Source organism: Callospermophilus lateralis, chromosome 7, assembly GCF_048772815.1.
Source record: "Callospermophilus lateralis isolate mCalLat2 chromosome 7, mCalLat2.hap1, whole genome shotgun sequence".
Taxonomy (NCBI): Eukaryota; Metazoa; Chordata; class Mammalia; order Rodentia; family Sciuridae; genus Callospermophilus; species Callospermophilus lateralis.
Window position 1 is genome coordinate 127966288 of NC_135311.1, and position 72089 is coordinate 128038376.

Below are 72089 nucleotides of genomic sequence, written 5' to 3' on the forward strand. Positions count from 1 at the left end.
CTGTCTCAGTCTCCCAAGTAGCTGTGAGTACAAGTTCATGCCTCTGGGCTGGCTAAGTGAAGGCCTTCTGGAGAGGCTGAATTGACGTATATCATCTTGTGTGGAGTTTGGAATAGGTTGACTGTTTCTTTCAGTATCAGGAAAAGGACAAGCAAGGCAAAGATTAATTGAAGGATCCTGTGAGAAGTTTAAAACAACTCTTTGCTACTTCAGGTTGTAGTTTCAATATGAATATTCTGGTCCCTAAATGTTGAAGTTTCAATATGAATATTCTGGTCCCTATAACTGTTCTAAGAAACAGATGCATATTCATTAACTTTACCAGTTCTCAAACCACAAATAGGGTCTGACAGGGAAGGGTTATGGGAGATTCTGACTGTACTGTTACCTGTATTTCTTTATTTCTCTCCTTTTTGTACTTGGGATTTGGGGATTAAAACTGAACTACTTCCCCAGTCCTTTTTAAAAATTTTGATATGGGGTCTCACTAAGTGGCCTAGGCTTGTGATCCTCTATGCTACTTAATTTCAAGAGCAGGGATATAGCTGGAGTTCTCCTTACCAGTCTATTTTATTATTTGTATTTGTTCTACCTTATCTGCTAGAATAAACTCTTTAAGGACAGAGATCATGTTAGATTCACTTTATTATCCCTACTCTTAACACAATAATTTGTATGTAGAAGGCATGCAATGAATATTTATGGAGTATTGAATTCTGAATGTCTATGGTTTTATTTTATTTTTGGTGACTATACTTTCCAAATTAAAAAAAAAAATCAAGCTATATGGTCTGAAAGGGTGGAATATACTAAAGAGAACTATATGGAAGAATATTTGAAATCTTATCCCAGACAACAGTGGGTGATAGAATTGTCTTAATTACAATACCTAGCACAGGTGTTCTTGCATGCTAAGCACAGCTCTAAAACTAAGCTACACCCCACCTCAGCATTTCTATAATTTTCACATCGCATGATACAAAAATTGAGTCCACCCAGAGAATTGGTCCTGGGTGCAGAGTGGATGACTTAGCCTGTTATGTATTGCTATGACAGAATACCTGAGACTGGGTAATTTATAAAGAACGGATATTAATTTCTTATAGATCTGGAAGCTGAGAAATCCAAAATTAAGGCATGGGACCTGAAAAGGGCCTTCTTGCTGTGTCATCCCATGGTGGAAGGGCAGAGTCAGTGCCAGAGAAGCAAGCGATCAAACTCAACCTCAAACTCAACCTCAAGCCTTTTTTTTTTTTTTTAATATTTATTTTCAAAATTTTTTTTAGGTGGACACACACAATATCTTAATTTTATTTTTATGTGGTGCTGAGGATGGAACCCCTCACACGCCAGGCAAGCGCGCTACTACTTGAGCCACATCCCTAACCCTTCAAACCTTTTTTAAATCAGCATTAATCCAGAAGACCTAATCACCTTCTATAGCCCCCACCTTCCAACACTGAATAAATGTTCGACTTGGCTCCAGTGCAACTGGAGTACACGTTCAAACCATAGCAGTAAGAGTATTAATTAAATTTTGTTTTCTGGGATCTGAGAAACTTAATATCCTCAAGTGCATCTGGAAATTCTACTGACCACTTGACCTCCTCAACTCTTTAATACGGGTGGAGAGCTGCAAATTAGGATTAGGAGAGAAGGGCAAGGGCCCGTACTAGGGAAGTGAGTTGGGAGGGTTTCTATGGATGAATTAGATTTGGACTAAGGCGAGGACAAGGAATAAATCAGGGGTGAAAGGTGAGAAATCGGTTTAGGTATAACAGTAATTAATCCCCTTTGGAAGATTTCCTTGTCTGGATGCTCTTTTGGTTTCACTGATAAGCCTACTGTCCCAAGTACCCTATCCACTTTATGGATGTTAACTGGCTCCAAACCCCGTGTTATAATTTCTGACACACGTTTCTCGAGTCATGCCAGCGATTTCCCTCAAATCTGAGCTGCCACCAAAGATGTGCGCAAAGAACCCAGGGAGGGAAAGAGGCAGTTTTCGGATGGTTCCACGGGATGCTTTTCTATGCAAAACTCTACAGCAAACACACACATACCGTGTATATGACACGTAACTCGTGTTCTAACTAAAGCCAAAAGGATGACCTCGAAAGAGGGCCGTGGCGATGGGCGTGTCTGGGGCGCTAGGGGGGATTCGGGGGCTAAGCTGCACCGGCACCTGGGCGGGAGCGCCACGGCGAAGCTGGCCGCTACTGACTATAGGGGGCGGGGCTCCGGAGGCGGCCACGCGGCGCGAGGCCTGAATTCTCCGCCTCTAGATTTTCGGCCTCGTATCGGCAGCCGACTGAGAGGGAGGAGCCTCGGCCACCCAGAGCCTGGTGCCCTACAGCCTCACCACTATTAGGGGCTCTCACCACAGACCCCTTTGTGTGCCTGCCCCCGCCCCGGAGGCGCCCCAGCCAGTGGCGCTGAGTATCCTCATTGGCTCAGCTGACGGATGCACCGATTGGTTTTGGAGTCGTCCGGCGTGGGCCGCTTTTCCTCGATACTATTGGTCATCTGAGCTGTCTGTCAGACTGCCTCGCAAGGTGATTGCCCAGCGGCTCCGAGTCCCTGGAAGCAGTTCCGGGAAACCCCGCGTGCTGCCGGGATCGCATCTCTGTCCATGAGGGGGGGAGGGGGTGGCGCGCGCGCCATTTCTAGTCGTTTTCAAAGCGCCTCGCGCTGATTCTCACGGGCTCGGCCGCCGGCCCCTGCTCTGCCCTGGTGAGTCTCGCGCCGGCCCGTGGGGGGAGGGGCCGGGAGCTCCGGTCCAACCCGACTCGGCCTGGCCCAGGCTGGTGCCTGGTCCCCAGTTTCATTTGCGCTCGGAGGCCCAGGGGGTGGGGGTGGGGATGGGCTGGGGGCGGCTTCGGCCTCGACGGGCCGCGCAGCCGTGGGCCTAGCCCCTCCGCGGCGCCTCCGCGCCCTCGCTCAGCCTCCCCCGCCCCTCCAGTCCCCGTCCCTCGGCCCGGCCTGCTCGCTGCCTTCCGCGCGGCCTGCCGGCCCGGCCGCACTTTTCCCGCCTCCGCCCGCGGCTGCTTGCGGCCCGGCCCCATCGCTTCGCTCAGCCGGAGCTGCTGGTCTCGGCCGGCCTGGCCGCCAGTGGGATGTGTCGATAGTCGGGTCGGGCCTGCGGGGGTGGGGTGGGCAGAGGGCGGGGTGCAGATCGCAGGGTTACCCGAGCCGGGAGAAAACTTTTGTGTGAGCAGAAGGCGAAAGGCCGATTTATGTGGGAAGCCTCCCCCTCCCCCGTTCTGCATGCTGCGAGCCGAGATTTGAAGGAAAAAATGACTACTAGAGGCCGCGAAACTTAGGCTTCAAGCGGTGCCTGAAATGGATAATTCTGAGAATGTCATAGGCGCACCAAATTGGAAAAGCGATTCTTTTTCTTATACGGTAGTAACCGTATTGCCAAAATTTAAAAATTAAAGTCTTGAAGGTTCTTGAAAGGTTCGGTCCTTCCACACTACCTGTTTGAGATTTTTCCTGTCCGCAGAGGTTGAATTTATGTCTCATGAGTCAGTCGTAGGGTAAGGGCTTGACACTGCTGAGCCTTGAGATAACCGTTAGTTTTCATTTCGTTGGTTCTTTTAAAACCCGTCTCTTAACGTGAAGGATTTTCTGAACAGAGATGTTCAGAAAAAGTCAGGGAGGAGATAGTACTGACATCCCAAATGTCCCAGCAGCCCTTTTAAAATCTTATTTAAATGTCTCCTTTTTGAAAAAATGTTTAGGTCAAATGACTACAGTCACCTTAGTATATTTGCTGCATCCAGAAATATGGTTTGGCTGTGTGGCATTGTGTTGAATTGACATGAGTTTTAATGGTCTCATATGACATAAAAGTCTTTTAATGAGCATTTTGTATTCGGCTTGAAGAGAGATTTTTTTTTTCCCCCTTGATCTAAAGGTTTTATTTTCTGGAATCTAATTATTTTATTTTATTTTTTAATAAAATGTTTACACAGTTTTTCGGGAAATTTTTAACAATTTCAACGTCAACTTGTCCTGCCTTTGCAATCTATTGGTAGTTACAAACATTTCTGTCTTGTAGTTAATACACGACTTGTCTTTTTGCTTTACACATTAAAAAAAAAAAAAAAAAAAACACTTTAACAGATGTTCATTGAACTTTTCTGTTAAAAATTTGCCTCTTATCTGTAACTAATAGTATTCCCAGGTCTCAATGCTGTGATACTGAGAACTTTTTGAGTTCTGATGATCTTAAGGGTAGTATTTTGGGGTGGGTGGGCCTGGAAAAACAATGAAGTTCACAAAGAGATTTTGGATTTTAGGATACATCTTTATAGAATTAAATTGTATTAATTAGTAAATATATTCTTCTCACATAATAGTTTCTTGATCAAAGTATGCCAGGCTTAAATTTTCCATTTTTGCTAATTCATCAGAATTTGAGGCTTACCTTGAGAAACATCCACCTAAAGTTTAACCACAATCTGGGTCTATACAGATATTACAGGGCTATCAAGTCTTAATGTTTTGTGATCCTCAGAAGTCATGATATTATTTATCTCATTTTCAGAGTAACATTTATACATTTTCCTTTCTTCTTCCTACTTTCTATTACCTCGTTCTCTTCTTGGTCTTCCTCCCTTTTTCATTAACTGCAGTTAAATATCAGTGGATTTTAAAATGAAAACCTGTTTTAAGCCGGGTGACTGCACCTGGTGCATTTGCAGTGTTTGATAAGCAATCTGAAAGTGTGGTTATCTTACGTTGTCTTAGTGCTTTTTAGTAGACTTGTATTTTCTTTGTAGCTGATTGGGTATCTTGAGTTTCTTCAAGAAACATAGGCATTTTCTTGAGATCCACCTTCATGTCTTTTATTTCAGTATGTGTTGCAGTGTCTTTATTCTGCTGCCTATTATCTTCATCACATTATAATTTTGCCATAGACAAATGCACTTTAATTCCCTGGCTTTCGAGGCACTATAGAGACTGGCCTTGCATGGTTTTATTATTGACTTTCTCTTCAGGGAATTGGTCCATTTCAGCATTACACACAGGCTGAACATACAAAATGATTTTTGGTAGGTTAATCTGAGAAATCTTAGGTAGTGTTTGTTGAAATTATTTGGAAGAAGTTAGTTGTCCATCAGTATGTTTTTGCATCTTTAGTGATATGAAAAATTCAATATATTCATGACTTTTTTTTTTTAAAGAAGCAATCTCAACTGTAGCTCACTTATTTTTATGTGGACTTAAAACAATTGTTTAGCTTTTAAACTTGGTCATTTTTTCTTTTAAATCTGTGAATGGGATTAGCAAATTAATCTTAGAACAAAAATTAATGTGAAAGTTGTGCTTTTTGTTTGTGTAAGTGAGGTGGAGAAAACCCAAGCCATCAATCAGCATGTTGACCTAGAGACAACAGGGACTTATTTCACCCAATATTGTATTTGAAGCAGAGCTAGGAAAATTTGAAGTCTTTAAATCTTGATTAAGTGGTCTGTGGGCATTCATTCTGTGTTTAATCTAAACTTTAAAAACTGTATAAGAATTGAGCGCCAAGGGGCTTTTAGGATTTTGTGGTGATTTGTTGATCTGCTCACCAGGACACAACAGCTGCTTTTGTTAATCATCGATTCTACCTTCAGTAAATTTAAGTCTTTATTTAATTTATCGTACATGAAGTTCCTTAAAGATCTAATGCTTTCATGTACATATTCTATAGTTTTACAGGATTATTATTGCAAATTTAGGTCAGATACATCACAAAAGGCATAAAATATTATTTTGGATAGAGGTTATTAGCAGCATGTGTACAAATTAGTTTAGATAAATCATGCATTGTCCTACAAACTAGTTATTTCTGGCTTAATGTAATATAGCTCCTGAATTTTTTCCAGCAGCATAATAAAATGGCTAATCAGGTGAATGGTAATGCGGTACAGTTAAAAGAAGAGGAAGAACCAATGGATACTTCCAGTGTAACTCACACAGAACACTACAAGACACTGATAGAGGCAGGCCTCCCACAGAAGGTGGCAGAAAGACTTGATGAAATATTTCAGACAGGTATAATATGCATTTCTTGTTTCTGACTGGTTATGAAAGTGAGGGCAAACCACTTTGAATTTTATAAGTTTTTTAAGGTTAAATAATGCTTATTGTTTTTGATCTGTGTAGAGCTGAATATTTGTTACTTTCCCTTCATTGAGGACATATTGGGTTTGACTTTGATATTCTTATTTTATTATTTTGAAGCCGCCTTAGTGTTGAATATGCAGTCTTAGTTGTTTCAGAACAGTACATCAATTTGTCTTAGATTTACCACCAATTAAAATGTATGTTTCAGCATACTAAATTTTGCATTTTTTTTCTTAACTTTAATCAGTCATCATTTTGCTTTTACTTTTCTACTTTTAGCTTCTTAAAAGTGATTGTTAAATTAGCTTAGATCTGATTAGGTGGCATAATAAGAGGAATAGTTAGAATGTTTTGTCTGAAATGATAATAAATGTCAGACTCCTTGAGAGTGTGTGGTTTGTCTAGTTTCAAATGAATAGAAACCCACATCTCTCTGTAATTTGGAAGTGTTTGGTTTGTAACAGCTGTTTTTTTTTTTTTTTTCTTTTTTTTTTTTAATCCAGAAGTCCCATGGTTAAGTGCTTAAGCAAATTTGAACATCTTAATATGGTTGGTTGTAAGTGGTTGAAGTTTCAAAGAGGGAGAGAAATATTTACCCTTAGGGAGCGTTGTTCGTAAATAAATGTGTCCTCCTCCTTTGGGGCCATAGATGGAAACTTTCTTCCTCTGTGTTTTGTGTGCCTGTCCAGATTTGGGGAGAGGTAAAGAGAAAGAGAGAAAAAAAAACCGAATTGTCTCACTCAGAAAAGTGTCTTAAGTACAGTAGACAAATAGCTGTTTTCTTTTTTTTCCTTCTTAAAAATAATTTAAATCTGGGCAGCTTAGGATAATTTTAGACACTAAAATGACTTATAAAAATGACTCCTGGGTGATGGTTCCATTTGAAAATCAGTCCTCAGGAACTTTCTGTGACATTCTGCCTTAGAGAATTGGCAGTGATCTGCTTAGAGATGCTCTCCTGTAGAGTGTTTTGTTATTGCTAAGAGGCTGATGTTTTGGGTGTAGGATTGGATTGACAGAATGGATTGATGAGTGTCCTGAGTTGTGGCTTTGGGTGGTGGTATGAAATATTCAAGTGAAAAAAACCTCCCATTTATTTATGCTCATTTTGAGCTTTTAAAACAATCATGGCAACACTCTTTTTTTAACCTTTATTTATTTTTATATGGTGCTGAGGATCAAACCCAGTGCCTCACACATGCGAGGCAAGCCCTCTACCACTGAGCTACAACCCCAGCCCCAACATTTTAAGTAACTTTGCAAGTGGCATTACATTTATTTAAAATAAATTTATTGTATGGAATAAAGTTCTTTCTGGCTTTACCAAAATGGAGTCAACTTTTGATGTTAGTTCATATGGACTTGGGGGTTTTAATCTGTCAAATATTTCCATTTATGTTGGATCAATTCTGAAATAGCTTCCTTATATAGAGAGAATAATAAGTATCACAAACTTAACAGAATTAAGAAAGTTTATTTTAAACTTAGTAGATGTTCTGTGTGCAGTTAAATATAGTACATATGTAGAATGCAGTACATATATTTCCTGTATAGTTTACTTATAAGTCCATAAAGTTCTTATTGCCATTTGAAAAAGATTATCATGATTGACAATGTTTTGAATGCCACAGCAACTTTTTAAATCTCAGCTTGTATCAGAACAAAGAATGCCTTAAAATACGACTTTCAGAATTGATTAATCAAGCTGCACTTGCATAGAAGAGTTTAAAATTATGCCTTTCCACATTCTGACTGCAGCAAAGTAGACACTCAGATAAACAAATGCATTTCATTTTCTCTTTAGTTTTAGAGAGGAAAAGCCTGTGACATTTTTTGGAGAGTGGGAAAAAGTAAAATTGGTTTTCATGTTTTCCTCCATCTCTTATGTAGTAAATGACTGTAACAACACATAATTTGAAGATTTATCCTTGAGAAATACAGTGTATTCTTATATTCTAACATAAACCAGAATTTGTTATGTGAATGCTTAGTCTGTAGAACAGTATGTGCATCAGATTTAACTTTCAGGCTGTCAAGTCTTACAGTGTTTGGGGAGTTGGAAATGGATTTTAGGATTTTTTTTTTCTTTTTTTGTGGATTGAAATTCATGTTTATAAGTGTTGACATTTTATCTTTTATTACCATATTTGTACTTGACCTTTCTACATAGTATTTGTGTAGCTGCATACATGCATAGATGTAAATGAAAAATATAGTTAGTGATAATATATGCAATTCTTAATAGACTTCCATAGAACAGTTTAGCTTACCCCTTTTATTGCAATAATATTACCCCTTTTTAATTTAATTTTTAGGATTGGTAGCTTATGTCGATCTTGATGAAAGAGCTATTGATGCTCTCAGGGAATTTAATGAAGAAGGAGCTTTGTCTGTTCTACAACAGTTCAAGGAAAGTGACTTATCACATGTTCAGGTAAGGTCATTACTCAGAAATACTTTTGAACAGTTAATGACCTGAAATTTTACTATTACCATACTTTTCTTCCTGTGGAAAAGTGGTCATTTGTTACTACCGCTTTCTTTAAAAAAAAAAAAAAAAGTGTAAGGGGGGGAAAAAAAACGACCAGCTGTGGCAAAGGGTTTCAGAAGCATAATTATAAAACAAAAGAGCATGTTATTTTAAAAACTTAAAATTGAAGCCACAGTTAGATGATTGTTGCTATTAGGTTTTTACATGTTTGAATTGCTCAGATTTTTAACATTTTTGGATTATCTGGTACAGTTTTATTATCTTGGAGGGAAATAACATAGGTGGGAGGAATAATTTCAGCCATCTGGCAAAGGTAGTCCAGATTCAGTTGAATATCAACAAAGGGAAGACTCTTTTCCAGTGTAGAAGGTAAGCTCCATGAGGTCTACACTGTCTTAATGCTGGCTGATCCAGTTATGGGCACATAGTAACCACTCAGCAAATATTTGTTAAATGAATGAATATTTTGTTAAAATTTCAGTCTTCTGAAATTTAAATTTAATTGTATATTTGACACTTCAGAGATTCCTGGTGATTCTTTTTATTGAATTATTTGCCTGTTTTAGAACAAAAGTGCATTTTTATGTGGAGTTATGAAGACCTACAGGCAAAGAGAGAAGCAGGGCAGCAAGGTGCAAGAGTCCACAAAGGGACCTGATGAGGCCAAGATCAAGGTAAATCTTGATTTGGTTAGTTGTAATGTTTGATGAAAAGCTTTAATTCAGATTCTCCCTCATTCCATGTTCTTCTGGCTACGAGTGACATGTTTATTAATGCTTTTGATAATAGCTTCTTGGATTGGTCCAGTAATGTTTTTTGGTTCACTTTTTCCCCAAGCACTTTGTTGCTTTTCTTTTAGTAAAGAGATGTTGTTACCACTACTTTCCTCCTCTTGAATTTTCACTTAACCTCAGTATCTTTGTAAAACAGGACTAGTAATTGTGCCTAACTCAGTTCTGAGAATTAAATGAATTAACATGTAAAGCACTTAGAATGGTGCCTATAATATAGGAAGGACTATAATTGAGTGATTAGCATTATTACTTAAACTGCTCTGAAAGGTAAATATAGGACTTTTAGTGAAAGATAAACCGAACAAGTCCTTAGTTAAATGGATATTGATGTCTTGCTGCAGGGATAGACTCCCCCAACCCAGACTTTTTTTTCTCTCCCTCTTTATTCACTGGGGAAGGAACCCAGGCCCTCTTATCTGCTAAGCAAGCACTGAATTTTTTTGAGACAGTGTTTTAATAAGCTTTCCAGGCTGGCTTAGAGTTTATGATACTCCTGTGTAGGATATAGATGTATACCACCAGGCTGAGCTTCAGATTTTAAAATTTGAAATAGTTATTTAAAGTTGAAAATGTTAAAGTTGTTTGTACAAGTGGTTTGTTTTACAGTGGTTTATTTTAGATAGGAAAAGTAACTTGTAGTTCCTGCCATGTAACTAATTTATATAGAGTTCCTTTGTATTCCCCCCACGTCTCTAAAGTGGCATAACCCCATTCTTTTTTTTTTTAATATTTTTTTTTAAAGAAAGTGAGAGAGAATGAGAGAGAGGGAGAGAGAGAGAATTTTAATATTTATTTTTTAATATTTGGCGGACACAACACCTTTGTATGTGGTGCTGAGGATCGAACCCGGGCCGCACGCATGCCAGGCGAGCACGCTACCGCTTGAGCCACATCCCCAGCCCCATAACCCCATTCTTTACAAAAATTGTAATTATATAGGTGAAGTAATAAGTTACTTTAAAAAAAGGTAACTTAGCCAGGTTGTGGTCCAGTGGTAGAGCACTTGCCTAGTATGTGTGAAGCACTGTGGTCCTTAGCACCACATAAAAATAAAACAAAGGTATTGTGTCTGTCTTTAAAAAAAAAAAAAAAAAAAAATGGGGCTGGGGTTGTGGCTCAGCGGTGGAGTACTTTACTCACACAAGTGAGGCACTGGGTTCAACCCTCAGCACCACATAAAAATAAAATAAACATGGTGCCAGGGTTGTGGCTCAATGATAGAGCAATTGCCTAGTATGCATGAGGCACTGGGTTTGATCCTTGGCACCACATAAAAAATAAACGAAGTTAAAAAAAAATAAACAAAAGAAAGGTATTGTGTCCATCTACAACTAAAAAAAGAAAAAAAAAGTAACTTATTAGTGTTCATAAATAGGCCTGTATGATTTCCTTTAGAGCTGGCTGGCTGTTCTTGGTAAGGTATATATTACATATTTACATGTTATTTGTATAGTATGCATATTAGGCTTGTATTTTTTAAAAAAACTTATTTTTTATTTTTAGTTATAGATGGACACAATAACTTTATTTTGTTTTTATTTATATGGTGCTGAGGATTCAATCCAGTGCCCCATATATGCGAGGCAAGCATTATACTACTGAGCTACAACCACAGCCCCTAGGCTTGTATTTTATATTACATGTATTTCTGTGTTTAAAAGTAGAGAGAGAGCTTTGAGTCAAAGGTAGGAGAATGGAAGGTCTAAATCATGCAATCCTGTAGAATGGCAGAGTTCAGTGAATTTAATATCTAAAATTTGTTGTTTCTCTGAAATCATATACTTTTAAAACATAAAAGTATAGAACTCTTCTAGGTAGATTGCATTTTTTTCTTTTGCCATTTTGTCTTTGTTCTATAGTCATTTCATATGAATGTTGATTCAGTGATGTTACAAGCTTCTTGAGGGCAAGGACATTCTCTTCTATGATTCCTCTTGATAACCTAATATAATGTTGTGAGAAAGGTTGGTAATCAGGAAACAAAGTTTTATTTGTTTTTTGAAACCTGAGTGTATTTATTTGGTAATTACCAAATTTCAACTCTGTACTGTGTGGGAAGTTATCTTATGGAATTTATAATACAGCAGAAGTATGAAACAAACAAAAGCATCAAGCAAAATGTTAAACTGGAACTTTGAGTACAGTAGAGTGCAAAGTAGCAATAGAGGAATGTGCATGATAATAAATGAGAGAAGCTGCATGAGAGAGAGAGGATTTTATAGGGGAAGTGGTACTAGGGATGGAACCAGGGGTACTTCAGTACTGAGCTTCGTCCCCAGCCCTTTTTTATTTATTTATTTTTAAATCTATGTATCTATTTATTTATGGTACAGGGATTGAACTCAGGGGCACTCAATCACTGAGCCATATCCTCAGCACTATTTTTTTAATTTTATTTTATTTAGAGACAGGGTCTCATTGAGTTGCCTACTGCCTCGTTGCTGAGACTGGCTTTGAACTCGAAATCCTTCTGTCTCAGCAGTCTCCCAAGCTGCTAGGATTACAGGTGTAAGCCACTGCACTTGGCCCCTTTTTATTTTTTATTTTAAAACAGTCTCACTAAGTTGCTGAGATTTTTGCTAAGTTATTGAGGCTGACCTGGAACTTACAATCCTCTTGGGAGTGTTGCACGGATTACAGGCATGTGCAATCATGCCTGGCAGAACTTCTGATTTTTAAATGATAAGAGAGCATTTTGAGTCACAAGAGTTACTAGTGGAAATAAGAATGGTGTATAAGGAAAATGGTTTAATTGAAGTACAGAAGGTGAAAGATGAAGATTGTATTCATTCATATTGTAGTATATCAATATGAATAGGTAGCATGGGGTCAGTTTATGTCAATTTAATAATCCTTGCCCCCTTTTTTCTGTTCCCATTTATAATAGAAAAGTGATGTGTGTTTAAAGATTGAATTTGCCTATGACCCTTTATTAAATATATGGAAGGGAACAGTTAAATAAAGTGGGGGCAATGTGGAAGAGACTGATTTTTTTTTTTTTAACCTAGCTATAAAATACATAGTGTGATGCCACAAATCTGTAATTCTGACATTCTTTTTTTCTTTCTTTTTTTTTTTTTGTAGATGGACACAGTACCTTTATTTTATTTTTTATTTTTATGTGATGCTGAGGATTGAATCCAGCATCTCAAATGTGGTAAGCAGGTGCTTTACCACTGAGCTACAACCCCAGACCTAATCCCATTATTCTTGAGGCTGACACAGGAAGATTGCAAATTCAAAGTCAGCCTGGGCAATTTAGCGATACCCTGTCTCAAAATAAAATTTAAGAAAAGAATCCAAGTGTGGTGATACATGCCTAGGGAAATAGCTACTGGGGAAACAGGGAGGGGATCATAAGTTTACTGCCAGCTCGGACAATTTAGTGAGACCCTGTCAAAATTTAAAAAGAAGGGAGGATGTAGTTCCGTGGTAGAGTGCTTGCCTACTGTACATAAGTCCCTGGCTTCGATCCCCAGTATTGCAAAACAAACATATCCTAAGATGTTAGGGTACCTATTTAAAAAAATTATTTTTTGTTGAGGTGTCTTTTGAAAGTGATTAATAGATTGATACATGTATGAATAGGTATGTATTCAAGTATAAACATATGTAATTACTTCTAGGCCTTGCTTGAGAGAACTGGTTATACTCTGGATGTAACCACAGGACAGAGGAAGTATGGTGGTCCTCCACCAGACAATGTATACTCTGGTGTGCAACCTGGCATTGGAACAGAGGTAAGTGTTCTTTAGCTGTATGCCACAGTCTTTCCATTTTGTTTAGTTGTTCCATCTGCTGTAAGATAGGAGAAAAGACTTGATTCCTTTGGGGATATTCATATATCTATATATATATATATATATATCTATATTTCATTTTTAGCAAGGATAATCTTTATATAGATACCCACACATCTTGTAAAGAAATGTATCCTTGGAAGTGGTTGCTTAAACCATGTTACTAGCAATAACCATAATAAGGAAGAAGTAGTTGTTTTCTTCTGTTTTTTCTTTTGAATTTTTGGTGCTGGGCCTTGGACCCAGGGCCTCTTACATGCTAAGCATGCTCTCTACCACTGAGCTTTACCTCTGGCCCTGTTTTTGTTTTTTAATGTCAATAATTTTGAACTATGTTTGTCTTGCCTCTTTGCCTTCCCCCATTGTGTGGAATGTACTTAGTGTTTACTGAGAAACATTATTGATGGGAATAGATTGCAAAAGGGAAGGATATGGAACCAAAGAAAAAAGATTGAGCATGTTACTCCATACTTAAACAAAGAAATAGTTCCTGTTCCATCTGTGCTTTCATAAAAATTTCTCCATATGCCTTTATATTCTAATCTGTTAAGTGGAGAAAACTGCCCAAAGTAACCTCTGTGATAGTATGGACCTTTTCTGATTCAGTGTCTCTATTTATTTTGGAGTACTGTGGATTGAACCCGGGTCTTGTGCATACTAGGCAAGTGTTCTACCACTGAGTCACATCTTCAGCTCTTTCATTGTCTTATATTTTAGTGCCTAGCAGAATGCCAGGAACATAGTTTTATTTATGTAATATTTGATGAAAGATTTATGATGGTCATTTCCTTAGAATACTGAAATCATGGACTTCTAAGTAACTTAAAATTTAAGTTTTTAACTTAAAATTCAGGATTTTCTTTAAAACAAAGTGTTTCTTAGGTGATAGTAGTTAAATATTGAAGATGTGGGGTTGGAGTTGTAGTTCAGCGGTAGAGCACTTGCCTAGCATGTGTGAGGCCCTGGGTTCAATCCTCAGCACCACATAAAAATAAACAAACAAAATAAAGGTATTGTGTTCAACTACAACTAAAAAATAAATGTTAAAAAAAATATTTACGATGTTATTTAGGTAGTGGTATCATTTTATTAAGATATTTATTAAATAATTAACTGGTCTTATTAGCAAAAACGTATAATTATCTAACATAAAAATAATATATTGTTTTTTATACATATAGTAATATACATAATAATAATAATATATATATTAGAGTTCCAAGAAATTTTAAGTGTACTCTTTTTTTGGGAGTGGGTACCAGGGGTACTTAACCACTAAACCACAGTCAGAGTTCCCCCCACCCCTGCCTTTTTTTTTTTTTTTGGTGAGGCAGGACCTCCCTAAGTTCCTTAGGGCCTTGTTAAATTGCTGAGGCTGGCTTTAAACTTGTGATCCTACTGCCTCAGCCTCTCACACTGCTGGGATTATAGGTATGTGTGTGCCACTGCACCTGGCTTTAAGTTTAATCTTTATTTATTTTTTTAAAGTTGTAGACACTCACAATACCTACCTTCCTTCCTTCCTTCCTTCCTTCCTTCCTTCCTTCCTTCCTTCCTTCTTCTTTGTTTGTTTGTTTCTTTATACGTGATGCTGAGGATCAGTGCCTCATAAGTACAATGCAAGTGCTTAGCCACTGAGCTACAATCCTAACTCCCTAAATTTAATGTTGATTCCCATTTGAGTAACTTTAAAGGAAGCAGTAATGCCTTAGTAAGACTTAAATGATATGCTCTCAAAAGTTAAACCTTACTTTTCAAGTAACAAAAATAATGAAGGTAATTGTTTCTAGTTATGAAGACAAAGCAAAGATGGCATCATTTGGGAGTAGGGTTATGGCTCAGTGGACGAGCGCTCGCCTAGCACATGTGAGTGCTGGGTTCAATCCTCAGCACCATATAAAAATAAATAAATAAAATAAAGATATTGTGTGCAACTACCAACTAAAAAGAAAGTATTAAAAAAAAAGATGCCATCATTTAACATAACTTCTTAGATCTATGTTACTTAATTCTAGTTATGTTTTCTCTTTATATGGAATGGTTATTGGATTTTGTTCTTTGAACTCCTTTTTAATGTTATTCCAATTAATATTCTATTTCTCAATATTTAAATTATTAAAAGAAATTCTATGCATCTTTATTTTTAGTGATACCTGAAATCATCTACATATTATTTTGAGTGTCTTTAAAAATTACATTACTTATCTGGTGCAATTGCACATACCTGGAATTCCAGTGGCTCCAGAGGCTGAGGAAGGAGGATCACAAATTCAAGGCCAGCCTGGGCAACTTAGAGAGACCCTGTCTCAAAATAAAAAAATAAATAAAAGGTCTGGGGATGGGAGCTCTAGGTAGAGCATCCCTAGATACCACACAAAAAATTTATTTTACATTACTTACTATAATATAATGTAATGTTTCGTGATTATTGATAGAGTTGGAATTGGAACTCTGAATCATCTAGGTTCCTTGCAGGAGTGAATGTCATCACTGGAAATCTAGGATACAAGTGAATAATATTTTAGTCTTATTTCTCTTTGGTCCTCTTTAAAAGCCTTCCTATCCTTCATCTTTACCTTCGTTTTCTGCCATGAATCCTTTGAAATCTACATTTATATTTATATTACACCCCCGCATACACACACACATACACATGCTAGGCGAATGCTCTACTGCTGAGCCACAACCCCAGCTCCTGTTTTATATACTTTTTAAGTAATATAGAAATGTGCTTCAGCTTTCTTGAACTGTAGCATGTATTTTTTTCCTAATGGTTTTAATTTTTTAAAAAATATTTAGTTTTTAGTTGTAGTTGGACACAATACCTTTATTTAATTTTTATGTGGTGGGAGGATTGAACTCAGGGCCTCGCATGTGCTAGGCAAGTGCTCTACTGCTGAGCCACAACCCAGCCCTAATGGTTTTAAAATTTGTTCTTAGTATTAGAGTTTTTTTTTTCCTTCTCTTTTTAGACCTGCATATAAAATGAGTAGATTAAAAGTAGAACTACTTTGCCTTCTCCTTTTTTAATTTGTTTTTCACATTACCTTTATCTTATTTATTATTTATTTTTATGTGGTACTAAGGATCAAACCCAGTGCCTCACATATTCTAGGCAAGAGCTCCACCGCTGAACCATGAACCCTGCCCATTTTTTTGTTTGTTTGTTTTTAAGATGGCCTGAAACACCTTCAAGAGGGGAATGCAGTTTAAAATTTATCAATGGTATACACCATTCAGCATGTGGTATGCCTGTTAGTATTTCCTAGTTATTACATTTATCTTACTCTTGTTTCTCCAACTACTTATAAAATTCTTAGGAATAAGAATTAAATTTATATAATCCATTTACAGTGCCCAGCTTGGCACAAAATTAGCTGATTATATCTATTTCATAATTATGGAAATGTACTTTTTTAGCCCATTTAATTGGTTTCATTAATGTACTCAGTGGAGACTTACTTTATCTTTGCTTTAGATATTTCTTATATTGCATTGCCTTTTTAGGAAAAAGATAGATTTTTCTATGTTTTAACTGTTATTGCATATATAAATATTGTTGCAGCAAAATTTCTATATTAAATTACCTGCTTAAGCCACACTTGTCAAGTAGTTTGTTACAACAAAATCCTATATAAAGTCTTATATTCTTCCCATAAAGATAGATTTCATGAGATTTGGCTTAGCTTTTTTGAAAAGGAAAGTTTTGATTTTGAAAAATAGGTGTTTAATGTATTGTGTTGCTGATCTAATAAATATTGGTTCTAATTAGTATCATCTTTTCTATAATAAGTTTAGGATTTTGTTCTTTGTTACAATTATTAAAATGTTTTAGGTCTTAATTGAGGACTTTGACATTAAGATCAATGCCTGAGACTGTGGTGGTATTAAAATTAAGTGATGAGAGGACTAATGAGATCTTCTCTTTGGAGAAGATATACTGTAAATTAATCCTATAAATGAGCACTCATTAACAGACATTGTTGCTAAGTGTCTTGAGAAATATGCAAGAATGATGATGGGTATTGATTTTGAAATGCATTTTTTTAGTGTGCCTAGGCCCTCACCTAATTATAGTCTCTTTATATTATTCAGCTAGTATTGTAAAACAGAAACAAGTTCTGTTTTATTCATTTCCATAACATAAATGTGATAAACATGAGGATCATGGCTATAAAATAAATTCTTTTTATTTATTTTGAGACAAGGTCTTCCTATGTTGCCCAGGCTGATCTCCAGCCTCTGGGCTCAAGTGCACCTCCCACCTTAGCCTTTAGGCCACCATGCCAGTTATAATAAGTTCTTTTTTTTTTTTTTTTGTAGGTGAACACAATTCCTTTATTTTATTTTTATGTGATACTGAGGATTGAACCCAGTGCCTCATGTGCGCTAGGCGCACGGTCTACCACTGAGCCACAACCCCAGTCCTAAGTTCTTTTTTTTTTTTTTAATATTTAGTTTTTAGTTGTAGGTCAACACAATATTTTTATGTGGTACTGAGGATCCAACCCAGTGCCTCACACATCCTAGGTGAGCACTTTACCTCTGAGCCACCACCCTGGCCCAATATAATAAGTTCTTATTTGTTTGAAGAGCATAGCACTGATGTTCTGTAGGAATTCAAAAGAGTTGGGTGTGGTGGCACATGCCTGTAATTTTAGCGGCTTAGGAGGCTGAAGCAGGAGGATTTGCAAGTTCAAAGCCAGTTTCAGCAGTTTAGCAAGGGCCTAAGCAACTTAGACTCTATCTCAAAATTTAGAAAAAAATTTACAAAGGGCTGGGGATGTGGCTCAGTGTTATGTACCTCTGGGTTCAATTCTTGATACCGAAAAGAAAAAGAAAAAAAGAAATATTTGATTTCCTTCCCTTTCCTCTCCCATGAGGCTTTTTTATTCCTGTTGAAGTATACCATGGATAGATTGTAGAGAGCTAAAACTTTTCTCAAACCTTGATGTCTAGGGAATAAAATAACAACTGTTATTAAGATGTTCACTAGATTTTGTTGGTCTAAGGTTTTACAAACCTTTATTTTTTAGCCTTTTGAATTTTTTTTTTTTATGTTAAATTGATCCTGAAATGAGGCCATTTTCTATATCTCAGATAAAGCAGTGTTTTCAACTTGTGGCCTTTTTCTTTTCTTTTTTGGTACTGGGGATTGAACTCAGGGGCACTTGGCTACTGAGCTACAACCCCAGCCCTATTTTTTGTTTTATTTAGAGACAGGGTCTCACTGAGTTGCTTACTACCTCCTCACAGTTGCTGAGGCTGGCTTTGAACTTGTGATTTTCCTGTCTCAGCCTCCCAAGCCACTGGGATTACAGCCATGTGCCACCGTGCCCAGCAATTTGTGGCCTTTTTCTTCATGGACTTTATTGACTATAAATGTGTTAAGTATTTTTTCTAAAATAAAACAGTATTTGTATGTAAATTGTGTAAGTTGGGCTATTAACAGAGTACAAGGAGCTTGTTCTTGTGAATCATTTCTATTAAATGATTACTCAATTCTTAGGTTACTTTTCCTGAAAGCACAGTTATTTTTACTTTAGGTTTGCCTAATGAAGCAAACCTGACTGGATCTAAAAATAAGACACAAGTGTTACAAAAGTAGTATAAGGACAAGGCAAGGTGTCTTATGCCAATAGTCCCTGTACTATTGGCATAAGACGGAGGCAGGGGAATCCCTTGAGTCTAGGAGTTCAAGACTAGCCTGGGCAGTACAGTAAGACCCTGTCTCCAAAAAGTAATAAAAATAAAATAAAATAATAAAGTAGTAATATAAATATCTGACTCTTAGCTATTTGTTGTATGTATTTTCATAGCGTCATTGTGTTCCTTCTTTCTTTGCATATGTAGTAGATAGGGAGAAAATGTGAGTGATGAAAGATATAATTAAGTACCATTGCATTATATTAATAGAAACATAAAGCAAACCTTAGTGTGTGTGCGTGTGTGCGCGCGCATGCTGGCCATCAAACCCAGACCTTATTAGCACATGCTCTACTTCTGAGTTACAATTCCCAGTCCTTCAGAACAATTTTGAATTCCACAATTAGAAATATACTCACAAAGCTGGATTTGTGGTACATGCATGTAATCCCAGCAATTTAGGAAGGTGAGGCAGGAGGATCACGAGTTTAAAGCAAACCTCATCAACTTAGCCAGACCCTAAGCAATTTAGCCAGATCCTGTCTCAAAAATAAAAAATTAAAAGGGCTGGAAATGTGGCTCGGTGGTAAAGTGCTACAGATACACTCACATAAAAATACTCTAATCAGCTAAGGCCAAAGAGTCTAGTTTTAATTATTAATACTAATCATTCTTATGTGTTTCTTGCTTCAGGTCACCTTTTCAGTATCTTTTTGTGCTCTGATCTGTGATTTATTTATTTATTTATTTATTCATTTATTTATTATTTATTTATTTTGGTATTAGGGTGCTTTAAGACCTTGCTAAGTTGTTGAGGCTGGCTTTGAACTTGTGGTCTTCCTGCCTCAGCCTCCCCAGTCACTGGGATTACAGGCATGTGCCTTCATGCCCAGCTAATAAATGTTCTTTGATTAAAACACAGACTAGTATTTGGTTGATACACAGGGTGGTGTAGTTGAAGCTGTTGAAAGGGGGTTGGATTCTGAATTTTTTTTAAAGGTAGATCTAACTGGATTTATTGACAGGTTGGATAAATGAGAGAAAGGAGCCAAGGATGACTTCAAGGCTTTTTGACCTGAGCAGCTAAAAAGAATGGAATTGTCATTTACTGAAATGAGGAAAACTGTAGAGAAGAGCAAGTTAGCAGGGTTGAAAAATAGTTCAGTCCTGGACATGTTATGAGTGAGATGTCTCTTGGACATCCAAGTGGAACTCTTGAGTAAGTAGATGCTTAAATGAGCCTGAAGTTCAGGGGAGAGCCTGACTGGAGATTATAAATGTGGGAAGTATAGCATTTAAATGATATTTTAAAACCGTAAGTTTTGGAAGGAAGTGAATCCCTCTAAGAAAATCACCAAGGAAATGTTTGTAGCTAGTGCAGAGGTTTAAGATCTGAGTACCCAGCCTTCCAACAGTTAAGAGTTGAGGAGATGAAGGGAACCAGGAAAGGAGACATGAGAAGAAGGGTGGGGGTGTGTAAAGAGAAAAAATAGGTGTGTAGAGTCCCAGAAGTCAGCTGTCAGCTGAACAAAGTGTCCACAGAATGAGTAACTGCTCAGTTTAATCAGAGTTTCCAGATAAGATGAGAATTGAGAATTAATTTAGTTTGGTTGTGACAACATAAAGTTATTGTAATTTTGACAACAGTGGTGGTGAAAGCCAGATTCAGAGAAAATTCATAACCACATGTGAGAGATGAGGAATTTGAGATAACAAACACATGCAGCTCTTTTGAGAAATTTTACTGTGATAGGCAGCAGAGAAAATGGACAATAGAGTCAAAATCTATTTCTGCTTAAATTTAAAAAAAATTTTTTTAGTTGTAGATGGACACGATATATTTGTTTTTATTTATTTATTTTTATGTGGTGCTGAGGATTGAACCCAGGGCCTCAAGTGTGCGAGGCAAGCACTCCACCACTGAGCTACAACCCCAGCCCCTGCTCAAATTTTAATGAATTTGTAACATTTGTGTGCAATTAAAAAGATCTAGTAGAAAGGAAAGTTTGAAGGTGAAATCTTTCCTGGAGTAAATGTTCTTGAATAGGAGATGAAATGGGATTTACTATACAAATTAAAAAGTATGAAGTAGCGCTGGCATGGAGGTACACGCCTGTAATCCCAGTGACTTGGGAGGCCAAGGCAGGAGGATTGCAAATTCAAAGCCGGCCTCAGCAACTGTACAAGGCACTAAGCAACTAAGCTAGACCCTGTCTCAAAAAATAAAAGTGCTATAGATGTTGCTTAGTGGTTAAGCACTTCTGGGTTCGGTCCCTGGAACTTAAAAAACAAGTATGAGGTATATGTTCATTCAAAGATGAATAGCTGTTACTGAGCATGTGCTCAATGCCTGAAATAAATAAAACAAGGAATATGACGTGGGCTTTCTGCTGTCCTGGAGGATCATTTCTTTTTGCTGGTGTTATTTCCAGATGAGGAAATTGAAACTCACTGATTAAGAAACTTGTTCAAGGTAACTAAGTTTTTTTTTGTTTTTGAGGAGGAAAAGTTTATGTAAGGGCTTACGGTTTCAGAGGTCTCAGTCCATATACATCCAGCTCCATCATGGCGGAAGAGTATGGCAGAGGGAAACAGCTCACGTGATGATCAGGAGATGTATTTGATTCCAATATAGTCTAACATCCACCATCTCTCATATTCTTAGTGTCTTCATTGCTGTCACCCTGCTAGGTCAACCCACCATCATATCTTGCCTGGATTGCCCTGTACAATTAATTTTCTTCCAGTTGTCAGAATGTTCCTTTTAGAACATAGGTCATCATTCAGTCATTTGTCTGCTCAGAACTTACATGGCTTTCTAGCATGTCAGGATTAAGATAAATAATGGTTTAACTTATCCCCCACCTCCTTTTTTTTTAAGTTGTAGATGAACACAATACCTTTATTTTTATGTGGTGCTGAGGATCAGACCCAGTGCCTCATATGTATCTTGCAAGCACTCTACCACTGAGTTATAGCCCTAGCCCCTCTGGCCTCTTTTTTCCACCTGTCATTGGAATGGCCCCTTTTATTCCAGTCACTGACCTATTTTTTGTTCTTCAAATGTTAAGTGTGTTCCCATTTTCTCAACTTAAGAGTGCTCTTTCCTCAGCTATTTACTTAATTTTTGCTTTAGATCTGAACTCAAATTTCCCTCCTTAGAAATGCCCTCTTGGGGCTAGGGATGTGGCTCAAGTGGTAGCGCGCTTGCCTGGCATGCGTGCAGCCCGGATTCGATCCTCAGCACCACATACAAACAAAGACATTGTGTCTGCTGAAAACTAAAAAATAAATAAATTTTTTTTTTTTTAAAGAAATGCCCTCTTATTTAAAATACAACGTCATCACCTACCCCCTCTTCACATTATTTTTTTTTTCTTAATACCTCTTGAAATCATAGGTTTTGTTTATTTGTTTTAGTAATAGGAATTGAAATCAGGGTTACTTAACCACTGAGCCACATCCCTAGCCCTTTTTATTTTCTTTTTTGAGGCAGGGTCTCATTAAATTGCTGAGGCAGGCTTTGAACTTGAGATCCTTCTCCTTTGGCCTCCTGAGTCACTGGGATTACAGGCGGGTGCCATTGCCTCCAGCTGGAGTTTAGTTTATTTTAAATTTTTTCCTTTATGTCAGTAGACTATAAGCTTAATGAATGCCCAGACATTGTGGGTAGTTGCTATATTTCTAGAATCTAGAAAAATATATGACATATGAGTTCAAGGTATGTGAACTTGTCTCATAAAAGATTTGGACAAGATCTATGGATAGGGAGGGAGCCAGTTTTTTTGTACACACAAGGCATTATACAGTGGAGCGACTTCATGTTGATACTAAAAGAATGATTGATGTAGATGGTAATGGGAGGGATTGAAAGTAAGAGGTTTCTGTTTGGGAACTATTTCTTTAGTCACGAGGGGGTGGATTGGGAGATGGATTGGTAGTGGAGGACAACAGAAATTATGTTCTGAAGAGTAATAGGAGTAATATTACTGAAGAGTAATAGGAAAGATCATTGGAGCTAATTAATTGGGGTGGGTTTTAATTATGTTGATTTTAGGGAAAAAGAAAGCATTTGTTAAAATTATCTTCATCATAGTTTAGAAAATATAACTAAGGAAAAAGTAAAATTAGAAGTTTTTTCATGCATTGATAACCACTGTGAGCATTATTCTGATATATTCATACTTGTCTATACATGTATCTACACACACATATTCAAAAATTGCTGGCCTTACTGATGATTTAAGGTAAAATGAGGACAACCAAGAGGAATTGTTATTTTACTTTATTATTTTTTTTCATGCTGGAGCTCAAATGTGTGGCCTGTAGCATGCAAGGCAAGTGTTCTCCCGCTGAGCTGCCCCTCACCCCAAGAGAAGAATTATTTAATGGACAGTGGGAGATACAGAAGTAGTTCCTGAGATGTAGATCAGAGAAATGACATAGCTGTAGGCCTTGGGAATGGATGTCAACTTTAAAAAATTTTTTTTAATATTTATTTTTTAGTTGTAGTTGGACACATACCTTTATTTTATTTATTTATTTTTATGTGGTGCTGAGGATCGAACCCCGGGCTTTGCATGTGCTAGGTGAGCGCTCTACCGCTGAGCCAGCCACAACCCCAGCCCCAGGATGTTAACTTTTAAAAACTTAATACAGTGAAGGAGGAAGCTGGGAATGAGGATAGGGACCTCAAGGAGAGAGAAGAATTGGAATAGCTGATGTGTGAGAATCATAAGAAGCAAGCATGTTTATTGTGGAAAGATTGTCTCAAGGTAGCATAACTGTTGTAGAGCTTAACTTCAGAATCTTAATGCTCAGTGTTAATTTTAGAGTCTTTGTATTGTTATTATTCCTCCATTGTCTGTCTATTGCTCAGGTCATTGTTCAGAATGTAAAATAAAATATTGATGAAGGTGAGTTTGACTAGAAAATTTCTCTCAGGTAAATACTCATTTCTCTTTTATTAGAGTATATAAATTGCAAACGTTTTAACATAATCACTCCTTTTGATGTTGTTGACATTGCAGAAACTTAAAATTATAGTAGTAAACACTTAAGGTTTTTTAGTGTTTTTATTTGTTTCTTATTTATTTATTGTGGTATTGACTCTTGAACCCAGGGCCTTGTACATGTTAAACACAAATACTATACCGCTGGGCTACATCCCAAGCTCATTATTTTAAGACAGGCTCTTGCTGAATTGCCTCTTGCTGGACTTGAATTTGCAATTCTCCTGCCTCAGCCTCCCAAGTAGCTGAAATTATAGGTTTAAACCACTGTGCCTGGCTTATACTAAGTTTTTGACTCTTTAATTATCATTGTATATTATAATTTAACCCTACTTATACTATGTGTGTGTTTTAATTTTATTTGGTGGTGCTGGGGATCGAACCCAGGGCCTTATGCATGCAAGGCAAGTACTCTACTCACTGAGCTATATCCCCAGCCCCTAAATAATTTTATAATTAAAGATATATCAAGTTCTCCAAATACTAAATATGTATATATATTATTATTTTTTTTCATACCTTAAAATTTAATATCCTGGCCAGGTGTTGTGGTGTACACTTGTAGTCTCAGCTACTTGGGAGACTGAGGTGGAAGGATCACTTGAGCCCAGGAGTTACTTCAAGGCCAGCCAGCCTCAGCAACATAGTGAGGCCTTGTCTCCAAAAAAAAAAAAAAATTTTTTTTTTTTTTTTTTGGTGAGAACAGAGGGTATGCATTTATCACCTGTGGAAAAGAAGCTGCACAGGAAGCTGTGAAACTGGCATGTGATAAACAAATATCCATTGTCTGGCAGGTTACTATTTGAGAGAATAAGCTTCAATTAAAAATATTTGCAGTTAATATTGTTTTATTTTCTATTATTGCCTTGGATGTTTTTATATTGGCTAAGTTGACATGTGACCTTTGCTATGTTTTCTGACTATAAAAGTTTAAAAAAATTACCCAAGAAATAATGTTTATAGAAAGTTTTCCATAATTCTTAAATTTTTTTTTTTTAATATCCTGATAGACAAAGGAATAAAGCACTGGAGTTTCTGAAAAATACCAAATTTACTGTTTAAATGATAAAAAAATTTTAGAGTTGAGAAAATTTGAGGATGGCCATATCAATCTTATTGTTTTTTAAAAAATATAAATATATTTCTGTGAAGATATATATACCCTTTATTATTTCTTTAATGTTTATTTTTTAGTTGTAGTCAGACACAATACCTTTATTTTATTTTTTATTTATTTTAACGTGGTGCTGAGGATCGAACCCAGGGCCTCTCATGTGCTAGGCTAGCGCGCTACCTCTGAGTCACAACTCCAGCCCCCCCTTTATTGTTTTTATGAGGAAAAAACAAGTTATAAAAATTTAAATTAAGGGAGAGAATTGAACAACAGCACAAGAGGTAGAGAGGGAAGATGGGAGGGGAGGGGAGGGGGATAGTAGGGGATAGGAAAGGTAGCAGAATACAACAATCACTAATATGCCATTATGTAAAAAGGTGAGTGTGTAACTGATGTGATTCTGCAATATGTATTTGGGGTAAAAATGGGAGTTCATAATCCAATTGAGTCAAATGTATGAAAGATGATTTATCATGAGCTTTGTAATGTTTTGAACAACCAATAAAAAAAAAAAAGAAAAAATTCAAATTAAAGTTATTAACAAGTACAAATTTTGCATGCTCTTGTCAGTATAGGCTATTGTTTTTTGTTGCTAATATTAAAATTATTATGAAAATAAGAGTTATCTTTAGCTCTGCAAGTCAACTGCAAGATTCAAGTAGTCTTTATTCGACCTTAACCATTTTCTCCTCTTCCCCGTGGCCGGGTGAGGGGAGAAGGGATAGGTAGGCTGCACTCTAAAATTAAATGCCAATATTGGATTCTAATAAGGAGGTTTTATTTCAGGTCTTTGTAGGTAAAATACCAAGAGATTTATATGAAGATGAGTTGGTGCCCCTGTTTGAGAAGGCTGGACCCATTTGGGATCTCCGTCTTATGATGGATCCACTGTCTGGTCAGAACAGAGGGTATGCATTTATCACCTTCTGTGGAAAAGAAGCTGCACAGGAAGCTGTGAAACTGGTATGCAATAAACAAATGTCCACTGTCTAGCAGGTTACTATTTGAGAGAATAAGCTTCAATTAAAAATATTTACAGTTAATATTGTTTTATTTTCTATTGTTACTTTGGTTTTTTTTTTTTTTTTTTTTTTTTAAGAAAGAGAGAGAGGAGAGAGAGGGAGAGGGAATTTTAATATTTATTTTTTAGTATTTGGTGGACACAACATCTTTGTCTTTATGTGGTGCTGAGGATCGAACCCGGGCCGCACGCATTCCAGGCGAGCGCGCTCCCGCTTGAGCCACAACCCCAGCCCTACTTTGGGTGTTTTTATATTGGCTAAGTTGATAGTGACCTTTGCTATTTTTTTCTGACTATAAAAGTTAAAAAAAAAAAAAAAACCCAAAAATAATGTTTATAGAAAGTCTTCCATAATTCTAAGAAGTTAACCAATAGGTTGATTAGTATCAAAAGTTTTCATTAAAGTATTTAGCCTCTACAGATTTTTCTTTTGGTTTTAGACAAAAATGATGTTTGTTCCTGCAGTTAAAGTTTAGGATTGACATTTAGGTAAAATGAAGGCTGAGTTGGGTTCTGGAGAACACAATGGGATGACCAACTTTTAGGATTCAGTTCAGGAAACGGTTGTGAGTCTGTTCTATTATTTTTCTCACAACTTAATCACACGATTTATTTTCTAATTGTATTCTTTTTATTTCTAAGCCATTGAGTCCATCTTTAATCTTTCTCTCCTTTTCTCTACTTAATAGCCAGCCTTCTCTTAGAGAATTTCCTTCCTCCAATGCTTTTTACCATTTTGTGCTTATTTTAGAACAGTAGTAAATTCTGTAAATAGTATTTTTACTCCTATCTGAAGATACATCTTTTTGTCATTTGGTATCATTATTTTTTGGCATATTCTTGTCCAGCATCTAAGGACCTAGTCTAGTTCTAGCCCTGCTTAACCAGGTAACCTTTTTCACTAAAGATTTTGGTGTCATTAGTGGGCTCTGATTTAGTTCCTCTCGTAGCTTGATCAAAATTTTAGTTTTTATTGGGATTTGTCTTCCACATTTATTTAATATTAAGAAACATTCAAAGCTTTGTTATTTTGGTTTGTGTAGATGACTTTATTTTTTAAATTTTTATTTATTTATTTTTATGTGGTGCTGAGGATCAAACCCAGTGCCTCACACATGCTAGGCTAGTGCTTTACCTCTGAGCCACAACCCCAGCCCCACCCCATGACTTTATTTTTAATCACATCTTTTGGTAAACTAATGAGTAAATCATGTTAAAGCATAAGAAGCTAAACTTTTTATCAAGGAAACCATCACTGTAATTATTTAAATAAAACTTTTTTAGTCCTATCTTTTCATAAAAATTTGAAAATATGGAGGAGAGTTTAAAACTTTCTTTAGAATTGTGTGTATACTGTGAGATTCTTCTAAATTTCTTTTGCATTTTTTAAACATATTTGTTACTCTTTGAATATGTTGTTGTGATTATGGCTTATCCATATCTGATTTTATTCCCAAGAACTGGAAAAGAATTTTCAGAAAGATAAATATGAAATGAGATATTTTTTTAAATAAAGTGAATAAGCTTTAGTCTTTTTTATATGGAAGAACAGTGGAGGTTTACAAAATCAAACTAAAACTATAATGTATAAACTATAAAGTTTAGAATATGTGTTCATATTATGGTAAGCACGAGGGAACTTGTGAGTTCATGAAGCAAGGAATTAAATTGTGGAATCTTTTTAGGTTAAGATCAGTTGTCCTCAGTTTGGGGTGGTTTTGGGGTTTCTGGTTCTTTTCTTCCTTGCAGTGTGACAGCTATGAAATTCGCCCTGGTAAACACCTTGGAGTATGCATTTCTGTGGCAAACAACAGACTTTTTGTTGGCTCCATCCCAAAGAATAAGACTAAAGAAAACATCTTGGAAGAGTTCAGTAAAGTCACAGGTAAAACAAAAATGTATTTAGAAGTTAGTTCTGGGAAATTTATTGTATTGTCAATAAGTGTTTTTTGAAAAAGGAGATATATATTAAACTAAGAATCAAAGTCTCCTGTTTCTAAATTAATTCATTCTACTTTATAGTGGTTTGGACTATCCTTGATTTCTTGGAATTTCCCTTTCACTTCTTTGTCCTAATTGAAACTTGGCATTTGCCAGAACCTTTGTTGTGTAGCCTTCAAGTGAAAGCTTTTCTCCCTGATATCCACAGTACTTTAGGACCAAGGAGATGAAAGTTCTTATTTCTCCCTCCTGTTGACTTGTCTAGATCCTGTTTTTTTTAATTTCCGATTGTAAATCCAGTCATCAATTATTAAGTACATTACACATCACAGGTCTGTATATATTACTATGTAACAATTAAATAAATCCGTAGTTTCATTTATTAACACTATATTTTCTAGTCCTATTCCATTTCACTTTTTTACAGTGCTGCTTGAGATTGATGCTGTAACTATTTTAGACCACTTTCTCCCCTTGTAAAAAACACTGTTTCTTTACTTTTTTTTTGGTCATCCAGACATTCTATCCTTTTTCCTTCCTTGAAACTGTAATCTGTTGGTGTTCTGATTTTAGCTTTTCTTTAAATCTGAAGATTGCTTCAAGCTCGCATTCTTCTTCTGTCCTAAATTGACTTTTTCTAGTTCTTTTAATATCTATGTGGATGGCTCTTCAAGGTCCTAGAATCCTAGTTCTCTAACCACCTCATCTCTAGTCCTTGACTTGAGCTCTGCCATATCCAGATCACATTCTGGAATTTGTCAGGAGAAAGTCTACATACTCTGAATCTTTGATTTCTAGCATCCCACCTTGTAACCATCGCCTCTGCCCCTTATAATTATGATGGTCAAATGTCTCTATTGGCACAGTTCTTTGACCTCATCATGTTTTATTATTTGCCAGCTCCTTTCTGGCTACATGTTCATTCACTCATTCCTTCAGCAGGTGTTTATTAAAGTGCCTGTTAAATGCTGGCATTGTGCTATGTATTAAGATAGTGTGATGAATAAGAGGCCTATTCTCCACCACCTATATTCTGGGAAGGGAGTCAAGAACAAAAAATTAAAGAAATGTGTAACATGTTGTGGTAAAACACTCTGAAGGGGAAAATACGGGATATTTAGCTAGGGAATAGCTACTATCCCTGTTTACATGGTTATGGAAGGCTTTTCTGATAAGGTGACATTTCAACTAAGATCTAAAGGATGAGGAGGATGTAGCATACAAAGAGAAGGGGGTAAGCACATTCCAAGAGAGCAAGACATGCTAGTGCTCCACAGCAAGAAGGAACTCGGTCTGTGAAAGTACCTAAGAGAAGGCTAGTGTAACTGAAGGATAAAATTAGGAGTAGAATTAGATGAGATAGGCAGGGCTTCTGTAGACCATGTAAGTAATCTGAATTTTATTGTGTAGATAATGGGAAGGTATATGAAGATTTTAAGCAAGGAATAACACCTGTTTGATGTTTACAGAATATTATTTCTGCTGTTTTGTGGATAAGGGCTTAGCAATGGGATCGAGAGTAGAAACTTGGGCTGGGTATGGTGGCACATGCTTGTATTCCCAGCTTCTCAGGAAGCTGAGGTAGGAGGATACAAGTTCCAGAACAGCTTCAGCAACTTAGGGAGACTTGTCTCACCATAAAAAAATGAGAGGACTGGGGTTGTACCTTAGTGATAAAGCACCCCTGGGTTCAAACCCTTGTGCAGGGAGTAGAAGCTGGTAAATTAGATGAGGCTGTCAGGAGATAAAATACAAGACTGGACTAGGGCAATAGCAGTGGAGATGGAGAGATATTAATGGGTTTGGAAGTGAATGGGAGAGATGAAGGAAGAAATCAAAAATGTCTTAATTTGTGCTTCAGAACTCAGTGGATGGTGTTCATTAGAGAGGTCTAGAGAAGACAGATTTGGGACATGGTGGTGTATGGGACATCTTAAATTTGTCAACAGGGCTATGTTAAATAAGCAGACACATGGAATTTAGAGAAGTGTGGACTAGAAATCTAAGCACTTACAGGGATATAGAGAGTATTTTAAAGTAAAGCTAGCAGACAAGACCTAGAGAGAGCAATATGGAGAGACAAGGGCAAAGGAAGGACTAAGACCAGAATAGTTAGCAGTCACCTTTGTTCCTGGTAAAAAGAGTAAATTAGGTTTAAGGAAGGTTTGGGGGGCCATGTTTAGTTGATGAAAGTTACTTCTTTTGGATTTATATTAATAATTTGTTTTTTAAGGTTCTTGATAGTTTTATAAATTATGAGTTCAGGTTTATTAATACTCTTAAAACATTGCAGAATGATAAATTTAAATGTCAAAATACAGTAGTTGGGCCTGTTGTGGCCATACCTTTAGGATCCTAAAATTAATAGGGAACATGAAATATTGTCCCAAATCCTGTATCTAATTATGCTGATATAATTGTGTACTAGGTAATTAGTGACTCATTTTGAGGCTTTTTCAATTATTTTTTGCTTCTCGGCAAGTGGATTTAGGTCTGCCTAATCGCTAGATGTGTGGTGGATGCTTTTGGCTTATATATCTGGCTGTTGGTTTAACAGAGGGTTTGGTGGACGTTATTCTCTATCATCAACCCGATGACAAAAAGAAGAATCGGGGGTTCTGCTTCCTTGAATATGAGGATCACAAGTCAGCAGCACAAGCCAGACGTCGGCTGATGAGTGGAAAAGTAAAAGTATGGGGAAATGTAGTTACAGTTGAATGGGCTGACCCTGTGGAAGAACCAGATCCAGAAGTCATGGCTAAGGTAAATGCAGTTCCTTGGGGTGGGGGTAGATTATCATTTCGATTTTTGTACCCAGGAAAAAGCTCAATCTTTTCGATAATAAATACAATTTATAGCTCTTGACTTCTAATTGTTTAGACAAGGAGCTGATTTAACACTGAAGCAATAACTTGTCTTGGTATCCAGAAATTTCTGTTAACCATCCCTTTTCCTGCAGATTAATTGTACCAAAGGAACTGAAATTAAGTCCCTTCAATTAAGTATTTTGTATACACTGAGTATTTGCTTAGTGTTAGGTGTCATTGGGGGCATGAAAGTTTAAAATTAAAGACAAGGTCTGATTGAATAGAGAAGTAATGTTTTAGAGATTATAAATTATAGTTTTCATTGACCATAGTATGACTTTTATTACATGGCTATGAATTGTATTTTATAGCTAATTTATCTTTCCTTAATTTATTTTTTTAACATAATTTCCCTTGGAGTATTCCCCATGAAGAAAGACAAAGTATTGTCATGTTTGCTTTTATTTGATAGTGGCAAAATATGAATGATAAGCCCTATAGAAAGCCCTCAGTTCCCTCCTTAGCCCTGTGCTTGCATTGTCAGGACCTTTGCTTGGTGAAAGGTGGTGCCATGATTCTGGTTCTGTAGCCTTTCCTTTAGGTGACTCCTGAGTTTAAAGGGACACACCAGAATTACATCTCTGCTGCTTGCAGTGTGTTCTTGGGTATTGGTGTTGCCTCATCCCTTCTCAGGGAGGCAGCATCTCTATGGATGGCTATGAATTAGTGGACTGGATTCTTCATGACTGAGCATGATTTTCTTCAAGGTTTTTATTCCAGGTTTTGAGGAAGCAAATGAAGACTAACTTTGATTAGTTAGGAGAACTCTAGTTTACACTAGTACGGTATAAGTCTTTGCAGGCAAAGATGTCTTTGGGTTAAGCAGAGAAGATCCCTGGGAATGAACTAGAGAAGCCCTGAGAAGTGCTGCTCAGTGTCTCTCATCTCATTCCTTGAGTAGATGGGGGATAGGTGTCTAGAAAAGGAATTAGAAGTCTAGCCCTGTTTTTTTTTTTTTCCTTTTCTTCTTTTTCTTTATCTTTTAAAAATTAGCTTCTTGTTGTTTCTTAATATAATTGTGTCTCTGGGCAAACTGTCAAACCTTGGATGTCATTTATTTTATTGAGGTTGGATAAGTCTCCAAGATCCACTTCAAGTTTGAATCTATCAAGTAGAAACCTAAGTGTTGCCTGTGTTGCTTTAGAAAAACATTTAGAAATAACATTATAAATATATTTACACACTATAAGGAAGGAATTAAAACCCCCTGAAAAACTAAAAGTGCTTCTCAACCACTTTTCACATATGCCTGGTAACCTTTCATTCTAAATCTTTTTTCTTTCTTTTTCTTTCTTTTTTTTTTTTTTTGGTCAGAAAACCTCAAGATTTTATTCTGACTGTTCTTTCTGGATCCCAAACAGGTTTAACAATGAAAAGAAAGCCTGTATAAGTTTGGAATTGAATATTATTGACTCCTAATTATTATTGTTTCCTAATTAAAAAAAAAAAATTACCCATTAGATTAAAGCTTCTGCTCCTTACTCTATCAGTGTTAGGCTTCATTGAAGATTATTTGCCAAGTTGGATCCGTTTTATAATCAACTGGAACCTAAGAACCTAAATGTATCTTTTTTTTTTTAATGTGGTGCTGAGGATGGAACCCAGGGCCTTGCACATGCTAGGCAAGTGCTCCACCGCTGAGCCACAACCTTAGCCCCATGAACATCTAATTTATGTTCATTGTTGTTGTGGTTTTGCAGTGTAGGGGATCAAACCCCAGGCCTTGAGCATTCTAGGCAATTACTGTACTGTTGAGCTATATCCTCAGACATTTTAAACACAATTCCAAAAAAGTAATTTTTATATGATACACTGTGGTTTTTTCACAGACAAGAATAAAATATTCATCCCTGGAGTGTAGCTCAGTAGTGAAATACTTGCCTATCATGCACAAGGTCCTGGATTTGATCCCCAATACCACAAAAAATAAATTAAAAAAAATTTTTTTCACAGTGCTTGAGATTGAACCCAGAGCCTTATGTACGCTAAGCAAACACTCTTGCCATTGAACTGTGCCCCCAGCCCTAAATATATAAAATTTTTTAAAATGTTAAGAGAGATAAAGCAGGTTGTGGTAGTGCATACCTGGAATCCCAGCTACACAGGAAGAAGAGGCAGAGGATCACAAATTTAAGGCCAAGTTGGACAAATTAGTGAGATTCTTTCTCAAAATAAGTAAAAAGGACTAAGGCTATAGCTCAGTGGAAGAGTGCTTGCTTAGCATGTGGGAAGCCCTGAGTTCTGTTTCCAGTGTTATGGGGTAATAAATCAGTAGTAGTCTAATGTAGAGGCTAGATCTCAACCTATAGCAGTGAGAAGAAAGTAGGAGTAGAAGTAAATAATGTATTTTTCTTAAATCCATCTTATTTATATAACCCTTTATATGAGGCAACAGTTTGTTCAGTGGATATGTTAATTTTTTGTTAGAATAGGTAATATATTTTCTTAGTTCAGAAATCAAAAAGTTAATATAAAATGTTATGGACAAGTCCTGCTTCCACCTCAGCTTCATGTCTGTTATATTCCCCTTGTCCCCTTTAAGACATTCAGTTTTATTATTTTCTGATTTATTCTTTTAATGTTTCTTTAGGCAAATATTAGTATATGTTGTTGTTTTGTTTGTTTGTTTTAGGTGGACACAATATCTTTATTTTATTTTATTTTTTTATTTTTATGTGGTGTTGAGGATCGAACCCAGCGCCCCGCGCATGCCAGGCGAGCATGTTACCGCTTGAGCTACATCCCCAGCCCGAGTATATGTTCTTATTTTCCTTTCCATATTCACTGATCTATATTTGCTTAATCACCATTGTATTGAATCAGCTCTAAGAAAATACAACAGAATTATATGTTTCACCAAAAAAATGTATAAGATATTGCTAACTAATCAGTGGCACAGTGGTTACTTATTCCATTGACTCTTAAGTTGTATCCCTGTTTTGGAGATGTAAAAAAAATAGGGGGGAAAATGTCTTATCTTGGCAGTCTCTCTAATCAGCTTATAGAGCTTGTCCTCTTTTTTTTGCTATATAATATTCCATTTTGTAGGTGTACATAATATATTCATCAACTGAATTTTGCATTTTTTGTAATGTTTTATTACAATACTGTAATAAATAAGCTTGTATCATGTCAGTTGATACAAATGCAAATGTATCTGAAAGATAGATTTTTTAAGGAGTAGATTTGTAGACCAAAGGGTAAATTCACCTGTAATTAGTAAGAAATTAGCATATTCCTCTCTCCAGGTGTTCCTCTTCCTTGACAAATTAGCTTATTATCAAACTTTGGGTTTTGCCAATCTGATAATCAGTGGTTTCTCAAAGTTAATGATTTGCTTCTCTTACTATGTATGAATATGAGCTTTTTGTATGTTTGAAGGGCCATGTTTCTTTTTATAAACCATGTATTCATGAATTTTGCCTATTTTTATATTCTTTTGTTGAACTTTTTCTTATTATGCTGTGATATAAAAGAATATTTTCCCATGATATAACTTGCAAACATTTTTTTCTGTATTTGTCATTTTTCCTTTGAATTGGTTTATGTATGTATCCTTTTTTTTTAACCATCTAGAAGCTATGTATTTTTAGTATTGAATGTATCTCTCTTTTGTATAGTTTCTAGATTTTAAGTCATAAGGTCATTCTACTACATTATTGTATAAAGGAATCACCTTTGTTTTCTTCTAATACTTCCTAGTCCTCCCCCCAGTTATCATTTAACTATTCGATCTATTTGGAGTTTATCCTGGTGTATAGTGTGAGGTATGGACCAATTGTTAACTTTTTTGTTTTGATTAACAATGTTCTGATTTTCAGTGATCTAAAAAAGCATTATGGGTCATTTATATTCAGTAGTGTTAGTCTCTAGATTTTGTTCATCTTCCACCCTCACCCCTGCTATTAGCTCCCCACCCCCCACCGTGTGAACTTTAGAAAGTTATCCACTTCTAGGGGAGCAAGCAGAAAGACTGGGGGGGGGCACTTAGAAACCATGTTAAGATTGTGAAATGATTCGCTAATAGTGATATATTGACTCCCTGAAGGCTCTCTTCACAGTATTAAGTGCTTTAATGACAGACATAAGCGAAGGCAGGAAATCAAGAATTTATGTAAATTGATAACTAATTTGAGAACCATTTTCTTGGCAGTTTTTCATACTTTCTCTGACAGCACTTCTATTACTTACTGTTTTAGAGAAGAAAAGCCTATAAACCATGAAGACAAAAAGAAATGCTTTAAAACTTCAACTAAAAATATGTATTCAGTGCCAATTTTGTGTATTTATTGCTGTTAGGTGAAAGTTTTATTTGTAAGAAACCTGGCTACTACTGTGACAGAAGAAATATTGGAAAAATCGTTTTCTGAATTTGGGAAACTTGAAAGAGTAAAGAAGTTGAAAGATTATGCATTTGTTCATTTTGAAGATCGAGGAGCTGCTGTAAAGGTAGAAATTTTGGAATTTTTCTTCTTGATAACTCAAATCTTGTTGTTAAAACTTCCTAAACAGATAAATTGCTTAAAAAGAAGTAAAGGGCAAGGAACATGGAGTCATGGAGCACTTGTATGAGGCCCTGGGTTCCATTCCAAGTGCCACCAAAAAAGAAAGAAAAAGAAAATTATCTTTTAGCTACTCCACTTCATGCTGAGCATCAAACCCAAGGACTTCATGTTTGTTAGGCAAACACTAACTGAGCTACGTCCCCAGCTATAGTTTAGAATTAATTGGTTTGCTTATTGATGGAATCTAATGAAGGAATATTGCTCATAAAATTCATAGTTTGATATAGAAATTAATGTTTGTCTTTTTGAAATTTCCAATGGTATAGAACAGATCTAACAAACTTATAATATTTTCTAAATATTATTTTTGATTTAGTTAGTATTAAATAGTTGACTTAATTGAAAGTATTTATAAGGGGCTGGGTTGTGGCTCATCGGTAGAGCGCTCGCCTCACATGTGCAAGACCCTGGGTTCAATCCTCAGCACCACATAAAAAAATAGATAAAATGAAGGTATTGTGTCCAATTACAACTAAAAGAAATAAACATTTAAAAAAATAAAAAAGTATTTTTAAGAACTGGTAGGGTGGTTTGCCAGAGAAGCCTATGAAATAAATTTTAAGAACTGGGAAGGTCAGGGAAAAGAGTAGATGCTCCATTCTTTTGTTTACAGCAGGAATCCTTAGTTCCTTTTTATGTGTGGTGGTGATGTTCCAAATGCTGAGGATTGAAGATACTAGGCAAGCTCTCTACCCTACCATTGAGTTACATCCTCAGTCCCTATACCACATCATTTTTGTGGACTTATTCAATTACTTTAGCAGAAGCATCCCAAAGCTGACATGGGAAGTGAGGAAAATTGAAATCAAAAGGAAGATTAATGTAATTTTTAATCTAGATACTTGTCACTGGACATTCTCCCCCCTCCCCCCTCCTGTACTGGATTGAACCTAGGGCCTCATACTTGTTGGGTAGGCACTCTACCAACTGAGCTACATCACATCCTCTCCATCTTCTTTTTAAAAAACTGTAAGACAGGATCTTTCTCAGGTGCCCAAGCTGGCCTCAGACTTGGAATCCTTCTGTCTTAGCCTTCCCAGTTGCAGGGATTACAGAAGTGCCTGCCTTGTCAAATTTTTTATGATAGAGCATTTATTATGTATGCCCAGCAGGGGGAAAGGTTGTATAGGAAAATAAAAATTTTTTTTGCAGTGGTTTGTTATTGAGTATCTGAATCTTGAAGTGTGGCAGAGATTGTTAAGTGGAACAGCATAAATAAAGGATTAGAACATAGAATGCGTATTTCCTGTATTCTAGGTGATATTTGAGACTTTATTAGCCTTTTTTGGACTCTTTGCTGTTAACTGTTCAAAGTATGTTACAGATTATGAGGGAAACCTAGGATTTTATGAGGGAAACCTAGGCTTTTTTTGTTAGTATCGTGTTGAATTTCATTGGTTAACCTCGTTTGTATTTTTAAATCCTTGAAATTTTTGTGTAAGGCCTGTATGTTGAATACTGTGAAGATTTTTGAATTCTGAAAAGTTTATTTTTGCCTGGTTTGTATTAATGCTGTCATTTTTCTGTGGTATGGCATTTGCTTCTTGTATAGGGCTAAGCTTTAAAGAGTTACTTGGAACTAAGGAACAGCAACTAGGCATCTCTTTTATCTTTTTATTAAGTGTAACAGGAGGACATTGATCTTGTTCTCAATGTAATTTATATATTAAAAAATAAGATGAAGGGAATGGAGTTTTAAAAAATTTTTTTAGTTATTCATGGACACAATATCTTTATTTTGTTTTTTTTCATGTGGTACTGAGGATTGAACCCAGTGTGCCTCACATGTGCGAGTCAAGGGCTTGCCACTGAGCCACAACCCCAGCCTTGGAGTTCTTTTTAAAAAAAACTTCAGACTAGACTAAATTTTTTTGCAAATTAAAATAATTACAGGATTGTTTACTAAATATATTAAGTAACACTTAGGTTACATTTAAAAATATTGTTTCTTATAAAATAAATTTATTTTTCTAATTTTGTTTAGGCCATGGATGAAATGAATGGAAAAGAAATAGAAGGGGAAGAAATTGAAATAGTCTTAGCTAAACCTCCAGATAAGAAAAGGAAAGAGCGCCAGGCTGCTAGACAGGCCTCCAGAAGCACTGCGTGAGTCTATATTTTAATAAATGTGTCGTTAAACGAGGAATAATTTGATAATGCTTATATAATGGTTAATAAAAATTCAGAAAGAGGGTTTTTTTTTTAATTTGTTCTTTTAGTTATACATGACAATAGAGTGTATCTTTACATATTATACATAACATGGTGATCACTTCCCATTCTTGTGGTTGTACATGATGGGGAGTTGCACTGGTTATGTATTCATATATGAACATAACAATGTTATGTCCATTTCATTTTACTGTCCGAAGATTCTTGATGTAAACTGATTGGTTTTTTTCCTCTTTTCCCTTCACTTCATTGCTAGGTATGAAGATTATTATTATCACCCTCCCCCTCGCATGCCACCTCCAATTAGAGGTCGAGGTCGTGGTGGAGGGAGAGGTGGATATGGCTACCCTCCAGATTACTATGGCTATGAAGATTACTATGATGATTACTATGGTTATGATTATCACGACTATCGTGGCGGCTACGAAGACCCCTACTACGGCTATGATGATGGCTATGCAGTAAGAGGAAGAGGAGGAGGAAGGGGAGGGCGAGGTGCTCCACCACCACCAAGGGGGCGGGGAGCACCACCTCCAAGAGGTAGAGCTGGCTATTCACAGAGGGGGGCACCTTTGGGACCACCAAGAGGCTCTAGGGGTGGTAGAGGGGGTCCTGCACAACAGCAGAGAGGCCGTGGTTCCCGTGGAGCTCGGGGCAATCGTGGGGGCAATGTAGGAGGCAAGAGAAAGGCAGATGGGTACAACCAACCTGATTCCAAGCGTCGTCAGACCAACAACCAACAGAACTGGGGTTCCCAACCCATCGCTCAGCAACCGCTTCAGCAAGGTGGTGACTATTCTGGTAACTATGGTTACAATAATGACAACCAGGAATTTTATCAGGATACTTATGGGCAACAGTGGAAATAGACAAGTGAGGGCTTGAAAATGATACTGGCAAGATACGATTGGCTCTAGATCTACATTCTTCAAAAAAAATAATTGGCTTATCGGTTTCATCTTTAAGTAGCATTTTGCTGCCATTTGTATTGGGCTGAAGAAATCACTATTGTGTATATACTCAAGTCTTTTTATTTTTCTTCTTTTCATAAATGCTCTTGGACATTATTGGGCTTGCAGAGTTCCCTTATTCTGGGGATTACAATGCTTTTATCGTTTCAGGCTTCATTTTAGCTTCAGAATAAGCTGTTAAATCATGATTTTACAGAACCTTTGGTTTGGACAGTTTCAATTTTTTTTTTTTTTGATTTGGGATAGAATACATAGGAGTATGAAGTATGCTGTAAATAAAAATACAAGCTAGTGCTTTGTCTTAGTAGTTTTAAGAAATTAAAACAAACAAATTTAAGTTTTCTTGTATTGAAAATAACCTATGATTGTATGTTTTGCATTCCTAGAAGTAGGTTAACTGTGTTTTTAAATTGTTATAACTTCACACTTTTTTGAAATCTGCCCTACAAAATTTGTTTGGCTTAAACGTCAAAGCCGTGACAATTTGTTCTTTGATGTGATTGTATTTCCAATTTCTTGTTCATGTAAGATTTCAATAAAACTCAAAAATCTATTCAAAACATTACCTATTTCAAATTCAATTGTGTCCTAAAACATTATTTTATTCGTAATCCTTGCAAGGAATATTGTTTTCAAATTATAACTGCCTATGTGAGTGATCAAATTCATGCAAAATTTCTTGTCTATTCCAACATGTATTGTGGCTGTCAGACTGAGAGTTAGTCTAAATTCAAGTATTCCAAATAGCATTGATTGATTGGTGTTCTCTCATAATCTTTTCTAATTTTGAAATTCTATCCTTTATTTAAAAAAACAGGTTTGGAAGGTTTTTGAACATTTTTGCAGGCATTGGATAATTCACATTAAAACAAGTAATTGGGGCTGGGAAAGCAGATTGCAATTTACTTTGACCCACATTCTTAGGATAATTTGTGGCTGCAGACCTTATTTGTGCATAAGTAAACATACATACAAAGAAACTTGTTAGTACTGTGGCGTCAATTGCACTGCGCACTAAACTTCAGTTTTAGTATATGTGATTGTGACTACCTCTTCAGTTACTGGTTTAGGAATATAATTTCCTATTGCCACATAAATTTGCTTTGGGATTCAGTCATGCTTATAAGAGGCTTTTAAATATCTAGAAGTTATACCTCTGACTTTCTGTTAACACTTCTTTTATTTTTATATTTTGACTATCTCTAATGGCTAAATTTTTTGCTGGCCAAGTCAAAACATTTCCCTATTTCCTTTAAAAATTCCTATTTATTCTAATGACATTTTTGCTTGAGAATGAGAAGAACAAAAGACTGTAAACTTTACAGTGCAGAATATTCTGGATCAATTTCAAATTACTATCACATTTTCCCATCCCTTTTAGTCTTAGATGGTTCTAAATTTTTTTTTTTCTTTTGGAGCTGGGGATGAAAACCCAGGGTTTTGTTCATGCTAAGCAAGCAACTATACCACTGAGCTACATCCTTAGCCCCTCTAAAATATTTTTTTTATTAATAAAAATATACTCCATTGGGAAATAATTAAAATGGTTATACCATTATTTTGTTTTGTTCCTGTTTGGTGCCTTTTGTGATAGCAATATTAGATTTCAAAATCATAAGCCACTTAATACCTTGTGAGCTTAGTTAGATCACATTTTGAGTTTCATGACTTCTCTTCATTTTGAATAAAAAAATTAGTTTGCTGATGAAAGTCAATATATCTCATTTCTTTTTCAAAGTTCACTCAAAACAGTATAGTAGTTTAACAGGCCTTATTAACTTTTCTTTTATTTTTTTGGAAACATGGTCTGTTGAGTTCCAAGTTAACATGGGTGTTATTCAGTAAGGTTTAGGTTTAATTGTTTTTCTTATGCCCCTGTCTGCAAGTAAAGACAACAAGCATCTTTAAATGCTGCTATTAAATTTTGAAAATACAAAATGAAGCTGTAAATCTTTAAATTAGACCTTAAACCCTGATTTTTCTACAAATAAAATTTGAGTTGTTTACATTTCTAAAAATTTAGATGTTACAAGCTGCAAAGTTGTCATGAAGAAAATTAGGAATGGAAATAGAAGTAATTCTGAAAAAGTTTATTGTGCTTCTCTTACCCAACCTAAAATATAAACTCTAACCAAAAACAAGAATAGAACTTGGGTTCCATGTCAAAATCTTTAATTGCAAGTTATATTTTGAATTTTTAAAGTGACTACTTCCTTGTCTGTCCCTCACCAATTAAAAATCTATCTGCAGAGATGTCCTCTAATATTTTTTTTTACTTAATTGACTATAAAGCATATGTAAACGTGTCACTTAGAGCTTTTCTTTTTTGATGTCTTATAAATTATTGTAGCAGCATTGAGAGAAAATAAATTCAGAGCGCAATTTTTTACAGAAATAAATCTAACAATATAATGTATAAACCTGAGGGAAGTCTTTATTTTAGATTTGTGGTAGGGTATTTTTTTGTTTCGTTTTTTAATAGGGGCAAATTGAAAGTTCTGAGTAAATTGGCTTCCTATTCTACATTTCTGAATTTTTTCCGCCCCCAATCTAATTGAGTAGGCTGTTGAACATGTTATACTAAAGTGTTTATTGGGAACTATATCTATATTGAGGTAGACCTCTTTTTGTAGGAATCCTAATATTGACAAATATACCCCACCCCTATAATGAAAATGCTAATTTTTATTTGATCACTCATTTATAGCAGTTGCTTAAATGTTTGTATTTATATAAAGGTGTTTTAATTATTTAAAAGCAAAAAAGTTCTAATAAGTTGCCAGATTTTCAATAAATTCAAGTTTACTTGATCAAAAGATAAGAAAAATGAATTATGGTTCTGTAGTTAGTTTTTTTTAAACAAAGTAGTTAAGTACGATTGTTTTTCAGTTTTCTGAGTTACTGGAGTTATTCTGCAAAAGAAAGCCCAATGCTTTCTGTTAGTAGTAGGTAATTTTTCTCTCACTTGATTTGAACTCTGATTTAGGAGGTAAACCCTCTTATAAAAGTCAGCATGCATCAAAATAAATTACATATTTTAAATTACATAGAGAAAGGATATAAACTTCCACTTCTAGCATAAAGCCATATTAATTCTTGAAACTCATTACATCATTGCCTCCTGCCCATTTGAAAATAATCATACCTATGTTTTATTAATTGTGTAGTATTTGTAAAACCAAACCCTTCCAGTAAATACTTGCTATAAGGCTATTTTTGTTAGTTAAAACAACTTATAATTATGTTAAAATTTGCCAATTTGATTTTCTAGATAGAACGTTACACTGCGCTATCTAGTATTCTTAAAAGAAAATCAATTACAGTAAATGTTCGTGTTGTCCTTTATTATGTGGAGTCTCTTAAGTGAACAGCTAAGTAAAAGCCTTATAGAAAGAGTACACTGGATTTATAAGTGTGTTTATGTTTCTCTAAGAATGAGAGCTTCTGTTAACTTAGGAGTTCAGTTGTTACAAGCTAGCCAGTGGATTGGATGACTATTAGAGAATCCAGAATAACAAATCCATTAACCAGACACGTTTACTTTGCAAGTTTGTTGATTAGTTCTTTTGAAATGCAAACATCAAGCTATAAAAATGCTGCCTATTTAATGTATTTGTCATTAACTTAACATAAATAATTAATTTTAAGTAGTTACTGGTAATCTTTATAGAAGATTTTTTTCTTTTTAAATATATGTGTATATATATATATATTTTTTTTTTATTTAGAGGTTACCAGAAGCTCTGGTTTTGTTTTGTTTTGTTTTGTTTTTTTTAAATCATTTTCAGATGTTATCCAGAAATCTGCAAGTGTACTTTTCCTGTTTTAACTCCTTCCTTTTATCACCTGACTATCAGGGAAGCGAGGTTGAGGCTGCCCTGACCTGACATGTCATGATGTCGACTTGCTAGGTGGGGTTCGCTGGGGACGATAACCAGTGGAATTGTTGGTAAGAACTTTTTTTTTCTATTTTTTTTTTTTTTTTTTTTATCAGTAGTGGGGCATTAAGTGTGGGAGAATGCCCATATCCTATAAGTGGGCAGTTACCTTGGACTTGTAGAAAAATAGATTATGTAATATTAAATCTGTTCTTATTAGGAACATATAATAAATACTTCACTTATTTTTAGATTAGCAGCTGTTTAGCAAGAAAGGCCTGCAAGTACTGAAGTAATGAAATACTCAGGGTATATTTTAAGCAATCAAGACAGACACCTTACAATCTTAAAAAGAATCTTGGAGAGACCATAGAGTTGACTTATTGTACTATGATTTCTGTCCCTCTAATATATTTTTATTGGGTAGTATATAATGCATCATAATAAATGTCATTGTACACAAATTGTAGTGAAAACGGAAGGTATGAGAGACTGGAGGGTTTAAACTAGAAGACATATTTGGTTTAAACACAAGAAGATATATATTTTTTAAATTCTCCAAAACTTTAACATTGTAAAATTAAACCTAACAGTTTTAAGCAGTTTGACAGACAACAGCTGTGTCACTTTAGAGACACATTGATATAATGACTGACTGACTGTTGGTCAAGAGGATATACATTGCCAAAATTTTAAGACCTTGAACATTAACAGAAACACACTTGGGGTTTAGGGTATAGCTCAGTAATAAAGTGCATGCTTAGCTTGTTAGAGGCCCTGGGTTCAATCCCTAGCACACAAAAAAATAAGGAACACAAACTTATTAACTGGTAAGACTAGTAGATATATGTAGAATTAAGATTCAAAATTTAGATGATTGCTAAAAATTCCTCATACTCTATAAGGTATTTCACGATGGTTAAATATAAATTGACAAAAATTAAATTTAATAACTAGGCATTTCTGTTCATACCATATAAAAATAATTATGATATAAGCACTTATTTAAAATAATTATGGATTTATATGTCTAAAGAACCTCCTAAGTATAGAGCATTACCTTTATTGGTTGGTGATATTACTGTAGAGAAAGAATCTGTTAGGTGTTAACATGTGCTAGTAAGCATTGTGAATAGAAATCTTTATCTGCAAGTTTGCTGTAGACTAGCTGTACGCACTACAATGAACGTATACTTTTAAGAACTGCAGTGTTGTGTTAAGGTGCTTGCTTCTCTTCTGGCACATTTTATGCATGTATGAGTAATAGGAAAAAAATCAGAGTATAGAACTTTTAAGATTGAACTAAAGAAAAGCATGCTCCTTGGAAGTTTTACGGTAAGAGATAGAAACGTCAAATAATTCCAATGAGTTTGTATAAGATAAGAAATGCAGTACAGCTGGGGATATAGCTCAGTTGGTAAAGTGCTTGCCTCGAATTCACAAGGCCCTGGGTTCCATCCCCAGCACCACAAAAGAAAAAAGAAAAAAAAAAAAAAAGGAGAAATGCAGTTCAGACTTGTTGACTTAATACATTTACAACAAAATACATATGGGACCAAAAATAAAGAAGGCATTTTGTGGGAAAACTTAAATTGCTCAAATAAATAAGGGCTGTTTTATGTAGAACTTTGTCAGGATCCTATGAAACATTGCTTATCTTGATTTCTCACTTATGAAAGTTGGGCATAGGGTCTTTTCTAACCTGTTCAATAACATAGGTAGAATTGTACTTACATGTACTTATTTTGGTATTGAGTACTATGTTCTAAGGCTCTTTCTACAATTGGACTGAAAGCTCCTGCAAACATTAAATTGCTGGTATGCATACAGTAACATGAGCAGTATCCAAATTGGGATATATACAAGAACTTTTTTCATTTAATCATGATTTTAAGAAAAACCATGCTTTTGGTACAGTGTCCGTGTACCATAACTGTATTGGAATATTTGTACGATGTTAATATTTTTAATAAAATTTAACATGTTCAAAATGTTGTGTTGGTGATTTTGGGTGGGGTGTGATGGGTTCAATTGTGCAAAACAGATGCAGTAGCTATATAATTGAGGATGTTTTAATCAAATGGAATTCCTATACTCAAATTCAGTATTAGAGATACTGGGTACCTATTAGAAGGAGGGTAGTGATGGAGTAGCATAACAGAAATAAAAGGGCTGAATTCCTGGATTTTTAAATTGTCAGAAAGTACCTTTGCTGGGATTAGTCCTGGGTCTACAGGTGTCAGATAGAAATGTTGGCTTTGGCATGACAGGTTGCCAAAAAGATTTTCTGAGGAAATTGTGGCACAGCCACATTAAAAATGATCCTAGAGAACTTTTAGAGGAAGGCAAATAGAATCACTTGTGCAGTACTTTCAGGAGGCTTTTTATTCGAAACCTTGACATGACATGCTACAAGAGAAGAAGTTATAAAGGAGTAAGGGGGAAATTTTGAGGAAGGTTGTTAAGAGTTTGGATATATGATTGAGAAATACTACCAGTGGCATTTTAAGTACCATGCGAGAAGTTCTCTATTTAAAGTAAACATTACAACATTTCTTTTTTCATATTAATACAATTCTCTTGCAGGTCACCTTAATATACACTAGTTTTTCTATATCATTTTCCTTGAGGAAGTACTTAGTTCCTCATCAGTCAAAAAGGTAGAAGTTCTGCAGCTCAAAATGGAAATTTACTTGAAGTAAGGTGCTCATTCCACAATATACTTACTCCTTTAAATGCTGCATTCATAACAAGACTTAGGAAGATGTTAGGGACCTGATGATCTGTAGACAAATTAAGTAAGTAATAATTAAGAAGGAGTAGTGATGTAGTCTGCCTTGTCTTTTTCTCACTCTTTCTTTGCATGGTACTTAGGATCAAACCCAGGGCCTCATGAATGTTAGGCAGTGTTCTACCGCTGAGCCATATCCCCAGCCCTTTTGAATTTTATTTTGAGAGAGGATCTCACTAATTTGTAAGGCTGGCCCTAGAATTGGGGATCCTCCTGATTCAGTCTTCTGAGTATTGCCCTATCTCCTGAATGAAGACTGTCGAATAAATTTGAGTTTGGGGGAAGAAAAGTGATTATCCTGTTGTTTAAAGATCAGAAAGACAAAATATAGGTATTTTCCAGAGTTTTTTTTTTAAAGAGAGAGTGAGAGGAGAGAGAGAATTTTAATATTTATTTTTTAGTTATCGGCGGATACAACATCTTTGTTTGTATGTGGTGCTGAGGATCGAACCTGGGCTGCACGCATGCCAGGCGAGCGCGCTACCGCTTGAGCCACATCCCCAGCCCCCAGAGTTTTTTGTTTTATAAATTTTCCCTTGTGTCCCAAAATCAAAGTATCACTCACTGAAACAAAGGAATGGTCTAACACCAGAAGTATCTACATTTGAGTAATTTAAATGTTGGCTGAGCCAGAGGAAGGATGGAGATTGATGGGGCAGCTCACTGATTTATGGTATGTTTTTTACAAAAACGAAAGTTGCTCTTACAAACATTTTGAATTTAACCTGTATTGATGGCTAACCCTGAAATTATTTAGATTATTTTTAGAGATAAGATTTTATTAGGTATTTTCCTGTAGAGTGTATTATACTTATATAGGGGAATATCTCCTGCCTTAATAGCTATGAAAAAAATGACATTTCTATTGTGTTTAGAAATTTGTGACTGAAATCACAATCATGCGCAGACATTTCCTTAAAGTGGGGGAAAATACCTAATAAGTCAGACCTTTTGGCAAACTCCTATAATTCCAGCAACCTGGGAGGCTGAGGCAGAAGGATCTCAAATTAGAGGACAGTCTCACCAATTTATTGAGATCCTGTTTCAAATTCTTTTTTTTTTTTTTATTGTTGGTTGTTCAAAACATTATATAGTTCTTGATATATCATATTTCACACTTTGATTCAAGTGGGTTATGAACTCCCATTTTTACCCCGTATACAAATTGCAGAATCACATCCGTTACACTTCCATTGATTTATATATTGCCATACTAGCTGTTTCAAATTCTTAAAAAAATAAGTAAAATGGCTGGGAGCAGTACCTCTGTTAAATCCCCAGTACTGCGAAATAAGTAAATAAAGTGGGTAATAAAATAAATAAAAACTAATGAACAAGAGCAGTGTTTCTTTGAACTATTTCACTTAAAATTACCAACTGGTGACTTTTAGGCTTGCTTGTCAAATTATTAAGAAGGTAGGAGGGGGGGGTGCTGAGGTTGTGGCTCAGCGGGTGGAGAGCTTGCCTAGCACGTGCAAGGCTCTGGGTTTGATCCTCAGCACCACATAAAAATAAATAAATAAAATAAAAGTATTGTGACCAAATACAACTAAAAAATGAGTATTTAAAAACAATAAAAAGAAGTTAGGAAGGGTCTTTGTAGTAGCCTATATTCCTAATTGTTCAGGAAGCTAAGGTTGGAAGATAACTTTAACCCACAACTTGGCAACATAGTGAGACCCTTTTAAAATAACGTGGAGTTTAATAATTTTTTAATCATTTTCTACAAGAGTAAATGAAGGTGAGAATCAGTATTGTCAGGTAGAGTAGCATTGATGAAAAAGAGCTCAGCCTCACATTTTCACATATGCAAAAGAAAAAATATTTCCTTAAATCTGAAACGACTGTGTTGTCAGAGCTCTCATTTTTCACATAATCTCTTAATAGAATTTATAAACTTTTCCATCAGATGTTCTTGGGAGATTAATTTTATACATTTTTTTTAATTGTGGGTGGACACAATACCTTTATTTATTTATGTGGTGCTGAGGTTTGAACCCAGTGCCTCACAGATGCTAGGCAAGTGTTCTACTACCGAGTTACAGCCCCAACCGTGGGAGATTAATTTTATCAGCCAGAAATTCTTTGAATTTCATTTGCCTAGGTCTTTTTAAGTAGGTTAAACAGAATTTAATATTATTTCAAAAAGCCATTACTGTTATCGGCTACATCATTTTGAAAATTTTGTGTTTTATATTAATTAAAATACTATCACAATGAATTGTCTTTATTTGAACTTACTGATTATAATGGTACTTGCTTATTTGGCTGTTATTCAAGTACCTCAGTTTAGTCAGGAGAATGTTTTTTTTTCAGTTTAATATTTTATTTATTAATATTTATTTTTTTAGTTGTAGTTGGACACAATACCTCTATTTTGTTTATTTATTTTTATGTGGTGCTGAGGATTGAACCCACGTCCCCTTGTGTACGAGGCAAGCGCTCTACCGCTGAGCCATAACCCCAGCCCCTCAGTTTGGTATTTTAATTTCACTTCCGTTATACAGTTGGTCAGGAGAATTTAGATGTCCTTCTGGCAGGTTATGGTATAATTAAGTATTTCTGGTTAAGTGGTATGTGTTTAGTATTGACTCATTGAAACTTTTCCATGCTTCTGTTAAGAAATAAAATATTTAGCTGGGGATATAGCTGAGTGGTAGAACACTTGCTAGCATGAAAGTGAGGCCCTAGATTCAATCCCTAGTATCGTACACACACAAAATAAATTATCACATTTAAATATAATCTGATGCGGTGCACTGTGGCACACAAACAGCTGCACTGAGGCAGGAGAATCATAAGTTCAAACCCAGTCTGGGCAACTTCGTGAAACTGTCTGAAAGTAAAATAAAAAGGACTGGGAATGTAGCACAGTGATAAATGGTCTGCCTAGCATGTATGAGGCTCTGGGTTCACTCCTGAGCAATGCAACCAAATTTTAAAAATAATTTAAAAAAATCTGTTTAGAGTTTTTGTGGAAAACATTTTCTGTAAATACAATCAACAACAAATATTGTTATATTATTAGTAGTAATGTAGATATGTGCATTAATCATCATAATGTCATTTCTATTTGGCTGTCCTAAATGTGAAAGAAAAGATAAATGAGATTTTTTGTTGCACATATAAAATGATTTTGAAGGAATTTCTGGTGGCTATTTTAATTTTGTAGTTAATCGGTTTAGGTCACAATTCATTTAGTAGGGCTGCTAAATGAGGGTAGAAATCCCTGGGGATTTTGTTTTTTAAAATGCAGATTCTGATTCATCAGATTGAGGCAGGGGAAGAGTCTGCATTTTTAGCAGACTCCTAGATGATGCCAATGTTCCTGATTACATTTTGAGGAACACAATCATAGATTTTTTTTCACATTTTGGGGCATTTCAGATAGTGCACTTAATAGAAAAAAATAAGAACTGGAGTTTACAATGATATACCTGGATCTAGTTGGTCAGGGATTAAAAAAAAAAAAAAAAAGACAAAACCAAAACTATAATAAAGTTCACCACAGTTGTTAGTAGTTCTAACACTCCCATGATCTGTAAGAAAATAAAATGAATTTCGAGAAGTTTTTAATAGTTTTAGGGAATTGCTAGAACATAGCATAGGAAGGAGAAAGCAAAAAAGATCAGGCTGCTTGAGAAAGTGTCATTGTATGTTTATTTAGGAATTAGATTAGAAAATAGTTTACAACAATAATTACAGCAGATAAAAATATAGCTCAGAAAGGGAAGATGGGTAGGTTAGTAAAAATACCAATGAGGTTTGTTTTATTTGTTTGTTTATTTTGAGGGTCTTTAATTTTGCCGCTCAAAAGACATAAACATTAATTAAAGCCAAGTAAACATTGGGTAGTGAACAGCTAAAGCAGACAAAGGAAGAAAATCATTAAAGATGGCTTCTTAAAAACAACTTGCATGGATTCAGAACAACAGGTGGAAAATGTTGTGAAGAATAGAAATGACAGGTGTATCCATCTATATAAAGAGGAGCCAGATAACTGTGATATCTGGTTTTCATTTTTATTTTGAAAAATAAAAATATAGATGAAGTATGGAAAACAAATAACTCTCTGCTGTTTTCTAAACTGCAAGCTCTTGTTTAATGGTAGGTTATTAATAGTTACAATGGTGCGAGTCCTGTATATGGGGCTCTGTGCTACGGAGGTGTTTTACATATAATGCACAACCATACAAGGTAGGTTTTATGGTCCCTACTTTAAATATAAGGAACTCAGAGATCCAAGGGTAAGTAGTTTGGTATTTGTAGTTAGTGCCAAACTAAGTACAACTATAAGTAGCAAAGGCAAGATTCAAACCCTTTTTTACATGACTCCAAGTGTACATTCTTTTTTTTTTGGTACCAGAAATTGAACTTACTCAACCAATGAGCCACATCCCAAGCCCTATTTTGTATTTATAAATTTAGAGACAAGGTCTCAGTTGCTTAGCACTTTGCCATTGTTTAGACTGGCTTTGAACTCAAGGTCCTCCTGCCTCAGCCTCCCAAGCCACTGGGATTATTACATTCATGGGCCACCGTGCCTAGCCAAGTATACTTGTTTTTTTGTTTTGTTTTGTTTTTGTTTTTGTGGTACTGGTGATTGAACCCAGGGCCTTGTGCATGCAAGGCAAGCACTCTATTGAGCTTTATCTCCAGCCCTGTACATTCTTACCTTGATTAGATATAGACATACTATGAGGTTAAAATTAAATGGTAAAATTTGTTTTTACTTTAAAATGCGTTATGTCTAAAATAAAGCAACCTAATTTGAATTTAAAGTAAAGCAGACTCTAGAGGTATGATTCAATGGTACAGTGCCAGTTGGGCATCTTGTACAAGATCTTGGGTTCTATCTCCAGCATGCCCCCCCCCCAAAAAAAATTAGTTTTGTCCAAGATTAAAAGAGGTATTAAGGATTTTTCTCTTGTGTTTTATGTTGATAGTTGTCATAGTTTTGCTTTTCTTCTGTCATTCATTAAAAAAAATTAGGCCAAAATATCAGTGGATTTTACTCTCTAAGAAAGCAGTTTTGGACTTGGGATGCAGCTCAGTGGTGGAGTGCTTGCCTAGCATGTGTCCTCGGGAATCCCCAGTACTACCACCCAAAAACAAAAAAAAGGGGGGGGTGAGCCAGTTTTTATTTAGGCAGACTTAAAATGGATTTGGAAAGGGATACCCCTTTTCAAATGACTTTTAAAAAAGAAAAACATTGTGCCTTTAGCTTATGAAACCTGAATTTATCTTTATTCCTGAGTTCTATCTATAACTATTGTTTAAACATTTTAAAGAGCTAGTATAACAGGATAGTAGGAATTACCAAAAATTTCCCTGAATCTTATAAAAGTAACTTTTTTCCCCCCAGAGGTTATAGTAACATCTGGATCAATGCTTAGGAAAGGCATCTGTTAATGCTTAGGAAAGGCTGCCATTAAGTGATTTGATCTTGTACATTATCAACCAAAAGTAGACATTCACCTGTTTATTGAAAATCTTAAGTCTAGTTTAAGTCTAGCTATTCTTTCATTTCACAACCATTGAATATTTGTTTCAGGAGTTAGCAATGTAAAATTTTGTAAGTCATGGTCATTAGATATCATAGGAGGCAACAGTAGATTATAAATATAAATGATGTGGCTAGGGTGGTGGCTCAGTGGTAGAGCACTTGCCTAGCATGTGTGACACACTGGGTTTGATTCTCAGTACTGCATATATATAAGTAAAAGGCCCATTGACAACTAAAAAAAATTATTTAAAATAAATAAATAGAAGTTATAATCATCAAACCAATCTTCCAGAAACAACATTGGCATTTGAAAGGTGTTCTTTGCCCCTAATAAACTATTCCGCTTATAATTTTAATACATGAATAATGTGTATGATTTAGATTACTCCAGGATAGAGAAGTTTGTGAAATGTGTGTATTAATGGCTTTTTAGCTAAGATTAATGTCCACTGGATATGATCAAAGTAACTTGATTTTAAGAATTTTCACCCATGTACTTCTAATTTTTATTTAAAGAAAATATAAAAATTTGATGAGTGACTAAGTGTGTATGAATCAAAAGAAAAAAATGTGGTTTCCTTGTGTATATTTTTTGCCATTTATTAAAAACTCAAGCCTTTAAATGAAAAATTCCTGGTCAGGGCTGAATTAATAAACCATTCTCTGAATTATTTCTTTATAGACATATAGATGTTGCTTTACTAAAATGGAATAGGTTTGGGGGCTGGAGGTTTATGTCAGTGGTGGAACACTTGCCTAGCATACTCAAGGTTCTGGGTTTGATCCTTAATCCCCCTCTCAATCCCCCTCTCTCCCTCCGAAAAAAAACGCAATAATTTACTAACAATATATTTTCTCCTTCCCTGTAATCCATAGGTTTCCTGTAGGATCCAGGTGTTTCATCCTTCATTATGACTTATGAAACTGATTAGTATCCATTAATATGCATTTTTGTCAGCAGTCTTACACCACACTAGTACATTTGACAGGATTGAGTGCTGGGGTGATTTTTTTTTTTTTGAAAGAAAAACATGGATAATAATTCATTTTTTTTTTTTTTTGGAAAAAATAAAATAAAAAGTCTCAGGGTTATATATCATCAGGATACATGATGTAACCCGAAGACTTTTCAACCTTTTCAGCTCTTCCTTCTCCATTTACTATTTTTCACCTTAAACATTTCCTTTTTAAGTAGTTTTAAGACCTATAACTACCTCTGAAACAGTCAGTGTGGGAGAACTGAGGTTAACACACAGTACTGGATATAATTTCAGTCAAAGACAATCCTGCTTGAAAAGCTAATATAGAATATTTCCATATAAATCCATATAAAGTATAAATGTGGATACTAAGACAATAAATATTTTCCTCTAAGGCCTTACAGCTAGAGAACTAGTCCATCTGGTGTTGAATGCAAGTGGGTGTGATACCAGAACTGACATTTTAACCACCGTTCTACTGTCTTCTTGATTTACTTGCTCTATGCAGTCTTATTAGGTAAATATCATTGGGCTTCTTTGAAATACTGAAAAACTGGGATATTACTAACTAGGTGGTTAGGCTAACCATTTCTCCAGTTCAGAACTGTAGGGTGGGGCTAATGACTGGTTTTGTATAAAAAAGAGCATAAGGACTTTATGTTGTGATGTTATAATTGATTATAGCCTCTGAGTAGTTCAGAAATTTTCTTTTCATAAATAATGTACTATCAATCTATCATTCATTTAGTGAACAAATGACTTTAAAGTAGTCAGTTTTTCAAATTTTTATTTTTGTACTTGTGACTTGTTTGTTTACTAAACATTTTAAGATTTCCTTTTACCAGTATCAGATTATCTCCTAGAGTTTTTTAGGATTGTGTTAAATTGTTTTTAATAAATGGAGACAGGCTGTTATATTTTATCTGCAACTATTATGGTTTTACATGGAATTCAATTTTATCATCTTAACTTTTTCTTTCCAGATTGGGAGTTCTTATTCCTTGAAGGTAAAGGCCACTTTATTTCTGTGAATACTTCTTAGTTGCCCTGTTTTGTACCTTCCTGCTTTCTTTTATGTCTTCAGAGTGGCTACTTACTAGAAGCTCATGAAGGTTAGGTGTATTTATAACCATGTTTGTCTGTAATGTTGATTATCTTTTCTATAATGCCTTCCCGATTAGGAAGTGGTCATTACTGTTCCCATTTCACTTCATAATTCATGTGATTTACCTAGGCTAGGGTTATGGAATAAAGATAAGACAGAACTAGAACTTCCTGATAACTTTTCACTCACCTTAAAAATTCCTAGAGAAAACCTATAGTGATATGCATAAACAGAGGTAAACAGCACCCTGATGTACTTTGGAAAAATCTGTTCTGTGATAGTAACAGTCTGTATATGTACATGTGTGTGTATATCTGTGTACATGTGTGTATATATGATTAATAAACATCCAGGATAGCAGAACTGGCACTTAATGACCAGAAAATATTAAAACCAGACTGGCACTAATCATAATTAGCAACAAAGATTAACCAGCCAACTTCAGAATTCCAAGTAGCTAACTAACAAGGTACCCACAGTTTTGCAGTTCCATCTAATTGTTTTGCCTAGGAAATTTGTAATTACCGATTCATTGCTATTCAAAGTCAGTGTACTAATAATACCAATAATCTTCAGGCCATTTCAGTTGCCTTTTTGCTCCCAATCACTTAACTTCTGACACAGTAGTAGTAAAGCCCTCAAAACTTCTAGCTTTTGAATTGTTTGAACCACAATTCTATATCTTTCCTTGTCCTGGGTAATGCCTCCTTTCTATGTAATACTTTTGTCCTACTTTAGGAACTTCTTCCACTTGTAAAGCTCTGTAGATTTTATATCTTCCTAAATCATACCTCTAGCCATAATCTTTTCACTCTCCTATGTACCTCCAGATCATTGAAACTTTGATAAAATTAAAAATAGTTACCAGCATTTGTTCACTTAAATACTTAGTGAATACATATGTTCCTAGCACTGTGGAGGCATGTGGCTACAGGGGGAACATCTGGCAAAGGGGACAAAACCTTCAAAAACAACCAAGAAAGAACTGTGCTTTTAGAGCATCTTTGTGTGGTGATGAGGATGGAACCCAGGACTTTGCACATACTAGGCAAACACTCTAGCCACACCCCCAGCCCTTGGGAACACTCTGCATCCCACAGACTGTAATCTTCTATTGGGTTATGCCAGTTCTTCTTGATGATGTCTTTCCCATAATTCCTGTAGTCATTAGTTCAGTATCCTCAGATGGTTGTATTTATATTTTTCTTGTAGGAAAGTGACTTGGAACCAATGCAGAAACAAATACCAACCAGCCATAAGAAATAACAGCTGTCCTTTAGTACTTGTTTGGAATTCTAATCAGTTGATGAGAAAAGTTGCACTAAAAGATTCTGGGAATTCAGTATTTCATTTATTATGACACCATTTATATCAGATTCTGACTTTAATTTTAGCACTTTATGCTAGATAGAAAGTACTGAAAATATAGCTGGTGAGGAAGATAGTCATTCCTCCTTTGGAGCCAATGTTAAAGAAGACTTCCAGGTTAGGTAGCATTGCTATGAGCCTTAAAAGTCAGTTCCTAGATTTTCCTAAATATTCTTTTTCTTAAATATTCTGCCTAATCTCTCACTATATTTGTCATACAAAGTTATAATAATTATCAACAAACACCAGCATGCCCATTATGTCATGATGTCTAATCTAAATTCTTGAAATTTTAGACCCTTTATATAGTTTGCTAGGGTCTTCCTTTCAGATCTTCTTTATCTTGTTAAACTGACTGCAGTTCTGCATAATGCTTTCCTCTTAGGAAAGTTGTACTAACTTACTTGCTCACACCCTTATCCACCTCTTTACTCATTACTTCCTAGCAGTTACTTTGGAGATTATTACCTTTTCTTAAAACAGGAGGATTGGAAGGTAATGTCATAACAGGAAAATGATATCTAGGCTCCACCCAGTGGCCCTCTTCAACGAGCATTTGGAAACACTTAAGTGATGGGCAACACATTTGGACAGAACTTTACTATCTAGATGTTGTGGGTAACAAAATCTATACGTAGAAAATGTAGAAGGGTCAGCATTTAGTCATAGGAGAGTTTGAGGGATTTTAAGACCCAACCTAATGACTCAAAAGGAACTTGGAAGATTTCTCTGCTCTTCATCAGCGTGGTGTAGTCTTGCTTCCCAGTTTTTCTTTTTTTTTTAAAGAGAGTGGGGGGGGGAGAGAGAGAATTTTTTAATATTTATTTTTTAGTTCTCGGCGGACACAACATCTTTGTTTGTATGTGGTGCTGAGGATCGAACCCGGGCTGCATGCATGCCAGGCAAGCGCGCTACCGCTTGAGCCACATCCCCAGCCTGCTTCCCAGTTTTTCAAAATCCCCATTCCATGGAAGTTGACTGACCAAATGGCAGAAAAACATCCTAGTTGTCCAGTCCTAGCCTACTCCTAAAAATTAAGTGGTGGGTACATATATGCTGTTGTATATTCTGAAAGCAAAAGCACTGTAAATATTGTGATCTGTCCATATTGCCATAGTTATCTGTTACTGAGGGCAGAGTGTTGGATATGGAGCCCTTTCCTTAAATCACAGTGATAAACTCCTTTATAGTGTGTTACAGTTTTTATTTTGTTTTCCAGCTATTTCCTAGGGAAATTAAAGTACAAAAAACAAGCTTTTTGATATTTTGAACTTGATAGCTAGTCAGCCTCTCCATTTATAAAAAGAGCTCCCATTCATTGAACTCCTACTGTGTGCTAGGCACATGCTTTATATTGACTGACATTCAAAATAACCCTGAGTGGGTGGGGCTGCGGCTCAGTGGTAGGGCACCCGCCATGCACATGTGAGGCCCTGGGTTCAATCCTCAGCACCACATAAAAATAAATAAAGATATTGTGTCCATCTACAACTTAAAAAATGTTTAAAAAAAAATAACCCTCAGTTATTTAGTAGTATTCCTGTTTGACCAGCGGGAAAACTGATGCCTTATAAAGATTGATACTTATAAAGCTGGGTTGTGACGAAGCAAGTACTGGAACTAAGAATTGACCTTTCTGTCTTTTTCCCCCCCTTAATCTCAAGTACACATTAAGTTTTATAGAGGTAGAGACAAAGCATTTTCTTAGGTTAAACTTGTGGGGAGAAGACAAAACTGAAAAAACCCAAAAGGTTCGTGTCTTTTAAATTTAATTTTCTCTTGTATGCTTCTGTTGCCATTGACCTTTGCATTGTACAATATTTTAACACATTTTGTAATTGATATATGTGTGGTTCTTTGTATGTACAAAAACTTAGTAGTTTTTTAGAGAAAAAGAATAAAAAAAGTTCAAGTAGGGTGGGATTGTAGCTCAACAGTAGAACGCTTGCCTAGCATGAGGCTCTGGGTTTGATCCCCAGCACTACATAAAAAATAAATACTCTAAAAAAATTTTTTTTTAAAAAGCTCAAGTGTATAGCTTTGTGGATTTGATTGTCCCCTCAGCAAACCTGAATATTCAATTCACTCCTCAGGATGCAGACACTAAATGAGAGCATAGTGATTCAGTGCTAGAATACTAGCCTGGTGTGCTCTAGCCTGGGTTTGATGCCCAGCACTGGGGAATAAAGAACATGTGATCTTTCATTTCTTTTTAGTGTAAACAGTGTCACTTGGTGCCCAAGAGGAGCACTACGTTATATTTTAGGTGAGCTATTTCTAGGTAAAGAGTTTTAAAGCATTTACCTGAACCTCTGAAAGTTGATTATAATTGGATACATTATCAAAACCCAAACTTAAATTCCAGCCATTTAGGGAGGGAAACTTTCTGAGGGAGACCCCTGCTTTCACCATGAAAAATGAAAACAACCTACAAAGTAATATATAAATAAATATTGCCTAGCACGTGCAAGGGCCTGGGTTCAATCCTCAGCACCACATAAAAATAAATAAATAAAGGCATTGTGTTCAACTACAACTAAATAAATATTTTATAAATAATTTTTAATATTTATTTTTTAGTTTTAGGTGGACACAATATATTTATTTATTTATTTTTAAATTTTTATGTGGTGTTGAGGATTGAACCCAGTGCCCTGCGCATGCCAGGCGAGCATGGCTACTGCTTGAGCCACATCCCCAGCCCTAAATAAATATTTTTAAAAAATAAAATAAATAGTATATTTTAAGTTAAATATAAATTAAATACATACTGATCCATTCTAACAGCATTTGAAAAGTGCTTACTAAGTGCTAAAGTACTGGTCAAAGTGCTTCTCAGGTTTTTTTTTTTAGTTATACATGAACACAGTATCTTTATTTTATTTACTTTTATGTGGGCCTGAGGATTGAACCCAGGGTCTCAAATGTGAGAGGTGAGTGCTCTACCACTGAACCACAACCCCAGACCTCAGGCCCTCAGGTGTTCTTTTTTAATCTTTGCAACTTTAGTTTACAGATCAGGATACCAGGATGCAGGGAAGTCTACTTAACTTCCCTTTTCCCCTAAGTTTATATCACCAGTAGTTAGCAGTTGAGCCATGATTTAGATACTAAATAACAGGTCTATTAAAAAAAAAAAAATAAGAGTCCCAGAGTATTGTAGATAAAGGGCTTATACTTTGTTGCTTTTGGTATTCTCCCTTTCTCCTCAACTTCTTTTATTCCTTTTTAAAGGTTTTTACATTCTTAGGAGCAGAAAACTCTGAAAATAAGTTTAGACATTTTATGAGGCATGTCAGAATAAGTATATTTCTTTGGCCTATGCCTTGTTTTAGAAATTTTTCATTTTGAACTATGTTATTTATAGGAAGGGCTATTAGTGTTCTCTCTGCCCGTTTGTGATAAATTTTAGATTTCTAAATTTTGTCATGGTATAAAGGTTTAGTAAGTAATAAGTTGATTTTGTATGTCTCAAGGGTTTCTCAAATAGACACATATTTGAGTTTATTTTATTCTGGCTTTTTTCTTTCTTTCTTTTTTAATTCCCCCAGTGATTCTGTTTGCAGTATTAACTGAAATTTCTTGTGCTGATGCTAATTGTGATCTTTTTTTCCACTAGCATGTATTGGCGAACTCAGACTTGAAGAAGGACGTAGGTAAAAAGTACAAAACGGAACATTTTCTAACATTAGGATTATGACATTTCCTATTGTTTAGTTAAATACTTGCCACATTCTTTCTAAAATTTATTTATAAAACAATTTAAGTAGTTTAGTTTAAGCCAAAACAATTATAGATATTTCATTTCTCTTGTTTTTAGAAACATAACATCAGTTCTCAATCCCTAAGGTCTCATGTTACCTTAGGACATGCTTAAGACTTAAAAGTATTTCCTCTCTATATGAAATTTTATGCAGGTTTGAATTACTTAATAAAAGTGAATAGCAGGTAAAACATGCTGCATCCAAGAATGCTTTCTTAACTTCCCTAGAACCCTCATTAGTTTTAAACCTACATCACATCTCACATACCTGAGGCAGGTGTGCCACTGTGAAACTACATGTCCTTGTAAATTCTTTTCAATGACTAGGAATTGCAGAAGACCAAAAAAACTTAGGAGTGACTTACTCCTTCATCTTCACAAAAACAGCTTTAAAAAAAAAAAAAAAAACAGTAAAAGAGATTGAGGATGTGACTTGTGGTAAAGCACTTGCCTGGCATGCATGAGGCACTGGTTTCAGAAAAGAAACATTAAGATAGGCCTCACATCTTAAAATTTTAAGCTAAATTTAGTAACATGAAAAATGTTGATGGTGCACGCCTGTAATCCCAGCAACTCAGGAGGCTGAGGCAGGAGGATCAGAAGTTTGAAGCCAGTCTTAGCAACTTGGTAAGACCCTGTCTCAAAGTAAATAAATAAATAAAAAGGACTGGTGGTGTAGCTCAGTGGCAAAAGCATCTCTTTCAGTGGCAAAATCATCTCTGGGTTCAATCCCTAGTACCAAAAAAAAAAAAAGGTTGACTTGTCAACAAATTATTCTGTCAAATGATTATTCTTTGAAAACAAGGTGTCTTCCATGGTATTTACTTGGAATTACTTGAAGTTTGCTTAAACTCCATTCACTTTGAGTAGAATTGCCTCATTAGTGATTGAAAGTATTAGTACTAGGTTTTTCTTTAGAATCTGAGAACACAAGCTTCTGCATAAGTGTGATATATATTCTCTCTTTTCTAATTTTGTCTTTTTTAAAAATTTTTTTTAAAGAGAGAAAATTTTTTAATATTTATTATTTTAGTTTTCGGTGGACACAACATCTTTGTATGTGGTGCTGAGGATCGAACCCGAGCCGCACGCATGCCAGGCGAGCACGCTACCACTTGAGCCACATCCCCAGCCCTCTAATTTTGTCTTGATAATCAGATATTTAATGATAATGGTAATCTAGGAACAGTTGAGAGTAAGAATATATCAAAAGTATTTGATTGGGGTTGTATTTGTTTTTTAGTGGTATTAGGAATTGAACCCAAGGGCATTCTACCACTAAGCTACACCCCCCAACCCCTTTTTAAAAAAATTTTTTAGAAGTTGATGGATCTTTATTTTATTCATAAATTTATATGTGGTGCTGAGAATTGAACCCAGTGCCTCACACATGCTGGGCAAGTGCTCTACCACTGAGCCATCACCCCAGCCCCCTTTTTGTTTTGAGTCAGGATCTCAGTAAGTTGCCCAGGCTGGCCTGGAATATGAATGCCTCCTGCCTCAGTCTCCCAGTAGCTGAAATTATAGGTGTGTATCACTGCAACCACCAAAAATATTCCACCTTGTACATCCTGTGTATAGTAACCCAAGTTGACAAGATAAAATCGAGTATTTCACCCAGGTTTCAGATGAAACCATTAGTCCATTTATCTTACTTTAAAAAAAAATATATTAATGGGAGAAAGGAGAAGGTGCTAATCTGAGACAATTAGAAATAAGGATGGTAAACATCATTTACATTATAAATATTGACAAGTTTTTATTTGTCAACTTAAATTTTAACTAATGATGTTGGGGTGTAGCTCAGTGGCAGAGAACTAGGCTAGCTTTTGTGAAGCCCTGGGTTTAAGCTCCAGAAAGAGATGTTGTAAGGCATCTTTTAAATTAGTCTGTAAGTAATTGAGCATGGTGGCACATGCCTGTAATTCAGTTCCTTGGGAGGCTGAGGAAGGAGGCCAGCCCTGGCAACATAGTAAGACCCTGTCTCAAAATAATAAAGACTGGGGATGAACTCGGTGGGCGAACACTTGCCTAATACAGAGGCCCTGGGGTCAATCTCCAGCTTTGCCAATAAACAAAGAAATTAGTCTGTTAGATATTAAATGGATCTTTAGCAATTGACCTGTATCATAAAGAGAAACAATATAAATGACCTGAGCATGGTGGCACACACCTGTAATCCTAGCAATTTAGGCCCTTAGCAACCTAGTGAGACCCTGTCTCAAGTTACTTAAAAGTTCAGTTAGGTTGAAAAAATGAGGGCTTGATTAATGAAACTGTATATATAGTTCAGTGGTAGAGTGCTTAACATGTGTCAGGCCCCAGTTTTAGTCCCTAGAATGGCAAAATCAAAAAGATAATGGTGACATTGCCCTTAGAAAGTGTAGGGTTTTGACCTTTGTTCCAGGAGTCTGCACCAGCTTCCACTTCTCTCTACCCAAAGAGAAAGTGGGATTACCCTTCTTGAAAGTAACATCCATTCACTTTGTCCCTTCCAGTGATCATTATTTCTAAGGTTTACTCTTAGGACCAAAAGTAAGCAAGGAGAAGAGGTCACTCTGTAATTTCTGGGTGATAATTTATGGGTAAGGAATAGTTCCTTTTTCTTTAGATCTGTTTATTGTTTCAACAGTAATATATTTCCCTTAATTTCCAGGAACGTGATATGTCTTTTTAATTATTTACTTATCTAAAATTTTTGTCTTTTCTTTTTGTTACTGGGGATTGAACCCAAGGGGTCTTACTGCTGAGCTACATCTCCAATCTGCTTTATTTTGAATTTTGAGACAGAGTATTGCTAAGTTGCTCTGACTGGCCTCAAACTTGTGATCCTCCTGCCTCATTTTCTTACATCACTAGGCTTACAGGTGTATGCCACCACAGCAAGTTGCAGTGTCTTTTTAAAGGAAGTGAGAAGAATGCCTACAAATGTTAGGAGAAGGGAATTAAGCAGGGAAAACATTTTCTCAAAAAAAAAAAAAAAAAAATGAGAGCAAGGAACTGAAGATGCACCTCATTGGTAGAGTACTTGCCTAACATGCACAAGGCTCTGGGTTCCATCCACAGTATCAGTACGAGGGGCAGAGAAAATGAAAACAAAAAAGGTTGCAGAGAATGAAATGAGTGTCAGCTTTGGGGACAGTATAGTTTGTAGTCTGATTGCTTCCTATGTGGATTATTAAAATTAATGAAAAATAAGTGTTTCGTTTCTTAATCATGCAGCTGGGAAAGAATAGGAAGCCAGCCTGGGGGCACAGATTTTCAGCAGATGCTCTGTATCCGGGCAGCAGAAATGACTCAGCATTGCTGGTTTCTGAATCTGAGAGCAAAAGCATCTCCAATAGGAGTCTGTGATTTTGAGTCTGATTACCTTCATCCTTATTAGGCTGCTGATAGGATAAGCTTTATAAAGAGAGTTTTGGTGGGTTTAGATTTTGGGGAAATTATGTTAAAAAAGACTGAAATTATGGTCAATATCCCCCCCCCCCATTTGTTATTCTTCTGATACAGTTAACATTTCACAACAACAACAACAAAATTATTTTTTCTTGGTATTGCAAATGAACCCATGGGTACTTTGCCACTGAGCCACATCCCAGGTCCTTTTTTTTTTTAAAGACTGGATCTAAGTTGCTGAGGCTGGCCTTGAACTTGGACCTCAGTGCCTCAGCCTTTCAAGTCACTAGGATTACTGGTATGCACCACCATACCCAGTTATTCACAGCTAAAATATTCTTAGCAGACACTCTGAAGATGCCCTTCATGAACTGAAACTGCCAAAATCACCATTTTCTAGGGCACATTTCACATTTGACCATTTATTTGCTCTCTTCAGACCGTCCTCACGTTGGGAGAGATTGCCTTTTTTAAGTCAGTAGTCATTTTACCTCATTATTAACAAGGATCAGCCTACAGGTTCAGTTTTCCTCTTAGGTTCTGAGTTTAGAACTGAGTAAGTGCAGGGACAAAACCAGCAGTTGTACCCCAAATATGTTTTTTTCAAAAGACGGATTATTAAGCCCACATCAGGAAGCACTGAATACTGTGTTAATATAATAGTGCTGCTCATGTTGGAAATTAATATTTTGAAGAACTTTATAATATATAAACACTTGAAAAGGTAGCTGGGGGCTGGGGATGTTACCTCAGTGGTAATATCCTTGCCTGGCTTACATAAGGCCCTGAGTTCATGCCCCATACTGCATTAAAACAAAAAAGAAAATATATCTGAATTTGTTATAGCCAAGTGAGAAATATGGCTATTAGTGTAAGGGCATAGCTTGCATGGTTCTTAATTACTTACCATTAGAGAAGAACACAAATATGAAAAACTGGATGAGAGTTTATATCTATCTTTGTGTGAGGGATGGCTGATATCCTTGAAATTCACTTCGAATAGATGGTGGCAATACCTGTGAAAACTTAGTGCTAGGACTTCTACTTTTTCTCAGGTCCAGTGGACAACTTCTTATCAACCAGGCATGAAGAAAAACAACAAAAAAAATCCTTTTGTCCCGATCATGAGGATGATTCTTCAACCCAGGCACAGGTATAATGGTTACATTTCTCAGAGGTTCTTCTCTGTTTTGAGCCTATAGGGGCATCTGAGATGTCAGTGAAGCTATAATGAAGTGTATTAGATATGGGAAATTGAAATATCAAGAGAGTGTTTAGTAACATAGGTCTTAACACTGACCTTGATGAAAAATTAACCCTGGAAATTCATAACGCAAGACTGAAGATGTGATTGGTTTTAAAAATAGCCTTGAAATTCAAGTTATTGACTCTTGTAACAGCAAAATTTCGCCAGCCAAGATACATAAGAGCATAATTCTGTGCTTGACAACTGGCAACTCTCTTCATTTAACAAGCCTAATCCAGGGTGATCTCAACCCTGCAACAAACTATTTTATTTTTTCCTCTTTCCAGATACCAATTTTAACACCTATGCTTTGTCCATCCCCCTACCCCACAAGCTTTGAGCAGTCTTTTTTGCTTTGAAAGAAAACTCACATGTACATTTTTGTCTTCCCCTTAATTTCTTTTTTTTGGGGGGGGGTACCAGGGATTGAACGCAGGGGCATTTAACCACTGAGCCACATCCCCATCCTTTAACTATAAACCAAGAAACTTTGAAGCTCAGCATTCATACAGTTTGTTCTTAAACTTTCTTACTCTGTTTCTTACTATTTTTTCTGAGGTCTTTCTAAATGTGATTCCATTTATTTTCTTTTTTGAGGGATTTTTTTTTTTTAATATAAAGTGGAGTGTAGGTAATAAGAATCACTCTTGTCCTTTTCTATTAAAATCTGATATTAGGAGCAATGTCTGATTTTCATTGATGAGTTTTTGTCTGGGATAAAAGACCTGTTGAGTCCAGTGTTGATTAACTTGGCAATGTAAGTAAACTCACACCCTGCTTAGTGAATATCTAGCCATTATGTTTTATATTCCTTACACTTCTGGAATGCCAGCCTGGAAACAAACTGGAGAGGAAGGAGAATACATTGAATGACAGACATTTGAGAGTTTTTGTTTTTTGTGAAAACAAAACTTAGGATCAAATGTCTTCATACTATGTTTTCTTTTTTCATTGCTTCTGATCATTTTGTTTATTATTTAAAATCAGCATTCTGCCTCAGGGTGTTTTTATATACTCTAACTTTTGTTTTGCCTTTCTAGCTGCTAAGATAGATAATGATTATTGAAAGTGCACATTTTTAAATGATCTCCAGTGTGGATTGCTTCTGAGTTCCTGATGGAATGAGTTCCTAGAGGAGGAATCAGTCATTTGGAATCCAGGACCATTCAGCAAGGATAACTGCCTGCTCATATGGTCAGAATGCTCAGACTTTGTGGCACACCAACGGCTTTCTCCTTCATTTCCTAAAAAGCGAGTCTTGTCAGTCCCAGTGTTGCCATCTAGCTACTCTCATTTCATTCCCAAAGTAGTGACTCCACCACTTTGAATGTCAAAGGGAGTTGAAGTGTCAGTGAGTCAGTGTAACAAATCTGTTAAGGAAGCAAATAAAAAGAATTTAGTATGCTAACTGCCTGAAGTTTAGAAAGTTCTGGTTTTCACTTTACGATTTGCAAAGCATAAAGCCATTTCCTTGTTAAATTCAGATGAATTCTTCAGTATTTCTTCTCTTTTAATGAATTCATTTTGATGCTTATTTCCTATAACCAAGAAGGCAGTAGAACAGAAATAAGTCTTTTAAGTTTGAAGCTTGTGCTAATAATCAGATAAAGTTCACTTTCTTCTGGTTTAAGTGATATATAAATAAAATATCCATTTTAAATTAGATTGGCAACTTAAAAAATCACTTAGAACAATTTGTTAGTATTTTTGGTTCCCTTTGATAGAATTGTTTTTCCTTTACACGTTTTTACTGAAAAATGAAGGATAGACTTGAACTAAATTGATCAACTTGTATTTGATCTTCACAGGAATTACATCTCTTTTCACTCAACATTTATTAAAGAAATATGAAAACCAGCTGTGGTGGCATGCGCCTGTAGTCCCAACTACTTAGTCAGAGACAGGAGGATCACTTGAGCCCAGGAGTTCAAGGCTAGCCTGGGCAACATAGTGAGATCCCGTCTTAGAAAGGAACACAGAAAATTCCAGTCTATAGCAAATTCTTGGCTTGACTAAGAGCTGATTTTCACTAAGGAACAGAACTTGTAATTCATTTCCACACGTTAAGATACAGTTCATCCCTATTAAAATTTGTTTATTCTGAAACTACACCCTTGTCACCTAATGTTATGTCCTTCCTAGTTTACTGTGTCTGACCTTCAAGATTTCGTGCCTGCTGCTGAAATGGAAACCAGCCAGTGCAGAAAACTGGGGAAAAATGACATCTGAAGAATGCAAGGGGAAATAGGAACTCATTTCTAGCATTTTCAAATCAGCTTTGTCTACTCCACTACAGTCAGAGGAAAAGAACTGACTTCATGGAATTTACCAGCTAAGCCTTACCACTGTTGTTAGTGTTTTTAGGAAATATACTAAAAGGTAAGTGAATTGTATGTTTTGAAGAATGATTGCTAGGTATTGTAAAACCAGTTGTTCCATTTTAGTAAAGATCAGCAGCTCCTTTAGTCTAAGCCTCAAATTCTTGCCCATATTTGGTGTGTTAACAGTATTGTGGAGAAGGTGAACTTATGCAACATGGACCTTTTTCTCCACTTCTCAGCAACTAAGCTGGAACTTAGGTTGAAGTATACACGGTGCTGATTTTTGCTGTTTTGTTGTGCTTAAATTTTTTTTTAATTATTTCAGTTGAGTTTTAGTTTTATCCCTCATTATATAGAAAAAGGCTTTAATGTTTCAAAGGTCCTATCAAGCATTGTATATACATTAGCTTTTGACAAATAAGAGCAACATTAAGGATTTTTATTAACATCCACCAATGTATGGTTTTAATAAATAATTTTAAATTACCTGAAATAAATTATTTCACATATATTATATACCTATGTATGCCAGGCCCTGAATACAAAGATGAACTAATATACCCAGTTCATGTCCTCACAGAGTTCATTTTTACTGATACACTACAGAGAGAAGTTTAGTTTGAGGAATCAAAATCTGATAAAATGAGGCTAATTCCATATCCTCATCAACAATCCACTCTAATAACTAGTATGTTAATCTGAATGTGACATATTCTATAAGAAAACCTCCATTTGTGTGTGCATGTGAGCTGAACATTTACCAATACTTTGTATGTGCGGGTTCATCATGGGTTTAATCCTCACATCTGTGCTATGAGGTAGGTGTTATTTTCTCAGGCAAGCATAAAAGCTAACTAATTTGGCCTAAGTTTGCATGACTGATCTAGGACTGATACTTAAACACAGGCAGGCTGATAGCAGAACATGCACTCTTAAGTTAGATGTGATATTTGTATGCAGTTCCTGGCTATAAAACATTCACAGTTCTTAATAAAATATGCCTCCTTTTGAAAAAGGAAGTCATAAATAGCTTAGAAAATTAGAAATATAATAGAATCTGGGGTTTTAGAGAGCCAGAAAATCAGAAACTTTGTCTTCCCCGATTCAAAGATAGTTTGTATGCTGACCTTACTTACCTCTTTGCCCCAGACACAAAATTCAGTGGAACAGAAGGAGGATATTTATATTCATGTAATATAATATTATATAAAATACATTTACACATATAAACTTACAAAACATATTAATATAACTATACAAATATTTATATAATTCAAATATTATATAATAATATTGCATTTAGGATCTTGTCCCTCAGGTCCACCCTCTTTTTTGGAATTTAGACATTTTCTTTAAGTGCTAAATTATGAGAAAATACCACTGCTGAGACTTTCCTTAGGACTCTTTTAAAAAAATAGGTTAGACTTTTTGTGCAAAAGTGAAGAAAAACTTCTGAGAGACCCAGGTAGGTAATTTATCCCCTGTTGTATGCAAAGCCTCTGCACTTCTGTCGTTTATTGTTTTATACTTCTGTAAATCTGATTTTACTTTTAATAAACTGGTTTCTAAAGTGAGTGGGTTCTTTGGTCTCATTTCCCATTAGATTCTGTATGTTTGTTCACTTTGTGTATGTTATCGCCACTCCCTTCAACACTGGTGGGAAGAGAATGCTCCTTTTAGGAACCTAATACAGTTGGGGGGTTTAAAGACAGGACCTCAGAGCCTTGCCTCAGCTCAGTGCAGGCTCCACCAAGTACTAAGACTTTGCAGGGAAAGCCAGAAACTGTAAAGTCACTGTGAACAGTGTTTATCTCAAGCAATTGTGACGGGGAAAATACTACCTTAGTGAAATCAAGCTGGCTATTCTGAAAGTAATGATAGTGACTGGAGAGGCAATTTTGACCATATTTCTTTTTGATTACTGCTTCTCCAAACATCAGTGTTTTGTGAATTGCCTGGGAATCTTGTTAAAATGCAGTTTTGATTCAGGAGGTCTGAGGTCAACCTGATAATTTGAATATTCTTTTGCATTTAAAATAATAAAGAGTCTTATTGATACATAATTGGTACCATAAAATTCATTCTTCAGGGGCTAGAGTTGTGGCTCAGTGGTAGAGTGCTCACCTAGCATGGGCGAGGCTCTGGGTTTGATCCTCAGCACCACATAAAAATAAACTAATTAAAAATATTGTATGTAACTACAATTAAAAAATAAACATTTTTTTTTTTTTTAATTCACTCTTTAGGGTTGGGGTTGTGGCTCAGCGGTAATGTGCTTGCCTAGCATTCGTGAGGTACTGGGTTTGATTCTCAGCACTGCGTACAAATAAGTGAAAATAGAAGTCCATCAACAAGTAAAAAATGTTTTTTTTTTAAAAAGATAAGTTTAAAAGTATATGACTGGGCTGGGGTTGTAGCTCAGGGGTAGAGCACACGCCTCACATGTGCTAGGCCCTGGGTTCGATCTTTAGCACCACATAGAAAATAAATAAAGGAATTGTGCCCAACTACAACTAAAAAAATAAGTATTTTTTTTTTTTAAGTATATGACTAAGCCAAGTTTGGTGATACACACCTGTAATTCCAGCTTCTCAGGAAGCTGAGGCAGGAGAATGGCAAATTTGAGGTCATATTCAAGTAATGCCTTTAATCCCAGCTACTCCCAGGCTAAGAGGCAAGAGGATGGCAAGTTGAAAGCCAGCCTGGACAATTTAGTGGGACCCTGTCTCAAAATAGAAAATAAAAATAAAAAGTGATTGGGATGTAATTCATTAGGAAAAGCACCTCTGGGCTCAGTCTCTAGTATTGCCAAAAAATCTTCCAAGTATCTGAGTGATTCTGGCTCAGAGTCTCTTGGAGTTGTAGTCACTGAAGGCTCCATTGGGGTCAGAGGAATTGTTTCTGAAGTACCACAGTCACTTGCCTGGCAGTTAATATATGTGGTTGGCCGGAAACCTCAGTTCCTAGACAAGTTTTACTGAAATAAAACTTTAGACCAATTAAGTGTTCTCATGATGTTCAGCTAGCTTCCCCCTTAAAGTAAATAATATACCATTTCCAAAATATCCCATTGATCACACAGGTCAGCTCTATACTGTGTAGGAAGAGACTAGACTGGGCTAGAGTAATAGAAGATCAGAATCATTGAGGCCATCTTGGAGGTTGGCTGGCAAACTTCCAATGAATTTGAGGCTGTTCACTATCCTTTTATGAAGTTTATGAAGCTAGCCTTTGACTTGTAGACTTAGTAGTGATTATTTATGATTCCCACTACATTTCAAGTATAGTGTTCTCCAAAAGTGTTTTGATCTAAATGTAAACAAATTGTTTAGTATGCCTTCAGAACTTTGGCATAGGGGTAGGGGGTAGACATCTTTCTAGAAGGTATGTTAGTAGCTATACCAGTGTGAATTCTGGTATGTTTCAAGTGTACAAAAGGTGCTTAGTAAATATTTGCTCTATTGAACTGACTAGAAGAGAGAATTCAGCCAGGTGCACACACACCTATAACCCCAGCTACTTAAAAATTTTAAAAAATCTCAAAAAATCAAAGAGGCTGAGGATATGCATGGTAAAGTGACCTAGGTTCAATCCCAAGAAGGAAGGCAGGAAGGCAGGCTTGCTAAGAAAGGAAAGAGAAAACAGGGCTACTCTGTTTTACCGCAAGGGAATACGGGGAGGAGGCCCACTTTTTTTTTTTTTAAAGTTGGAAAAGCCAGTAGAAAATGGGAAGGTTGAAGATACAAGAGGGGTGATAATTGCTGAATCAAGGCTCCAGAGAAGATGGAAGTCTTGGAATGGGTGGCCTGGGACAAGGAAACATCCAGTTCCTTTCTGAGACTGGTAAGAATACTGGAAGCTTACAAGGTGAGAAAGGGCTGTTTTAAAATTTTGAAACTTATTTGGTTTAAGTATTTAATTTTTCAGGAATTAACATTCTTTAAAGTCTTTAAGAAGAGGAATGCATTATTAATGATATCTCAGATGTCAAGAAGTTTTTGTTAAACAGACTAAAATTATTATCTTCAGGTTCTCAGACTAACTGGCTGTGAGGGCTTACACATACCCTTTAACCTCTCTCTCTTGGCTTCAATGTTCTCATGCCTAAAACCATAGCATACTTGGTGCTCTTTTTTAGGACCTGCTAGCTCTTGGTAACTGTGATTAATCCATGTAAGTAATGTTACTCCATGTATGTGCTCCAAGTATTCAGCTGGGCTCATTTACTGCTTTTATGTATGTATTGATGAAACCTTTAGTGGAAGTTGTGCTACATATGCAAAATATACAAGTTTCAATGAACATGAATCTCAGTAGGCAAAGTAACCTGTCTGAGCCTCTGATATCTATAAAAATATGCAAAGGCTAATAATACTTCATTTAATCATCATAACCATCTTGTTATGTACGTAAAATGAATTCATGGTATTGAAAACATTACAATAATTCAGTAAATGGTAGGTTTAGAATCCTATGTGTATATACTATCATTGTGGCCAGATGTGTTGAGCAATTCAGAAATTTTGGGGGTTTTAGCAAACAGTCCTGGAATGTAGGTACTTGTGTGTTATGTTATTCCCCAGCCAAGTCTGGAGCAGCATCCATAGTCGAACACATAACTGCGCAGGAAATGTAGTAGTCTCATGTTAGTTCAGTTTTTGTGGCCAAGTGAATTTTTTTACCAAACATGGAGAAATTTTGGTTTTCAGCAATGTTTGGATTTTGAATTGCAGGTAAAGACTGTGGACTTGCAATTATCAAACCAGCATACATTTATTAAGCCCTACCCTGGACAGCTGTGTTTAGTACTATGAGTCACAGAAAATATCCTTGGCATTTATCCTCTCTCTGTGCTATCTGCATCATTTATCTAGAACCCCTTGTGAGGCAGAATGGAAGGAAAGCATAAAATAAAATTTTTTTGAAAAGATAAGTCACAAGTTACTACATTATAAAAGGATGTTCCAGTAAATACAAAACATGAAAAAGTGCTCAGCCTCAGTAGTAATCAGGGAAATGTATATAAAAATCATACCAAACTGCCAGTCTGATGAGTGGTGGAATAAAAATGTCTTGACAAAGGCAAGTGTTGGTGAGAATATGGAGCAATGGGAATTTTTTTTTTTTTTTTTTTAAAGAGAGAGAGAGAGAGAGATTTTTTTAATATTTATTTTTTAGGTCTTGGCGGATACAACGTCTTTGTTTGTAGTGCTGAGGATTGAACCCGGGCCGCACGCATGCCAGGCGAGCGCGCTACCGCTTGAGCCACATTCCCAGCCCCAGCAATGGGAATCTTCACTGCTAGTGGCAGAGTAAACTAGAATGCATACTTCACAGCTGGCAGTACATTTCATACCTAGTACTGGCACACCTTAAGTATATACCCCAGAGAGATTTGTGGTCACATCCATCAGAATATATAGATAGAGATAAATATAGACATGTGATGGGCATACAAAGTTTATGCTACATACATCATAAATGAATGTTGACCAAAGATGCCAGACAAAATAATCTGTTTCAGGTACTTTTCTGTATTGTTTTATAATTAAAAGTGGATTGAAAATGGCTTTGGAGTAAAATCTATTAGAATTTAACTTGGTGGTCTTGAGTAAAATAACATCCTTGTAGTGTTGTGAGAGTTGAGACAGCCATCACAGAGGCAGCCCGTACTAGTGTACAGCATCTTTCCACATTACCTGACATTGGACTAAGGTCTAATTTTTATAACAACCCTGGGACACTGGTGTTCTTCCCTTGTCCAACATGCATGGAGCCCTGGGTTCAATCCCCAGTACCAGAAGGAAGGAGAGGGAGGAAGGGAGAAATGGAAAAACTAACTGGTGCTATTTTATTTTTCCATTTTATAGATCAAGCAAGACCCAAGGAGGTTTTGTCAGAAAAAAAAAATAGCCTATTTGTTTAATGGCCACCTCACCAGATTTACTTCTTTAACTATAAAATTTATAAAAATTCACATTCAAACCATTTTAATAGCTATGACTGGATTTACTTGAGCAACTTTCTCTTAGTCTTCTCTCGGCTTTTTAAGGCCTGTTAGCTTGTTCTTGCAGTCATCCCTGTGAAGCAGCTGGAGGCTGCTGATGTCAGAGGTGGGCGTTACTGGGGGACAAGAGGACCCTATGGAGGAAGGGAGCAAATGATATCTAAGAAAAGCAGACTCAAAGGGAATGAATTCTACAAACCACACAATCAGTTAACTTACGGAACATACCAGAACCCAGGCCTTTTCATTTAGGGTATCACTGCCTCCTGTGGGTGCTTCCTATTTCAATTAGAAGACTGTGAGACCTGGAAAATCCTCCAAACTCCAGCAAAGACATTAATGATGATTAATAAATGAAGATCGGGCGGGGAGTGTATCAGTGGTAGAACACTGTGCCTACTGTGCCTGAGCCCCTGGATTCCATCCCCAGCACTGCAAAAAATAGTGAAAGCACTGGAAGAAAGTTACTTTGGTCCCTGGAGTTGTTGCATAGTGAATGAGCAAGTATTGATGAGAACTCATTCGACACTAACACCAGTGGTTGGAGGTGTAGAGAGGTGCCATCTGATCCCGGCTTGGCCAGCGTGAGGACCTGAGAACAACACAGAACTAATGCAGGGTGCCTGAGGAGGGGCCGGGGTCAAGCAGTACAGTAACTAATTCTCCAGGCCTGTAGTCCTTCGTTATTTCTAGAGTGTCACAGGCACTTCATAAATGTTTGCTGGAACATCTAGAAATAGTGGGGAAAAAAATATTTAAAAAGACAGGAGAGGGGACAGTCGGAATACCCTTGTTAGGGTATTCCCCACTCTGACCACCAGACGGCGCTGTTTTCATGAATAATAGGTCTTGGTTGCTTTCTAACACGTTAAAACCACCTGTGCAGACAAGTATGTTTATGAAAAGGAATTTCTATCTTCAGATTTCAAAGGTTTTTGAAAGGTCTTGTTTTTACCTTGACACTCACTTTTTTAAGCACTAAAAGAATGAACATCAAGCTTGAAGTTGTCCAACTGTATTCCATGAGCCCTAGGACTTGAGTGATAGGCCTCAACACTTAAAAACTGCCAGCTTGGGGCTGGGGATGGGGCCCAGTGGTAGAGGCATACTTTGCACGCACCAGATCCTGGATTCAGTCTCCACTCACAACAACAAAAACCAGATTTACTTCCACTTTTGGTATATTGGACTTAATAGCTAAAAGATTTTTGTTT

General features: G+C 36.0%; 1 protein-coding gene across 3 annotated transcripts; it reads left to right on the plus strand.

The window, feature by feature from the left end:
• The first annotated feature begins 2644 nt into the window (after window positions 1-2644).
• Hnrnpr (heterogeneous nuclear ribonucleoprotein R) lies at window positions 2645-39079 on the plus strand. 3 transcript variants are annotated; one of them, XM_076861075.2, is made up of 11 exons: window positions 2646-2733; window positions 5883-6048; window positions 8436-8554; window positions 9178-9285; window positions 13032-13145; window positions 25764-25940; window positions 27748-27883; window positions 30497-30702; window positions 35106-35255; window positions 37356-37477; window positions 37800-39079. In XM_076861075.2, exons 2-11 carry the CDS (start codon window positions 5892-5894, stop codon window positions 38410-38412), a joined length of 1902 nt encoding a protein of 633 aa, XP_076717190.1. In that variant the 5' UTR covers window positions 2646-2733; window positions 5883-5891; the 3' UTR covers window positions 38413-39079. The 3 variants fall into 3 exon arrangements, with proteins under 3 accessions (XP_076717191.1, XP_076717190.1, XP_076717189.1); XM_076861074.2 differs by having other exon boundaries at window positions 2650-2733; window positions 5880-6048; XM_076861076.2 differs by lacking the exon at window positions 5883-6048 and having other exon boundaries at window positions 2645-2733.
• The last annotated feature ends 33010 nt before the right edge of the window (window positions 39080-72089 follow it).

Excerpts from the sequence above, each read along its gene's own strand:
- Hnrnpr (XM_076861075.2), top strand. The coding sequence starts at position 5,892 with ATGGCTAATCAGGTGAATGGTAATGCGGTACAGTTAAAAGAAGAGGAA. Across the intron at positions 8,555-9,177 it reads GTGACTTATCACATGTTCAG|AACAAAAGTGCATTTTTATG; the intron begins GTAAGGTCATTA and ends TGCCTGTTTTAG. Across the intron at positions 25,941-27,747 it reads CACAGGAAGCTGTGAAACTG|TGTGACAGCTATGAAATTCG; the intron begins GTATGCAATAAA and ends TCTTCCTTGCAG.